The sequence below is a fragment of the Periplaneta americana genome, chromosome 14, assembly GCF_040183065.1.
Source record: "Periplaneta americana isolate PAMFEO1 chromosome 14, P.americana_PAMFEO1_priV1, whole genome shotgun sequence".
NCBI lineage: Eukaryota > Metazoa > Arthropoda > Insecta > Blattodea > Blattidae > Periplaneta > Periplaneta americana.
Window position 1 is genome coordinate 149,165,579 of NC_091130.1, and position 61,968 is coordinate 149,227,546.

At 36.3% G+C, this 61,968-nt stretch overlaps 34 non-coding genes across 34 annotated transcripts; 2 read left to right on the forward strand and 32 right to left on the reverse strand.

Moving 5' to 3' along the window:
• Positions 1-10,780: 10,780 nt before the first annotated feature.
• Positions 10,781-10,852, forward strand: TRNAE-CUC (transfer RNA glutamic acid (anticodon CUC)). Its single transcript has one exon. It is a non-coding gene; the product is annotated as a tRNA-Glu (tRNA).
• A 1,318-nt stretch (positions 10,853-12,170) lies between these two features.
• TRNAA-UGC (transfer RNA alanine (anticodon UGC)) lies at positions 12,171-12,242 on the reverse strand. Its single transcript has one exon. It is a non-coding gene; the product is annotated as a tRNA-Ala (tRNA).
• A 5,824-nt stretch (positions 12,243-18,066) lies between these two features.
• Positions 18,067-18,139, forward strand: TRNAM-CAU (transfer RNA methionine (anticodon CAU)). Its single transcript has one exon. It is a non-coding gene; the product is annotated as a tRNA-Met (tRNA).
• A 4,071-nt stretch (positions 18,140-22,210) lies between these two features.
• Positions 22,211-22,282, reverse strand: TRNAA-UGC (transfer RNA alanine (anticodon UGC)). The gene has a single exon. It is a non-coding gene; the product is annotated as a tRNA-Ala (tRNA).
• Positions 22,283-22,386: 104 nt separating this feature from the next.
• Positions 22,387-22,458, reverse strand: TRNAA-UGC (transfer RNA alanine (anticodon UGC)). Its single transcript has one exon. It is a non-coding gene; the product is annotated as a tRNA-Ala (tRNA).
• A 104-nt stretch (positions 22,459-22,562) lies between these two features.
• TRNAA-UGC (transfer RNA alanine (anticodon UGC)) lies at positions 22,563-22,634 on the reverse strand. Its single transcript has one exon. It is a non-coding gene; the product is annotated as a tRNA-Ala (tRNA).
• A 104-nt stretch (positions 22,635-22,738) lies between these two features.
• On the reverse strand, positions 22,739-22,810 carry TRNAA-UGC (transfer RNA alanine (anticodon UGC)). Its single transcript has one exon. It is a non-coding gene; the product is annotated as a tRNA-Ala (tRNA).
• Positions 22,811-22,914: 104 nt separating this feature from the next.
• TRNAA-UGC (transfer RNA alanine (anticodon UGC)) lies at positions 22,915-22,986 on the reverse strand. The gene has a single exon. It is a non-coding gene; the product is annotated as a tRNA-Ala (tRNA).
• A 104-nt stretch (positions 22,987-23,090) lies between these two features.
• On the reverse strand, positions 23,091-23,162 carry TRNAA-UGC (transfer RNA alanine (anticodon UGC)). The gene has a single exon. It is a non-coding gene; the product is annotated as a tRNA-Ala (tRNA).
• A 104-nt stretch (positions 23,163-23,266) lies between these two features.
• TRNAA-UGC (transfer RNA alanine (anticodon UGC)) lies at positions 23,267-23,338 on the reverse strand. Its single transcript has one exon. It is a non-coding gene; the product is annotated as a tRNA-Ala (tRNA).
• Positions 23,339-23,442: 104 nt separating this feature from the next.
• On the reverse strand, positions 23,443-23,514 carry TRNAA-UGC (transfer RNA alanine (anticodon UGC)). The gene has a single exon. It is a non-coding gene; the product is annotated as a tRNA-Ala (tRNA).
• Positions 23,515-23,618: 104 nt separating this feature from the next.
• TRNAA-UGC (transfer RNA alanine (anticodon UGC)) lies at positions 23,619-23,690 on the reverse strand. Its single transcript has one exon. It is a non-coding gene; the product is annotated as a tRNA-Ala (tRNA).
• Positions 23,691-23,794: 104 nt separating this feature from the next.
• TRNAA-UGC (transfer RNA alanine (anticodon UGC)) lies at positions 23,795-23,866 on the reverse strand. Its single transcript has one exon. It is a non-coding gene; the product is annotated as a tRNA-Ala (tRNA).
• Positions 23,867-23,970: 104 nt separating this feature from the next.
• Positions 23,971-24,042, reverse strand: TRNAA-UGC (transfer RNA alanine (anticodon UGC)). Its single transcript has one exon. It is a non-coding gene; the product is annotated as a tRNA-Ala (tRNA).
• A 104-nt stretch (positions 24,043-24,146) lies between these two features.
• On the reverse strand, positions 24,147-24,218 carry TRNAA-UGC (transfer RNA alanine (anticodon UGC)). The gene has a single exon. It is a non-coding gene; the product is annotated as a tRNA-Ala (tRNA).
• A 280-nt stretch (positions 24,219-24,498) lies between these two features.
• TRNAA-UGC (transfer RNA alanine (anticodon UGC)) lies at positions 24,499-24,570 on the reverse strand. The gene has a single exon. It is a non-coding gene; the product is annotated as a tRNA-Ala (tRNA).
• Positions 24,571-33,787: 9,217 nt separating this feature from the next.
• TRNAE-CUC (transfer RNA glutamic acid (anticodon CUC)) lies at positions 33,788-33,859 on the reverse strand. Its single transcript has one exon. It is a non-coding gene; the product is annotated as a tRNA-Glu (tRNA).
• A 66-nt stretch (positions 33,860-33,925) lies between these two features.
• TRNAE-UUC (transfer RNA glutamic acid (anticodon UUC)) lies at positions 33,926-33,997 on the reverse strand. The gene has a single exon. It is a non-coding gene; the product is annotated as a tRNA-Glu (tRNA).
• A 66-nt stretch (positions 33,998-34,063) lies between these two features.
• TRNAE-CUC (transfer RNA glutamic acid (anticodon CUC)) lies at positions 34,064-34,135 on the reverse strand. Its single transcript has one exon. It is a non-coding gene; the product is annotated as a tRNA-Glu (tRNA).
• A 66-nt stretch (positions 34,136-34,201) lies between these two features.
• On the reverse strand, positions 34,202-34,273 carry TRNAE-CUC (transfer RNA glutamic acid (anticodon CUC)). The gene has a single exon. It is a non-coding gene; the product is annotated as a tRNA-Glu (tRNA).
• Positions 34,274-34,339: 66 nt separating this feature from the next.
• On the reverse strand, positions 34,340-34,411 carry TRNAE-UUC (transfer RNA glutamic acid (anticodon UUC)). The gene has a single exon. It is a non-coding gene; the product is annotated as a tRNA-Glu (tRNA).
• A 66-nt stretch (positions 34,412-34,477) lies between these two features.
• TRNAE-UUC (transfer RNA glutamic acid (anticodon UUC)) lies at positions 34,478-34,549 on the reverse strand. The gene has a single exon. It is a non-coding gene; the product is annotated as a tRNA-Glu (tRNA).
• Positions 34,550-34,615: 66 nt separating this feature from the next.
• TRNAE-UUC (transfer RNA glutamic acid (anticodon UUC)) lies at positions 34,616-34,687 on the reverse strand. Its single transcript has one exon. It is a non-coding gene; the product is annotated as a tRNA-Glu (tRNA).
• Positions 34,688-34,753: 66 nt separating this feature from the next.
• Positions 34,754-34,825, reverse strand: TRNAE-UUC (transfer RNA glutamic acid (anticodon UUC)). The gene has a single exon. It is a non-coding gene; the product is annotated as a tRNA-Glu (tRNA).
• A 66-nt stretch (positions 34,826-34,891) lies between these two features.
• TRNAE-UUC (transfer RNA glutamic acid (anticodon UUC)) lies at positions 34,892-34,963 on the reverse strand. Its single transcript has one exon. It is a non-coding gene; the product is annotated as a tRNA-Glu (tRNA).
• A 66-nt stretch (positions 34,964-35,029) lies between these two features.
• TRNAE-UUC (transfer RNA glutamic acid (anticodon UUC)) lies at positions 35,030-35,101 on the reverse strand. The gene has a single exon. It is a non-coding gene; the product is annotated as a tRNA-Glu (tRNA).
• Positions 35,102-35,167: 66 nt separating this feature from the next.
• TRNAE-UUC (transfer RNA glutamic acid (anticodon UUC)) lies at positions 35,168-35,239 on the reverse strand. The gene has a single exon. It is a non-coding gene; the product is annotated as a tRNA-Glu (tRNA).
• Positions 35,240-35,305: 66 nt separating this feature from the next.
• On the reverse strand, positions 35,306-35,377 carry TRNAE-UUC (transfer RNA glutamic acid (anticodon UUC)). The gene has a single exon. It is a non-coding gene; the product is annotated as a tRNA-Glu (tRNA).
• A 196-nt stretch (positions 35,378-35,573) lies between these two features.
• On the reverse strand, positions 35,574-35,645 carry TRNAE-CUC (transfer RNA glutamic acid (anticodon CUC)). The gene has a single exon. It is a non-coding gene; the product is annotated as a tRNA-Glu (tRNA).
• Positions 35,646-35,711: 66 nt separating this feature from the next.
• On the reverse strand, positions 35,712-35,783 carry TRNAE-UUC (transfer RNA glutamic acid (anticodon UUC)). Its single transcript has one exon. It is a non-coding gene; the product is annotated as a tRNA-Glu (tRNA).
• Positions 35,784-35,849: 66 nt separating this feature from the next.
• On the reverse strand, positions 35,850-35,921 carry TRNAE-UUC (transfer RNA glutamic acid (anticodon UUC)). The gene has a single exon. It is a non-coding gene; the product is annotated as a tRNA-Glu (tRNA).
• A 66-nt stretch (positions 35,922-35,987) lies between these two features.
• TRNAE-UUC (transfer RNA glutamic acid (anticodon UUC)) lies at positions 35,988-36,059 on the reverse strand. Its single transcript has one exon. It is a non-coding gene; the product is annotated as a tRNA-Glu (tRNA).
• A 66-nt stretch (positions 36,060-36,125) lies between these two features.
• Positions 36,126-36,197, reverse strand: TRNAE-CUC (transfer RNA glutamic acid (anticodon CUC)). The gene has a single exon. It is a non-coding gene; the product is annotated as a tRNA-Glu (tRNA).
• Positions 36,198-38,934: 2,737 nt separating this feature from the next.
• TRNAE-UUC (transfer RNA glutamic acid (anticodon UUC)) lies at positions 38,935-39,006 on the reverse strand. Its single transcript has one exon. It is a non-coding gene; the product is annotated as a tRNA-Glu (tRNA).
• Positions 39,007-61,968: the final 22,962 nt, after the last annotated feature.

A 61,968-nucleotide genomic window follows, 5' to 3' on the forward strand; every position in this document is an offset into this window, starting at 1 on the left:
ATCCGCATATGCGAAACTGAAATCATGTAAATGTACTTGGTAGGTATTGCATACATACGCACACATACTATAGTACTGTTTTCGCTGTAAGAAAAATCCTAATGTAAACACAAGCACATGGTTGTCATACCCGTGATTGGCTCACAGTCGAAACACTCACACGACGCAGGAAAATATAGTCCGTATTTGGAAACTATCATCTTGTATTATTAGAAAATAAAAAATTGAATCCTAGTTGTTAAATACAATGAAACATATAACTTCACTCATATGTAAAACGATATGTAAAAGAAAAGCTACTTTTATATTTTGTTATAGATTGACAAATCGAACTGAAACCCTGACCGAGTTACTACGTGAGCGCTGGCTGTCTTGGGGAGGAGCAAGTGAGAAAGCACGCGGGGAAGGGAGAGAGCACTATGCACTATGTACTTGCAAGTCCACTCACAGTTTGTCAAACCTGCTAACAAAAGCATTAAAAGGTTGACTAGTTTCCTGCAATGCTAGCATAATGGAACCTTCCTAGCCGACAGTCGAGGCAAAAATGAAGAATCCGTTATTGTGGTAATACTGGAGAGTGGTTCTTCTATTGGTCGCGATGCCCACACACACACCCTCTCAGATATTTACGTGGTGATTGGTGACTGAATGACGAGGAGCGAGGGAGAGAGAAGAAAGAAAGAGAGAGATTCCAGAAGTTGGCGTGTTTTACGGGGTTTCACTTGAAGTTGTCGAACTATATGTACTATGAACGCGGATGAATACCAACAGTAATACCGAGGTAGTCTGTTCTTGTAACAAGCTGGCGTCACTTGAGCTCGTAGTTGTTCACGTAAGCACGTGGTACTGAAGTATGGCTTCTGCATCCTGGGTGTGTGTGATTATTAAACATAAGAGTAGAAACCCTCTCAAAAGCGGAGAAAAATAGTCATAAATGTATATAATAAGTTATGTGAGATTTAATTACAGTAATTATAAAGTAAATGTTTCCTAAGCAAACGAATGCATAGCAGTGAGGTTAGGCCTACTTGACGAGTAACGGGAAATGTTTAACATGAAACAGAATGTACAACAGTAGGCGGGAACACGTACTGAGAATCTATGGCGCCAAATAGCGGCCAATGAAGCCTCACTTCAGTCACGTGCTATTGTTTATATTAGGATTTTTCTTACAGCGAAAAGATTATACACATGCACAGCGTGGCCTGCCGAAATGCTGTGCAACGAAAAATGGGTCATAGTCCTGCCATCTATCCGCACATGCGAAACTGAAATCATGTAAATGTACTTGGTAGGTATTGCATACATACGCACATATTTTGAGTTAATAGAAACGAATGTTTCTCATAAACGAGCCGTTCAGAGCAAAAGTGGTGTAAGTCAAGATTGGGTAATGAGGTTTAAAGTAAAAATTCTGTAAAATTCAGCGCAAAGTAGCAATTAATATGTCCTTCCTATCCACTGACTACTAATAGTTTAAATAAAGTGAATATTAATTGCTACTTTGCGCTGTACTTTACAGAATGTTTACTTTATTCCTCATTACCCATTCTTGACTTACACCACTTCTGCTCTGAACGGCTCAAATAATGAAGACAGTGGGCTTCCGCGGATCACTGGTTGTGATCCGCTACTTACTTACTTACTGGCTTTTAAGGAACCCGGAGGTTCACTGCCGCCCTCAAATAACCCCGCCATTGGTCCCTATACTGAGCAAGATTAATCCATTCTCTATTATCATATCCCACCTCCCTCAAATCCATTTTAATATTATCTTCCCACCTACGTCTCGGTCTCCCTAAAGGTCTTTTTCCCTCCGGTCTCCCAACTAACACCTATATGCATTTCTGGATTCGCCCATACGTGCTACATGCCCTGCCCATCTCAAACGTCTGGATTTAATGTTCCTAATTATGTCAGGTGAAGAATACAATGCGTGCAGTTCTGTCACAGTCTACTATATACATTCGCGAAGCTCAATATGTAGTAAAAATGCAAACATGGGTAGTTGCCCACCACTAGGATCGCTCCTATCGCCTCATCATCGCAGATCTCTCTCCTAGCAGACGACAAAGTATGTTACACTTTCGTTGTATTCTTTTGGAAAAATTAACACCTTCCTTCCATTATTGAAATATTAAATGCATAAAGTTAATTTATTATTTTAATGAAGTATATTAAATTCCACCATAAACTCGAAGATACCTGCAAGAAATAGGTTAATATTATTTTTGTTTGTGCAAAACGAACTGAAATTTACTATAATCGCTTCACTCATTCAAGATTATAGCGATAATTAACTATGAAACCAAAAAATATTAATTTGCATTTTCCTTTACAACAATAATAATGGAAATATGAATTAATGGAGTAACTTACGTGTACCGGTATTTGTAGTGTAGGCTTACGTAGTTAACAAAGTGGGATGAGGTTAAGCAATAATAATCACACCAGAATTGGAAATAAAACGTGATCAATAAATTTTATTGTAACAGACTTTTTCTACGTCTCTAGTAAAGCAACAAATAAAAATAACAACAAAATTAACAGCTATAATTAAAAACATATCCTTTGAAAAAAAAAAGTAGGCCTAAGCAATAATAATCCCACCAGAATTGAAAATAAAATGTGATCAATAAATTTCATTAAAACAAACTTAATTTTGCTACGTCTTTAGTAAAATAACATAAAAATAGTAACAAAATTAATAGCTACAATTAAAAATATATCCTCTGAAAAAAAAGTAGACCTAACCTTTATTTCTCTGGAAATTTAGCAGAACTTTAACCGGTATCTAATGTCCTTTCGGTTAGACTGAAACATTTCATTGTGAAATTTAAGGATATAATGTATTCTAACAGTCACAAAGAACTTTAAAATTAAGAGTTTTGTTTCTGCACGGCATTCTTGTGGAAACCCAGGAACCTTTCTGAATCTTTCGGAAATCGGACAAAGGATAACTCTGGCCTCTTTCTCTTACTGTTGCTACTATTTATAGCACTACAAACATCTCCTTCTTGTCCCATATTATTATTCCAATTATTATATTTTAGCCATTAACATTTTCATTACAACCAATAACGAACATTTCACAAGCATCAATGTGAAATACGCAACGAGCTAGCACTCGATCGAAATACGACACAGTCCAAAGTCAACCATGGACAGTCTATTGTTTCTAGTTGCTAACCGCTTGGAGCGCTTTATCACGAGATTTGCAAAAAAACACCTCAAGCTTCGCGACTGTATATAATAGACTGTGGTTCTGTGTTGTGTAACTTTCTCCATTCTCCTGTAACTTCATCCCTCTTAGCCCCAAATATTTTCCTAAGCACCTTATTCTCAAACACCCTTAATCTCTGTTCCTCTCTCAGAGTGAGAGTCCAAGTTTCACAACCATACAGAACAACCGGTAATATAACTGTTTTATAAATTCGCTACTGTAGGGAATAATGCTTTATATACTTTTTTACTACACGCATCTGGTATCGCTTTTAAACACCTCTTCTTGCGTTCCTTCAGAGATGTGCGGTTCATATCTTGCGGTTATCTGTTCTAAAGAACTGAAGATGGTAAGATTATTACAGAGTCAGGTATCGGATAGGAACCGAGGGTATTTTTGATATCAACAGTACCTGATAATGCTTATTATTGATAGCATTGCATATCGAGACCCAAGCATGTGTCCTGTACTGCCGTTCCTTCTTCCTCAAGAGTTCCTGACGCATGTGGCACCGTGACAATAGGCCCGTGGGGTCAATGTAGAAATACTTGAACAAATGCCAGAAATGCAAGCTGAGATCATGGTTACACGTACAGATTAATGTTTAAAATTCCTGCGGCTTATGTAACTGCCGACCTGAACTCCGTTTCCGGCAAAGGACATCTGGATAGTAGAGGAATACCGCGCCTGTAAGCAGTGTAGGGACAACATGAGCGTTGTGATAGGTAGACTACTAATAGGACTACTTACATCACTTTGTCTACTATGGTAACAACTTAATTGTTGATACTGTGATACATTGTGTTAGTTCTTGGGCTAAGAAAGCAATTTCAATGATGAAATTAACATAAACAAGATGTTCTCACCGGGTGAGTTGGCTCAGACGGTAGCGTTTGAGACTCGCATTCGGGAGATCCCAGGTTCAAACCTCGTAGTCAAGTGGGATTTTTTCATGGTTTCTCTCAGTCACATAGACAAATGCCGGATTGGAAATTTACATACCATGATTCATCACCGCTTCAATCACCAACATCATAAACACTTACTGACTTTTAAGAAACCCCGAGGTTCATTGCCGCCCTCACATAAGTCCGCCATTGGTCCCTATCCTGAGCAAGATTAATCCATTCTCTATCATCATATCCCACCTCCCTCAAATCCATTTTAATATTACCTTCCCATCTACGTCTTGGCCTCCCTAAAGGTCTTTTTCCCTCCGGCCTCCCAACTAACACTCTATATGCATAACATCATAAACACTAATCAAAATCAGTTACATCCACACAAGCCATAACAATACAATTAATAGAAACAGGAACTCAACAATAATAACAACTGCCTATTTCCGGTTTAAGTTTTGCACGCTTTTACTGAATCACCCTGTAGAATAATTTTCAAGCAGCAAGAGTCCATGGCTCCACCGCTGTAGAGTAACGGTTAGCCTCCCTGACCTTCAAACGAGCGGGCCCAGGTTCAAATCCTGATTGGGATAAGTTACCCGGTTGAGATTTTTTCCGGGGTTTTCCCTCAACCCATTTAAGAGCAAAATGCTGGGTAACTTTCGGTGCTGGACTCCGAACTCATTTCGCTGGCATTATCGCCACCATCTCATTCAGACGCCACATAACAAAAGCAGTTGATAAAACGTAAAAGAACCACTTAAAAAAAAGAGTCCATGGTGTCTGCGTACAATATGCCAAATGAAGTGTTGAACTATACACCAAAAAGCATGAGATATGTGTAATATCTGCGTGAGTGATCGAATGATCATTATGTTTAGAGATTGAAAATGCCAATTTCCTGATTCATACAGCGTCTGATACTTTGTAAGATATGAATAAGTAGCGGATTCGTATATAATTAAATATTCTTTTTGCTTGTGATAAAACACAATTAACAAAGTTAAAAATTCCGAACATGAAGTTTCAAGTTTAAAACCCGAATTTTATTTCACATAAAAACACATATTTTCACAAAAAATTATGTAAATGCATATTTTCAGGAAATCTATAATAAACACATAAATCTTGGAGTTTTTTTTACTTAAATAACTTTTTTACAAGAACTTCTAAATATTTTAAAACTAAATCAATTATATCACACGAAGTACGTTATCTTTTTTAAGAATTCTAGGTTGCTTCGTGTTTCTAAGCACTATGTGGTGTATCCGTGATCCATTTTTGTAATAGCCTCAAGTTCTGAGGACAGCTAGGCAGTATATCAGTGTTATTATTAGAGAAAAAATTAATGTGGATAAGGACAGATCTTGCAACACGTAATTAGGAATGTTTATTGTTGCTGAAGATGATTTCATTCCACGCTTTGTTTGTGAAACGCAACAGATAAGAGCTCGGGTATGAACATTATTTAATTTAAACAAATCTCTCGCCTCTCGCTCATGTATATCAAGTAAGGCAATATATCTTGTTGTGATTCCCTGTTATCAGGCTTCGTCAATCGATATCCTTCAAGATATACTGAAAGATGGTTATTTAAAAAACGATTTGGCTTTCCTATTAGCAAATTTAAGCTTTTTGTGTGACACCATAAAAAAACTCGAAACATCCAAAAACCTGTTGTCTGAAACAGGAAGGTGCGTGCCGTGGAAATTAAACTAGACTCCCTACCAGGTTCAGAAGCACAATTACTAAGGGACAAATTCCAGAATGTGTTCGGGAAAAACAGTGGATATAAAAAAAATGTGTAAAGTTCCTCAAGTATTGGAGGGTGTGCCTGTAGGTGAAATTGAAGGTGTATGTGTTTGTGACCTTCCTCTCTTTAAATATGCACGTCTGACGTCCTGTCATGTGGAAAGATCGTTTTCACAGTATAAGTCTTTGTTCAGAGATAATCGGCGTGTATTTGTGATGGAGAATTTGGAGATGACCTTTGTTGTTCACTGCAATTCTCGGCTAACTACTAGCACTCAAGTGTGGTTGGTGAGTACCTAGTAACATTTTTTATCAAGCTAAGTACGGTATTTTTGTCATATTTAAAAAAAATTATTTTTAGCAAATATTTTCGTACTTTTCAGCACATAAAAAATAAATATATTTAAATTTTTAGCACATAAAAATCCGCTCCCTAGATATGATATTCACAAAAATAGAAATAAGATTCCATGCACTATTTCAGGTATTTTCGTAACAAAGCTCTAAAAATGGATTGGACGCAAGGAGGTGGTGCTGGTGCTGGTGCACGGCTTCATCCATCACTGCCCAGCCTGCAGACGATAAATCTACACTCGATAATGATAAGGTTCCCGGCCCAGCACGATCATCAGCTCCACAACTTAATGATTCGGATAATGGTGATTGATGACTTCGGAGATGCTTGCGAAGATTGCCGCTAGCGCCCTGAACGGGGTGGCTTTCACCCTGACGCGCTGGCTCCGTCCGTATTGCTCGTATTCACGCCTCCTGTTCGTAATTACAGAACACTCGCTTCTCTTCATCCGCATTCAGTTTCAAAGTGACACAAACTCTTCACTTATTCTGAATTTTAATCTATAGGCCTACTAATAATAAATCTGTAGCCGAAATTTTTCTGGTAATTTTCAATTTTCCAAAAATAATTGGTCCTAACATATATAATTAACCACCCTGAAACCGAAAATCGCTTCTTTTTTTTATTTTTGTTTGTATGTCTGTCTGTCTGTATGGATGTTTGTTACCTTTTCACGCGATATGGCCGAACGGATTTCGAGGAAAATTTAAGTATAAATTAAGTTCGTTGTAACTTAGATTTTAGACTATATGGCATTCAAAATATTTTATTTAAAAGGGGGATTATAAGGGGGCCTGAATTAAATAAATCGAAATATCTCGCTTATTATTGATTTTTGTGAAAAATGTTACATAACAAAAGTTTCTATAAAAATCATTTCCGATAAGTTTTATTCTTTGAAAAATTTTGATAGGACTGATATTTAATGAGATAAATGAGTTTTAAAATTAAAATAACTGCCATCTAAGGCGGTGTAATGAAATAAAAAACAAATGACTTCGTCTATAAGGGGCCTTGGATAACAACAATCGAAAGCTATGAAACATAGCCTACAGAGAGTGTTTCTGTGTTTGTATGAAGTAATATCGGAAGCTAAATAAACCGATTTGTATAATTAATTATTAATTCACCATTTGAAAGCGTAGTTTCTCTAGATGGACATAATTCTATAATATTATTACAGTAACTTCTGAGTGAATTGAGGACAGGTAAGATTAAAATAGCTTCTTATGCACAGAAAACTTGATAGGCTATTCTGTATATTCGTTTCCTGTATTTCTTAAAATAATGTTTATGTAAGTTACACATTCATTTTAATCTCAGAGAATTAAATGATGTCAGTGTTCATTAAACTATGGTTGCATGTAATAAAAATTAAGAAACATGTTAAAGGAATTATCATTGCACCAAATGAGTGGTCTCTGAACCAAAATGATAGCACTTTAATTATTTAAATACAATTTAAATTAAGTAACATATTAAAATATTTATCCTTCTATCAAACACGAATGTTCCCTGGATCAAATGTCCTATTTTAATTATGTAATTACTTTATATTTATTTCTAACGAGTGCAGCGGAGCGCACGGGTACGGCTAGTTACGAACATGTAATTGGTAGTGTTGAGAATTATATTCACAAAACATCCTAAAATATGCACTTTAAAATGCAGAAATATGCACTAAAAGATGAAGAGCCGGAAAATTTTTAGTCATTGTCTTACTGCTAATTTCTAAACCAATTTGATACAGACAATTCGTTTTATTTCAAGACTATGAAACTTTGTGATACAATAATAATTAGGGACCGGATTTTTATGTAATATCAAGGTGTGAAATATGTACATAGTATGTAAGAAAAATAAGCTGATTATGTACCAAAATATGTAAAATCATGAAAATATTTAATATCAATATCTGGCAGGTATAGGATAGGTAAGACGCTCCAGTTGTGATTTTATAGAGCACCCTACTTTTTTACCGCACACTTGACACATTAGCTACTATTTTTCCATCTGTAGTGAAAGCTTCATCCATCGCAATCCATGATTTTATTTTTGTCGTTAGGGTTGAAGATACAGGGTCCATTTTAGTTAGTTAAAAGCAGTAGATAAACTCACTTGCACTTTATACTGTAAGTACTAAAACTAGAGAACTGAGTGAAATGAATGACACAACAGTACTGCAAGCACTGTTTCGCTTTACTGGATTAGGAGAAAATAAGAGGAGGTGTGGGACACATGCATTTTAGCTGCTCCCTGTAAGAAACAAAGTACCTACTAAAACCTCAAACTATGGGCATTTACAAACTGCTGTTTGCCTGGAACTAAGGAAGTTATGTTCCGTGCCGAAATATATCTTTTCTTGGGTAGATAAAAAGGCTTTTTAAATCTGTGTATTTCAAATTGTTAACTTCCCTAACAGAAGTTTTTTTTCCCCCCCTTTTAGAGAAGTAAAAATGAATAAACCCCCTAAATATGTAGATTTATGTAATACCAAGCTATAATATGTAATGTGGGGTAAATATGTAAAAAAATGTAGTATCAAATTTGATTATATTAATGGTAATTACAAGATTCGCAAAGATTTGTTATTTATATACGGTTAGGTTGAATTGAAAGGAATATAATATGTAATTACATAAAAATCCGGTCCCTAATTATAAGACACATCTAAAATAAAATAATATTCAAATACGAAGTATAGCAAACTTACAACTAATAAATAAATGATAGCATCAAACCCTTGAAGTACATGCCTTTCCTGCCCTCCAATATTAGTTACGGTATTATAACGGAAACAGTTTGTTATTTAGAGAGTTTATTCGTTGTCATGTCTTGTATATTCCAGAGAAACTCTACGTTCGAAGAAGCTGTAAGGAGAATTGCGAGGTCTGGTAAAAGAAATAGGAGCGAGATTTCCCGTGAAATCATTGTAGGTTATGCGTAGCAGTAATAACTCAGGAATGATTGGTTGTGATTACAGAGTGTGGACGTCTTTACATGCTGCACAAATTAGTGGGACGCGGGCAGTCGGGGGAAAGGGGCTCCACACAATTGATTACTTTCAATAACAGTGGTTTCAGACCTGGTGTTGGTATCCATTACCACCACAACAATCAATTATCAACCCTGGAATTAAAACTAGACTGGACGTTACAATACACGCCAATGTAAAAGACAATCTCTAATCCCTCCTCCTTAAACCATAAGCCATGCAAGACCCATAGCTAACATTTTCAACAAATGTCACATCATCACGATTGACGAACAAAGGATAAAAGACGAGAAGTGTAAATGGGTTGTCCATTTCTCTAACATATTTATTAAGTAAAAAATATTGGTAAGCATAATTAATTAAGAAGGCATTTATATAGAAATATGTAAATTTTCAAATTTCGGTAATTTGATACATAAGATGTCGTTTTCCCGCTAACTTAAGGGGTTATGTACAACCTACAGCAGTAAAATTTTTGGAAATATTCAACATGTTTTTCCTCCATTACTGTATTTTGTACAATAATGAAAATTGATATGTGTAAAACACTGTCCTTCTGCTATATGAAAAAAACATGTTTACGATTAAAAAAATTATTTATTTATTTTTTTAATTCAAAACGGTGGTAGTTCACTGTGCAGTGATGAAGGGTTTCTCTCATAACTCATAAACTTGTTAACTTTTGCATGTTCTCTCTCTTTTATTTTATTGCTGAAACTCGTGTTTACAATATCATGCTCTTTCAACTACATTCCTTAATAAATATTTTTTGTGTGTTAGAAGAAAATACTGATTTTCGACCATTTTTAAATGAATTTATTTTTTATCAGACAATCTAACAAAGTCAGACAAGTATGCATAAATACACACAAAAAATTTCATCACAGAATGTTGGATAGTTTTTTAGTTATGTGGGAAACGCTTCATCACTGCACAGTGAACTGAATTTTGAAAAAAAAAAAAATGTAATTTTTTTAATCGCATATATATATATATATATGTTTTTTTTCATATAGTAGGATAGTGTTTTTCACATATTAATTTTCATTATTGTACAAGATACAGTAAAGGAAGGAAAAAATGTTGAATATTTCTAAAATTTTACTGCTGTAAGCTGTACCTAACCCCTTAATCTCACTGGAAGTACTACTTGTATTTGTAGGCCTATATTTAATTTATTTTAATGCTGTTATTTTATTTTTATTAAGCGCCAGTGGGGGTATATTTCCCTTCGTACTCCGCTTATACACCTTGCATATACGAATCTGTGACAGGTTAGATTTCGTTAGTTTAGGCTTTTATTATGCCTTTCATATACGATCGACTGCATCTCCAAAAAAAAAAAAAATCCCCTATAAATTCAACGATTTTCATTTCCAACATCACCGGAACTACCTCAGCGCTAGTTTTACCAAGATTTGTATGTTCAAATGTGAATTACGATACTATAGAGTTCAAATCTTAATGACATACATAGTAAAAAAAAGCACACATTCTGGTTATGTACTTCAGGTTCAGGAACATACAATCAAGAATTCAAGGCATTTGTGTTGTACTCCGGTATGGTCTAGTGGTTAGGATACCTGGCTCTCACCCAGGAGGCTCGGGTTCGATTCCCGGTACCGGAATAGTTTTTATAGCTATTACTTCCATGAAGTAACAGTCAGTGTCGCCAATAATAAAGAGCCGGAGTACTTTTTCGGAAGTAAGAACTTCGTTACATATTGTCTTAAATACACCTTCCTGTTTTTTTGGTAAGATAATGTGAAATATCTACTACAGGTCAACAAGTCAGAAAAAAACTTTCATATAACTCACATGACTGTTCCCTACTCATGACATTACCAACATGAACCAACCGTATAACGGGCATTTACATAGGTCTCATTTTAATATTCAAGCTTAACTGTAAATAATATCATTAATTTTAGGGACATTTTTTTATATTCCAAACACAAAAGTTTAAAACAGTTTTGCTCCTTTTTGCTTCCTTTTGAAGATAAACATAGTTTTGTATGAAACATTTCATGGCGTGTTTTGGGAAAGCCATTGATTTCATTCCCAATAGTTCAGTCATTTTAAGAGAGCAGTGTATTAAGATAATAGATGATTAAAGAATTTTAGGTTTGTCCTTTAAATGTGCGTAAATTTTATCCAAACAAATACAACTTTGCGTTCTACAAAGGAATTTTACAATGTCATAAATCTCCAACATCTCTCTGCACTAAACATACAAGACATCAGCTACAATACAAAATATTTGGTATAACATTCCAGCCAGTATGCTATTCTTCTGATATTAATGTTCCGATAATTATTTTAGACAGCACAGCTGAAATAAAAGTAGTCAGGTTAAAATAATGTTTAGTCTTCTCGCTATTGTTGAACATATCTTACGAATGGGAGACAATAAGTTAGCGTAAGTAATAAAGTGGAAGTAGAAAGAAGGTTAGCGAAGATGCGGAAGGATATCTCCCACTCTAATGTTGTTCACCTTGAAACAATACAAAAGTAATTCTTTCAAAAAGTAGTGTATGCACTGCTACCCAGTTTGTAAATGTCACGTGCCATATGTACCTAGATATATCCTAGGCATGACTATTTTGGCATAAACGTGAACCAAAGTTACATTTTATGTAGTACACAAACTACAGAAGATTATAGCGAAAGTAAGAAATGTTAGTTCTCTAAAATGTGGTTGGAAATCATTGCAATGTAGATTGAACTATGAACATCCTCCAGCCGCAGTATTTCTCCTGAAGTATTCTCATGATTACAATGTGCAATGAAGTGTATCTTCAAGGTCCCGGTGAGAAAACATAAGTTTCGTTAGTACACAGCGGTGGCTCTATTAAATGCATGATTGATGTATAAAAACTAAAACTTTGACAAAATTACATTATTACAATCATAAGACACAAATCCTTCAATTAAAAAAAAAAAGTATGGAGATGCCGGGGATCGAACCCGGGGCCTTTCACATGCAAAGCGAACGCTCTACCACTGAGCTACATCCCCAGCGACGGCGACTATCTTTTAGAAAGAGTAATCTTTCTCCTAACGTGTAGCGTGCCGTTTCAACAGAGCTCATATTAAGATTGCAAACAATTATGAGTGTGTTGAAATGTTTCATTTACATAATGGCAATAGCCGTGTTCATTTTATTATTACTGCATTAACTTTTACATTAATGGATAAAACCTTTAGAGTAGGTATTTACACCATAGATTTAAGTATTAAGTTATTAATATTAATTGATTTATTTATATTTACGAGAGAGTTGGTGCATGAATGTTATCGATTTCGGCCTTACCCCTCTAACGAAGATTTCAGTCAATACTTTTATCATTTTCTTCATGGTTTCTGCTTCCTTTGTGTAGAATAGAACTAAAGTTTATTTAAACTACACTTTCTGTAGTTTGTAAATAAATTTTCGAATTTAAGATTATTTTGTTTACCATAGAATTAAAACCACACCAGCTCACATCACAAGTATACCTAATTATTGCTGCCTTTCAACTTTCATCCAGACGGGTATTCAACCTTATGTACGCACAGCCTTGCAAACTGGATGATGACGCAATCGTCAGGCATTACCAGCAAAATAGAATACGCACAATATAATATGGAAGGTTAAGATAACTGCACGGAAATATTTTAACTTCATGTAGTACTCATTTGAATATTTATTCTACTGACATTTCAGATCTTTCCACGAAAAGTCTGATAGAGGGGCGTGAATCGCATCCGTGTGGAGGCAAAGTAGTTTTGCTGTTACATTCCTAGCACTGCTTGTGGACTTTTCTTACGAAAACCCGAGTTTGTAGTGGTCACATAGTCCATAGGGCGTAGGTTATTCGGACATTTTTTCCTAATATTTGTGCGTAGTAACAATGGAAGACTACTACCACTACACCTTCTTCCTCCCCAAGATAACATGTTCATGGGACATACGCAGTGGCGGCTCGTGGGTATTGAAGTAAGGGGGGCTGCATACAAAAATAAACCAAGCAACTTACTTTACTTAAAGATTAGTTCCATGCACCTTATCTTGTAAGTTGTGTTTAAATGAGACAGGCTCATGTTAGTAGATTTACTGGCATTTAAAAGAATCCTGCAGGACAAAATTCCGGCACACCAGCGACCAGTGGCGTGTGGTGATAAATAATCCTGGTGGTGCACAAATATTTATTATGATTATGATTATCATATTATTATTATTATTATTATTATTATTATTATTATTATTATTATTATAGGTACTAACTACTACATAACTATTAACATATGTTACGTAGGTATAGATTTACATAATTTTGTTAGTCAAGAAATTGCAGTTAATCAGTTTCCTATGTAGATCCAGTAATAGCAAAGTAAAGTGTTCAATTTTATAATGCAGCACAACGTAAATAATATTGTTTTCGCTATATTGCGTTTTATAACACAGTTCAGACGTTCACAGGCATTCGATACGTGTGTCGTCTCATCAGCCTTAACTGCTAAAAAGTCAGCAGCTTTCTTTATTTCTTTGAAATCCCATCATGGCATACATCAAAATGGCTTGAAGGACTTCGTTCTGTATAGTGTTTGATGTGCTCTTAAACACTATTCCTCTTTCCAAATGTTCCTTAAGAGTGCGTCTAATTCAGAACTGAAATTGATGAGGCCAAGAAAAATACTAGCGTTTAAAGATGAGTTTCCGTCTTCGTGACCTCTCAAAGCCAACTCAAAAGCTCCACAAAACCGCACGCACATATCTGTTCTTGGTAACTTTATCATTGTGAATTGCAACAATCCAATTGAATCCAATTGTGTCTGTATGTTTGTTTGACCCAACACTGCTAATTTAACATTATTGTTGAGTGTGCAGCTGAAGAATCGTGTTTTTTAATTCTTTCATTCATGTGCTTCAAATCAATCATATCTGCAGAACGATAATCAAAATTATTTAGTTACTACGCACAGTCCTAAATTCAAACAGAAAAATAAATAAAATTCATTTTTGTCAATAAATGTTCGCCGTCGAACAATAGGCAAGGAAAACAAAATATAGATTCTTTTATATTGCAGTCGCATATTGCATTTCTCTTAAGTCCGAATGTTGAATTTTCTTGTCACTTCTGTATTACTGTTCTTCGTCACTTATAATTTTAATTCATGTGTAGGTCTACGCATCTTCTTTATTTTGGTCTTTTCGTGTAAAGGTCTTATAGAAAATTACACATTTAAAAGATTTTGCACACTATTCATTGTAACATTTATGATGGAACGAGCTTGAGAACACATCTGAAAGTGCTCCTAACCCCTCCTACGCTCACAGTACTGCCTCCCTACCATGCTCCAAAGCCTGCCAGTGAAACAGTGCTACTGCGCATGCTCGAATGGAACAGTGTGCCGCAAGTGTCGAGCGGTACACGTAAGTCCCAGGCGTTAACAAGAACAGTACACATACAGTGTTATTTTTACATAAGTATTATAATAAAGAATTATGTCGCTCACATAGTCTACTGCAGCTCATTGATATAAATTTAAGAACATGTGTTATTTGAAGAGGTGGTGCACTGCTCCTGTGCTCCTTAAGAGAAATCGCCACTGCCAGCGACGCTGATATAACCCCTGCATTTGCGAGTGTCGTTAAATAAACCATAATTTAATTTTTATATGCAGATTTGAACCTTAGTTGGTTGTATAATATATATACATGATACATCAATAAATGAAAAAAATAACTGAGCCAGAAATTGAATTCAGGATATTCAAGAGTACGCACCAGGGCGCTTGCCTCATTTATTGTGATGTTGTTAGAAGTTTCAGATTCCATTATGGTTTGAAAACATTCTAGCAATGGCTCCTTCTTCTCATGAACAACATTTACTGTTCTTATTTTAAACCCATCTTGTTGCCCCAGCTGATGGAATTGTCTTTGAAACACATTAATCTAATACAGACTGTGTGGAGATCGAGAGAAGAAAGTAGGCATACTGGATAAATCAGCAAAAAATATGCGAGCCTTTGTATTTTGTTTAGCGGCTCTTTCCATTATGAGATTCAACTGATGGGCACTTAATTTCACATTTCTCCTGAATTGTTAAGGTACTGAACTGAATTGACTGTAAATATTGTACAGAATTAAACATTGTTGCACTTGTTATACTCACAACATTAAAGAAAATGTATTTAAAACTGCGCGCTACTGACAAACTGCTGCAAAATTTGCAGCTCCTGGAAACTCTGGATTCACGGCCAGAGGCAGCAGGGGGAGGGGTAAAACTAACGCGCAAAGCATCCGAGACGAGACTGGCAGCTCCAGGGGAGGAAGTGGCTTCACCCTATAGTCCTTGTTTCTGATTTCGCTCTGGCAGCACCAGCGGAGAAAGTGACTTCACTAACGATTGCGTGCAAGTCATTGAGAGCGAAATTAAAAAAAAAAAAAAAAAATTCGAGCCGCTAAATAGAGACTGTATAATAAATGTATTTCACAACATAAAACGAGACAAGAGTCACAAATTTCTGGGGGTGCTGCAGCTCCGCAGCCCCTCTTCGAAAGCCGCCCCTGGACATAAGGTAAACGGCCATATCACAATGAAAATCAAACATAACCATAACATAAACACAGAAGTTTGCGGCCAGGCTACCAAATGGGATCATTCAGAATAATTCACATAAACATTGACATTGTAAAAAAATAGACTATATATATATATATATATATATATATATATATATATATTTATTTATTTATTTATTTTTTTTTTCATATATCAGAAGGACAGTGTTTTACACATACTAATTTTCATTATTGTACAAGATACAATAATGGAGAAAAAAAAAGTTGAATATTTCCAAAAATTTTACTGCTGTAAGCTGTACCTAACCCCTACAGAGGTTATGTTCACAGCAGCATTTCATGAAAAAAAAAACCACACAGCCGTCCGAGATGTTGTCTATTTATATACACAATTCCACAATAACGACGACGTTTAAATCATTAAATGTAAAACATAATATATTGATGCTTCTTTATTTAAGTGATTTACATATTTATGCAAGGAGGCCGTGTTAAAAACAGTTGTAGGTCTGTAATTTTGGTATCAGATGGACTTGAACAAGATTCACGTGAAAAGCTTTTTAACGCATCGAAGCTTGACGAAACTTAATTTTAATTTAATAGAAAAATATTATTCGCACATTAATGAAAATGATTAATAAATGCGGGGAGTATAAAGAAATAAATAGTTAATTTAACGTATTTTAACCCAATTCTAAAGTACTTAAATGTGATATGAATTTCCAAATGAATCCGATTCTCTGTAATGACATATTAATTCCAGTTCCAAACAACTCATTGGCGTCATATTGATGTGTGATTCGCTTCAACTATCAATAATCCACAGTCAATTCCCGATTTACCACGAAAATCATCTGTAGCTGCATTTAGATTGGCAACAAGCCATGACTGTTTGGCCATACACCTGCATAGAATTGGAATATATCAGTCCCCTAACTGTCCATTGTGCACCTCAAACCAAGAAATGGATTCGGAACACCTCAAAATCTGTGCTTCAGTGGCTGACCATGATAATATCTTTGAAAAATATTGGAGTGCAAGAGGTCAAATGACTTTATTCCCAAACGCCTGGCATTAGAAAACAACAACAACTCTCAATAATTGTATTGTTGCCTCGAGATTAAACCTTATGATATGAAGAAGCGAATATGAAGTAATGATTGAAAAGACTCTTCCTGTTAAATTTAAATGCTGGAAGTATTTAGACAGAAATGAAAAGAAATATCAATCTTTTGTTTCAAATCCTAAACATGGTTATAATCTCTATGGTTACAATCCCAACCGTGCTCATAAAAACAGTAACGAACAGCATAATAGTAATATACGTTACAAGAGCGGTATGTTGACGTTTTCATGTTCGAGGAAAAGATTGAAAAAGCGAAACGTAGTTGAGCTTTTTTAATTTCCGAGAACATGAAAACAAACATACCGCTCGTGTATCGTACATTATTTTGTGCGAAGATCGTTTATTACATACCTGAAAGACGAATTTCTAATTACTTGCAATGAAATCTCCATCTTGGTTTCTGTTTAATGACGGCAACTTTAGAAAACAAAAATATCTATACTCCAGCAGGCCGTGATATACGTCTGTCTTTTTTTTCCCCCAGTCTATAAATGCGAACTTAAAACAAGCGGTAAGGTTATGTAATGATTTATTTTTTCATTTTAATATTTTAACAATATTATTTATATAACATATTGCAGTAATAACATCGGCATCTGGAGTCTTGTTGATTTTTTCACGGCTTCCTTATTGTTACTTGTATCAGGAATACAATAGCTTTCGTGGAGTAGTAGACTTTACTTAATTTTTGCAAATATTTAAAAACAATAATTAACAGTGCAATTTAGGTGAAATTGCAGTGGTAAGTTTCCAATTTATAATTATTACTATGTTAAACGTCTCTAAAAATAATATGTTAAAAGCCTAAAGCAGTAAAATGAATGTCGCGCTTAAGCGGTAAGAAGAGGAAAATTGTTATGTGTGTTACGTTGGGAATACTGAATGTGGTATTTCACACTTACCGCGTATTGGTTCTGTGCGGAAAACAAGCAAATACGCACGATCTCGCACAAAATAATATGTTTCACGCAATTATAGGGGTTCGATGAATCTCCTATTGCTTTCTTTACTGAATACTAACAAATAAGACACAAATATTTAAGTTTTTACCATCTTACTACATAATAATAAAACATTATTTTACATAGGCGAGCCTGTAGGTGACAGAGGATCTATCACTAAAACTTGTTGAGTGCAAAAGAAACATCGCCTCGGTAGCGCAGTAGGCAGCGCGTAAGTCTCATAATCTTAAGGTCGTGAGTTCGATCCTCACCCGGGGCATAATTTTTATGAAAGAATGACATTGTTAAAAATTCGTTTAACAATTAGTCTGTTATAAGTAGAGCAAAGCAAGAGGCAGAAGGATGTAGTGAGAACTGCGGACACCGTTAAAATATATATTAATTGTCTCAATAGATAAGGCTCTATTAGACTACTTTGGGAAATGAAAGAAAATTTACCCAAGCCATACCAAATTTAATCCCAGACAACAAAGATTAACTAATTATTATTAACACAATTTGAGGAATCATATGAAAATTGTCAACAGATTTTAATGTTCGTATTTTAATCCCGAAGAATATGAAACCGTACAATGTAAAATAGAGGTATTACAGTGAATATTACATTTAATCTATCTATATATATAATTTGAAATGGTAATGGAAATTACGGGAAAACGGCTGAACGGATTTTAATAAATGACCTCTCATTTTGAAGCTTGGAACTCAAAGTTTTTCAGAAAAATAGTAGTTTTCAGTGAAATGTCAATTTTTCAACATAATTTTCCTATTTTCCAAAATCCATCTGTCGCCAGTTTTGAGAACTAGCTAAACTAGCTAATTGCATTTCAGAATATTCCGTTGGACGCATTCGTGTCGACGGAATTTAGATACCATGCTGATACCATAGATTATAATATGCTACATAATTGAAGAGGAAGGGTTGATATCAACTGAAACTCTAACCAATCAACAAGATAGACGACTTGTGTTTTCAGAATAAAACAAAACACACACTACAGTAAACAATATTACACGAAGGCCATGATCTGCAAGAATGCTGACATATTTAGAGCTCAAATTAAATTCGTTATTAAAAAACTTAACTTACAAAAAATAATTTACAGGTTCGATTCTGTGGTGTGTAATTTTCTGGGTACAGCTGTGTATTGGATATTAAAATCTACAAAACTTGAGATGGTTTGATGACATTATTACCATTAGAAATGAAATATTATTGTAGCTAATGCCGTGATGTGATTATTTTTCATTAATTATACATATTAATGCTATATTGATATGAAAGTGAAACGTTTTGGGATTATATAAGTAGATGTAGAGAATATCTTAAATTAGATCTTCATTTCTATAATTTACTGAGTGGCGGCTATATAGTATATGTTACTGAAAGCTGTAAAACTTACGTAAGATAATAATATTATTAAAAATCAAATATTTGTATAGTTATTAATCAAGTGGGGTTGGGTCTTTTTCATATATTTAATGGCGGTGTGGTGTAGATATTTATATGCGTGGTTCTCTTCAGTATTGGCTCGAGAGAGAGTATGTTTCAATATAATGGAAGCAAATAACTTTCAGAATGTCTGGTATTCTTCATTGAAAATAAATCTGAAAAATGTTTATTTGAACGTCTAATGAACTTAGTTTGCAGCATTTGCTGCACAAGCCACTAGTATTAATTTATTTCAAATCTCTGTAAGCCATCTCTTCTCTATTGAACGATTTGTGATCAAACTCTAACGAACAATTCCATAAAACCATTCCTGCTGCACTCACATTTGGTAATCGATAATGATGAATATAATGACAAGCAACCTAACGCAAAGCAGGAAGTTCCAGAATAACATTTAATACTTGATTTTACACAACTACCAAAGGCATTGTATGAATTAGCATCTCTAGCTTAAAAAAATAAATGATATCATGCCGCAATAGGGTCTCTCATTGTGGCTGGTGTTTTGATTATCGCAGATAAAATGTATCACTAAAAATCTGCAAAAGTGACACAAGTGTAGGTCCCAGAATTCATGATGTTGTTCAGAAAATTAATTGTAGAGAATATTATAATGAACAAAAGAGTTGCAATAGTTCAAATTTGCGAATCGGTGAATGTTTCTGATCAAGTCGAGCTCACGTACTGTCGGTGACCCAGGACTGGAGAAGACGAGAGCGGACTGAGGAGGAAGGGATGTGAACAGATAACGCACAACAAACGTGCAATATTTGTACTGCAGTAAGCGGAAACATTACTGTGCTCCAACCACGAGAAAGCAGGGTTGCCAGATAAAGGAATCGAAACCGCCGTACTAACTTATAAAAATTATCGTACTTTAGCATAAAATTGTCGTACATTTCTCAACTTCCTAATATACTTCTAGTCCACCGCTGTGTAGTAATGGTTAGCACGTCTGACTGTGAAATGAGCGGGTCAAAGCTGAAATCCCGGATGAGACGAGTTATCTGGTTGACGTCGTTTCCAGGTTTTCCCTCTACCCATTAACTTTCGGCGCTGGAGTCATTTCACTGCCATTATCACCTTCATGTCATTACGCAGTTGATAAAGAATCGCAAAATAAATATATCTACCAGTAAATTTTAGTTCCAAATAAAAGTACTACTAAATATAGTTCACATCCACAATGACATTCAGCATTGAAACAAATCACCACCCATTTCTTCATCATCAACACTGTCGTCGCAGTAAGGCGTACACGATGACGCTTGGTTAGAAACAACTTTCTTATATTTAAAGTCAGCAGAATTTGATCTTTGGCTGGCGCGGCGGCAGATAGGCCTATTTTAGTATCAATAAATGCGGCAGCTGAAAATTATACCAAATTAATTCATCTACAGTCGACTGATACCCGACACCTCTATAATGTCGGCGCGTTTAGACTTCTTAATGCTACTGCGGTACTATTTAATTGATAAAAGATTTCCTTTATCGAACAAACAAGGAAGTTAATAAAATCAAACTCGTATTATTTTGATATAACTGCGCCGTCTACGTGAAACCTAGAGCTCAAGATGACAAATTATGACTTGATTGGCAAGTATAGTTACAGATCGATTTTCAAAGCTTCCCCCCCCCCCCTTAAAAGCATGTTTCTTTCATATTAGTCCAGGACATATTAAATGAAGAAAACTTATCTAAAAGGGACGAATTAATCATAAACGTAATTTTAATTACAGACCAACATTATAAATTCCCAATTATTTTTTCCCTTCAGTAAAATAGTCGTACAAAATTGCGTACGACATAGAGTGCGGTCGTACCTCGTACAATGAGTCAAAATAGTCGTACGTATGGCAACCCTGCGAGAAAGTCTCTGCCGGATGAGACGAAGCGGGGCAATGCTGTGAATGAATGTTGATATCATAAGATGTCATAAGGTCACACACGTGGGTACTCATATCTATATTGGGTCGCTCCCACAGCACAGAAAATAACATTGATACGCACACGTTTATACTACCTAGTTACAAAATTAGATCACTGTTAATCTCCTGATCTTTTAATCTCCCTATACAGGAAATAACAAATGCAGGAGAGCGCGTGGTTTTTAAATATATGTTATAACGATGATATTATCTATCTACTTCGCTCCAATAGATGACGCAATAGTAAGCACATTCCTTTCACGGTTAATCTCCTGGTTGGAGAACAGTAGGTCTCCTACTGTTCAACTTAGCTTTAATTTCCATACGCATTGTTACTCATGTTTCCTGCACGAGTAATAACCTGGCTACTGGGATGCTTATCTGAGCGATGTTTATAATAATAATCAACAGCGATAGTCAAGAAGGTCACATTCTTTCCGCTCGTCTTCTCCTGAGTAACGGACAGTAGGCTACATTTATTATTCTGACGATAAGAAAGAGGAGCAGTTGATCAAATCCTCGAAAGTAAACAGTCAGCAAAACATAAGATAAGGGGACAGGATATTTTTTTCATTCTTCTCTAGTTGTTTATTTAACATCGTTGTATCAACTACCCGGTTAGCATCGATGGAATTGAAGAGTTTGATCCCAAAACTTACTCAGACCATTTGACCGTTTTTATGATTAATGCATAATATATTATTATTTTAGACCTCTGTCATTATATTTTAAGTTTGTTTTCTTCATACGACAACGCCAATCCTTGCCTAGAAGTTTGTGTTATTGTGCATGTCACTTAAAAACGCCCTCAGTCCGATAAAAAAACTACCACTGAGTTCCATCCCCTTCCTTCTAGTCACTGAGCATTAATATTGAAGTACGAAATTCCCTTATATCAACGTATTGTATTCATTTTGTGGGAAAATATTATAGAGTAAAATGAAAAACATGGAGATGCCGGGGATCGAACCCGGGACCTTTCACATGCAAAGCGAACGCTCTACCACTGAGCTACATCCCCTGCCTGCCAGTCGTTGAACAATAACGTTGAAGTACAAAGTTCCCTTGTATCAACGTATTGTATTCATTTTGTGAGAAAAATATTCTACAGTACAAATGAAAACATGGAGATGCCGGGGATCGAACCCGGGACCTTTCACATGCAAAGCGAACGCTCTACCACTGAACTACATCCCCTACGTTCCAGTCGTTGAACAATAACGTTGAAGTACAAAGTTCCCTTGTATCAACGTATTGTATTCATTTTGTGAGAAAAATATTATACAGTACAAATGAAAACATGGATATGCCGGGGATCGAACCCGGGACCTTTCACATGCAAAGCGAACGCTCTACCACTGAGCTACATCCCCTGCCTTCCAGTCGTTGAACAATAACGTTGAAGTACAAAGTTCCCTTGTATCAACGTATTGTATTTATTTTGTGAGAAAAATATTATAGAGTAAAATGAAAAAGATGGAGATGCCGGGGATCGAACCCGGGACCTTTCACATGCAAAGCGAACGCTCTACCACCGAGCTACATCCCCTGCGTTCCAGTCGTTGAACAATAACGTTGAAGTACAAAGTTCCCTTGTATCAACGTATTGTATTCATTTTGTGAGAAAAATATTATACAGTACAAATGAAAACATGGAGATGCCGGGGATCGAACCCGGGACCTTTCACATGCAAAGCGAACGCTCTACCACTGAGCTACATCTCCTAACTTCCAGTCGTTGAACAATAACGTTGAAGTACAAAGTTCCCTTGTATCAACGTATTGTATTCATTTTGTGAGAAAAATATTATACAGTACAAATGAAAACATGGATATGCCGGGGATCGAACCCGGTACCTTTCACATGCAAAGCGAACGCTCTACCACTGAGCTACATCCCCTGCCTTCCAGTCGTTGAACAATAACGTTGAAGTACAAAGTTCCCTTGTATCAACGTATTGTATTTATTTTGTGAGAAAAATATTATAGAGTAAAATGAAAAAGATGGAGATGCCGGGGATCGAACCCGGGACCTTTCACATGCAAAGCGAACGCTCTACCAATGAGCTACATCCCCTGCCTTCCAGTCGTTGAACAATAACGTTGAAGTACAAAGTTCCCTTATATCAACGTATTGTATTCATTTTGTGAGAAAAATATTATACAGTACAAATGAAAACATGGAGATGCCGGGGATCGAACCCGGGACCTTCCACATGCAAAGCAAACGCTCTACCACTGAGCTACATCCCCTGCGTTCCAGTCGTTGAACAATAACGTTGAAGTACAAAGTTTCCTTATATCAACGTATTGTATTCATTTTGTGAGAAAAATATTATACAGTACAAATGAAAACATGGAGATGCCGGGGATCGAACCCGGGACCTTCCACATGCAAAGCAAACGCTCTACCACTGAGCTACATCCCCTGCCTTCCAGTCGTTGAACAATAACGTTGAAGTACAAAGTTCCCTTATATCAACGTATTGTATTTATTTTGTGAGAAAAATATTATAGAGTAAAATGAAAAACATGGAGATGCCGGGGATAGAACCCGGGACATTTCACATGCAAAGCGAACGCTCTACCACTGAGCTACATCCCCTGCCTTCCAGTCGTTGAACAATAACGTTGAAGTACAAAGTTCCCTTATATCAACGTATTGTATTCATTTTGTGAGAAAAATATTATACAGTACAAATGAAAACATGGAGATGCCGGGGACCGAACCCGGGACCTTTCACATGCAAAGCGAACGCTCTACCACTGAGCTACATCCCCTGCGTTCCAGTCGTTGAACAATAACGTTGAAGTACAAAGTTCCCTTATATCAACGTATTGTATTCATTTTGTGAGAAAAATATTATACAGTACAAATGAAAACATGGAGATGCCGGGGATCGAACCCGGGACCTTCAACATGCAAAGCGAACGCTCTACCGCTGAGCTACATCCCCTGCCTTCCAGTCGTTGAACAATAACGTTGAAGTACAAAGTTCCCTTATATCAACGTATTGTATTCATTTTGTGAGAAAAATATTATACAGTACAAATGAAAACATGGAGATGCCGGGGATCGAACCCGGGACCTTTCACATGCAAAGCGAACGCTCTACCACTGAGCTACATCCCATGCCTTCCAGTTTTTGAGCAATAACGTTGAAGTACAACGTTCCCTTATATCAACGTATTGTATTCATTTTGTGAGAAAAATATTATACAGTACAAATGAAAACATGGAGATGCCGGGGATCGAACCCGGGACCTTTCACATGCAAAGCGAACGCTCTACCACTGAGCTACATCCCCTGCCTTCCAGTCGTTGAACAATAACGTTGAAGTACAACGTTCCCTTATATCAACGTATTGTATTCATTTTGTGAGAAAAATATCATAGAGTACAAATGAAAACAATTACATTGGAGACGCCAGGGATCGAACCCGGGACTTTTCACATGCAAAGCAAGCGCTCTGCCACTGAGCTACATCCCCTGTGCATAGTTACGAATCAGAGATTGTTTAATATATATTGATAACTGAAGTGGAACGCAACTCTTTAAATAAAAATGAAACTGAATCAACAAAGCCTTCTTGACTAGTAATCGTCCAAAGAGTTCAATTAAGATTGTGTAGCTGGTACAACTGGTAACAAGAGAATAGCTCATCATAACACATTACTGCCACCTAGCGGAATATTTATAATAATGCTATTGTACAATAATACATTTGAAGACAGTTTAGTATTTTCGTAAATCAATTAATATTTAGAGTACTTTATTTCTTCTAATCTTTATATACTTTCTTCTAATCGTGTAATAGTCAATTAAATCTCACTTTAGTTTTGATTTTCTCTAGATAAATCAAAACCTCTAGGCTGATGAGATTACTGTTCAAAAAACGCAAGAGCAGAGAATGTGATTTGTGCTTAGTACTACAGTAACTAGCAGAATTTATCGTAATTATTTAGTACTTTACCGGCACCATGAGTTTACTGCGTTTGGTATATATTAGTGGAAGTGTATGATCGTAGGGATCACGTTACACTTCGTTTTATCCTTCGACGGTGTATATTTCCATTAATGCTGCGAGAAGGTTAGGTTAGATTAGATGAGGGGATAGCTAAGTGAGGTTAGGCTGAGAACTGTGACAAGGTTAGGTTAGGTTAAAAAAGAGGATAGATAAATGACGTGAGGCCGAGGATTGTGAAAAGGTTAGAGTAGGTTAGGTGAGAGGATAATTGACAGGAGGCAAGTACCGAATTTATATTTTAAAGGGGCTTATCTGATCATATTTCCATTAATGCTGCGAGTTAAAGGTTAGGTTAGATTAGATGAGGGGATAGCTAAGTGAGGTTAGGCTGAGAACTGTGACAAGGTTAGGTTAGGTTAAATAAGAGGATAGATAAGTGACGTGAGGCCGAGGAATGTGAAAAGGTTAGAGTAGGTTGGGTGAGAGGATAATTGACAGGAGGCAAGTACCGAATTTATATTTTAAAGGGGCTTATCTGATCATAGACATCGAATGATTATTTCCTCTCTGCTTTTAGAAATTTGTACTCTGGATACTTCGTAAATCATAATACAGTGCTTTCAGCTAAGTTTAAGTATTTGTACATATTCCCGAAGTGAAAACCAATTCTGAATAAAATATATAGAAAGAAAAAAAAACGCGCCATCAGCTAAAAAAAATATTTACCCAAGTAAGGCCCGAGGAGTACTTTTCTGAGTTTTTGTAACATGAGAGTGGGAAAAATGATGTGCAAGTTTGTTTGTGCGAGATCGTGCGTATTTGCTTGGTTTCCGCACAAAACCAATCCGCGGTAAGTCTAAAATACCACATTCAGTATTCCCAACCTAACACACATAACAATTTCCCTTTTCTTACCGCTTAAGTGACATATTGATTTTACTGCTTTAGGCTTTTAACATATTATTTTTAGAGACGTTCAATATAGTAATAATTATAAATTGGAAACTTACCACTGCAATTTCACCTAAATTGCACTGTTAATTATTGTTTTTAAATATTTGCAAAAATTAAGTAAAGTCTACTACTCCACCTACATTCATGATGCAAGTAACATTAAGGAAGCCGTGAAAAAATCAACAAATCAACTTGCCAATGTTGTTACTGCAATATGTTATATAAATAATATTGTTAAAATATTAAAATGAAAAATAAATCATTACATAACATTACCGTTTGTTTTAAGTTCGCATTTATAGACTGGGGAAAGAAAAAGACAGACGTATATCACGGCCTGCTGGAGTATAGTAAACACAGAAAACATTTTAAAGCAACATTGTTGAAGATAGATATTTTTGTTTTGCAAGTTTGCAATCATTGAACAGAAACCAAGATGGAGATTTCATTGCAACTAATTAGAAATTCCTCTTTCAGGTATGTAATAAACGATCTTCGCGCAAAATAATGTACGATGCACGAGCGGTATGTTTTCTTTCAATTATCGGAAATTAAAAAAGCTCAACTACGTTTCGCTTTTTCAAACTTTTCCTCGAACATGAAAACTTCAACATACCGCTCTTGTAACGCATATTACTATTACGACACAAGAGCAGCCTACACGTAGGTATTTCAACAAGCATTCTAGTGAATTTCCTACACTACCGATAACAACGGAGACACAAATCTTAGCGGCAACAGCACGAGTGCAATAATTACTGCAAAACTGAGAGCGAATCTGTAGTAATGAAAAATAGTCTTATCTTTACCGTTCTATGAAAAGATGAAGCTCCGTAATCCTCGGTAGTATAGTGGTCAGTATCCCCGCCTGTCACGCGGGAGACCGGGGTTCGATTCCCCGCCGCCGAGATAGTGTTTTTATTATTATTATTATTATTATTATTATTATTATTATTATTATTATTGGTGAATTTTTATTACTGTACTGCCAGTATAGGAAATTAAAAACACACACTGAAAATACCTTAGTTTTGTAGTGTGGAGTAGTAGAAACTCGATGTGATCACTGTGAGAGCTGTGGTCCCGCCCAACCCGCCCTAAATAGGTTCCTTACTTATATAGGAAAATCATCGTACTTGAGGGAAGAAGGCGGCCATATTCCGTCGTTGTGACGTTATTTGAGGTGGAGTGGGAGAATGATTGCAGTGTCGCCAACTGTGGTAATCATTCATATATCTTACACACCTAACAAAACCTAATCTAGCCTAACCTAACCTAATGTGCTACACACCTATTGTAACTTCCTAACGTTTAGCGCACCTGTTGTAACATTCCTCACAGTTTTATTTCGTTTGCCGATATTGGTATCCCTGCTACGCCTCTGCTGGAACTCAAGAGTCATCTAGTGGAAGTGAAGTGAAACTGCTATTCTGTTAATAACGTTTCCGAAGTTGTTTCTGTGTTATCTGCAAGAATTATTGTGTCATTGTAGTGATAATTGCATTTATATTGTACAATAAAAATTGAAATGTGTCTTGGCTGAGATAAAAGTGATCTAAATTGATTTCCAGCGCCACAATCCCAGTGATAAACGTGTGAATATTCGTTAGGAGTCCGTTGGAAGTGGCGGTAGAGTAATAAAAATTGACCTTATTATTATTATTATTATTATTATTATTATTATTATTATTATTATTAATGTCACACTTAATACGGAATTTTTCTTTCCACATTTTGATGGTTGCATCTACATCTCCATCTTTCGCTCGGGTCTCCATAGTGTCGCACATCTTCCTCCGTGATTTCTACGTGGCAAGGTGTTCTAAGTATTTGATCTTGATTGACGGAATTGCCTTTCTGATTGAAGCATGATCTCTGGTATCGATTGTTATAATAGAATATGAACTTCGAGATTCTATTCTGCATAATTTTCGATAACGAAACATCAGTGTTTTATGCTATCGCTTCGATGAGAAGAAAGAAAAGTTTTTACATATGAAAATACCATAAGCCTACTATGATATCTGCGACAATATAACAATGTGCATGTTCGTCGGAGGCGTTATCATCGAGTAAGATCATTTTGAAACTGCAGGCTTTCAAGAATATAAAGGTCAGTACGCTATACAGAAATGAACTCAGGGCTTTCGCGTGAATACTGACGGCTGGGATGCATTACAAGCCAAAAAGAAGTAATATGGGATGCAGTATCTAAACAGGAAACTGAAGCGTAGCTTCGGCGAGGAAGGCGGACTTTTGCACACGTGGCGGTTTGTATAGTACCAAGAAGTAGGCCTAGAGTTTGAATATGAAGAAACACTATTCCTTTCTTCCTGTGTATCATATTCTAAATAAGAACAAAGGTATATCCTCCTCGGCGACTAATCGATCAGACAGTGCGTCTGGCCGCGAGACCAGGTGGCCCGGGTTCGAATCCCGGTCGAGACAAGTTACCTGGTTGAGGTTTTTTCCGGGTGTTTCTCTCAACCCATTACGAGCAAATGCTGGGTAACTTTCGGTGCTGGACCCCGGACTCATTTCATCGGCATTATCACTTTCATTTCATTCAGACGCTAAATAACCTAGATGTTGATACAGCGTCGTAAAATAACCAAATAAAATAAATTTAAAAAATCGAGCGGACCACTGTATTATCGACATTATTGTTGACACAATACGGTAACAGTTCTCATAAGTAGCACATATGGAAAAGTAATTTAGGAATGTCACGTTTGGTACAGTGTAAATACTTGAAACAGGTTCACAATTTAATTTTTAATACTATAACAATATTTAAAAGTTTTACTGTATAATGTAGGAGACGCCTAATCATTCACTAAAATTGGTAAGCAAGAGAAAACATGTCGGTAAGAATTCGTACTACAGTCCTCTTAAAATTAGCCGGCAGGCTGTAGGTCAAAAAATCTTTCACCTGTTCTCCTGCACATAGCAAACAAGAACACTGATGGAATTGTATACAGTAAAGCTAAAGGTATTCTTTTTACATGAGTCAGGAAGAAACATGGAAGGCATGGAGACATGAAGGCACAGCTCCATTCTTCCATGACCTCGACACTGGAATGAGATGATGTGGTTGGCTTTTACCCAAGAAAAAGAGACGAATTAAGTTTCATAGGGACCTGATTGAAACCTGGAGTCGTGGAAGTTTCAGTTACAAGAAAAGTAGGCTACCACCAATAGCTGTAACTGATTCCTGGACTTTTCAGCTCGAAGACAGTTAAGGGTATATGTACGTAAACGACCACAATCATTATCAGAAAATGGAGGCTCTAAATTTCTGAAATTTTATAAGGAAATTAACTCACAATTGAACAAAAATTACAAGGTAACATAACAAGACTTATTAGAAATTAAATATCTGATAAAAGTATAAAAAAGGTTACTAATAATATTTTTAAGACTTCACTTTTTAGCTTAAATTAAATTTTCCACAATTTGAAAGTTTTAACACATATTATTTCATAACTCCACAACCATTAGAGATAGAATTCTGAAATTTTTGTACACTGATTTAACATGAATTTATGCAAAAGGTAGACTACAATAATGTCCATTTCTTTGAAAATAGAAAAATTAGGTCACAAAACATTATGAAATTTTAATTTATTTTATATAGGACAAATAAAAATTAATTTTATTAAAATAAATAATTATACATGTCTGAGAATAGTCAACTTTTCAGAAATAAGTGTTTATTACATGCAGGAAAAATATTAAAGATGTCAGAGAGATCATAACAATGTTATGGTTACCAAATGATGTAACTGCAGAATTCTTTTGTTTTCTTTTTTTTTTCATACTCTGATAAAACTGGTTTAAAAATATTATTAGTAAACTTTTTTTATACTTTTATCAGATATTTAAGTTCTAACAAGTCTTGTTCTGGTATCTTGTAATTTTTGTCCAATTGTGAGTTCATTTTCTTATAAAATTTTAGAAAATTAGAGCCTGCATTTTCTGATAATATTTGTGGACGTTCACATACATACACCCTTATGCCCACGTGCATCAACATCGGTTAGTGTAACCATCGGTTAAAATTGTGACCTAATCCCCGATTAAGCATTTTTACGGTGGATCGACCTTGGTTACGACTTAAATAGGAAGTTAACCACAGTAATCTCTAACCGGCCAAATATGAGCGGTTAAAGGAGATAACCAGCGATTAGTAGAGCAAGTAAAGCAAAATGGCGGCCATAACCACAGGTGATTATTTCGAAGACGATTATTATTGTGCAGTACTTGAATTACTTGGATAGAGCGTGAGCGTGAAGGTTCTTTAGTGGAAAGAGAGAATTCTTGCGAGCAATTAGGTGACAGAAAATTTCAGGAGGGATTTCGTTTATCAAAATCTACAAATGGACCAATTGAAATAACACAAGAACAATCATATTTCTCCTACGGATCGGCTGCTTATATTACGATTCTATGTAACTATTATTTTCTGTATTTTAAGAGGGAATACTCGAATACCAGTATCTCTTTCTCTATGTCACTGGCTGAACAAAGAGAGGTTATGGATGGATCTTAGGATAATGCACAATTCCCTGGTGTAGTCCAAGATCGTACACACATTCCTACCAATTTTCTGCATCCTTTTCCTTTATGGATATTCCATCTTTTTTATATAACAGGCCTACATTTAAATCTAGTAATTAAGTCTATCGATACTTCAACCTAACATTGGGATATAATCATTTTTGGATTCAATTTTCCATTTTGTACGATTTTAACCTAAAAGTACTGAAAAACAAAGAGATGGAACTCACAAATATAACAGCGCCCAAAGGCAAACAAATGCAACGCGAAAATGTAGGATACGTTCATTTCGATGTAGAACATAGTGAGCGCAGTCGTTTTTAGACGTTGACTATTATCTTTGCAGCGGTATGGATGCTTTCCTTTAGTCATTTTGTAGAAACAATGTACCATCATAGACTTTACTCTGGTTAAATGAGGTGTCAGCTAGCCAAGTTTTAGTAATCGGTGATTATGAATGGTGCACATAAATTACATTTTAACCACGGCTACTGTTTAACCATCGTTTCGTAATCTATGATTACTGCGTTTGTAATCAATGTTGATGCACTTCGCCATTAATCTACAAACTAAGTTAACCGAACTACAGTCGTTTAATACTTCTATAAAGCACCAAATCGATCCAGCGCGAGTCTTCTCAGAGAAAATCAGGTACCCTAGCCAAAAAGTACATACAAACAGTGATAGTTCAGATTAAGGCATATTTCACAAAAGGGCTCACGAAGATGTATTCCACTGTATAAAAGTTTCCGGTAGCGGGAATCGAACCCGAGCCTCCTGGGTTAAAGCCAGTCGTCCTAGCCACTAGACCATACCGGACTATATCTCGCTGCTTTAAAGAACAGCAGTTAAAGAAGTTGATAAAGAATTATATCCGTATATAAAATGTTCCGCTACCGGAAATCAAACCCGAGTCTCTTGGATGAATGACAGGTATAACAGCCATTAGAATAACTAGGCCATAATGGAACGTGAGTGTTGGCTTTCAAGAAGAGTGCAGAAAGGAGATAATGAAGAAATATTGATATGTATAAAATATTCCGATACCAGGAATCGATCCCGAGACTACTGTGTGAAATCCAGATATAATAATGAAAGGAATGCGCACAAGTGTGTGCAGTATGAGAGTTATAGTTTGTTCCTATTTCAATTATTGATTTCTCTGCCTTTTACACGTTAGAGTGTACATTGCTGACATAACAGCCTATTTCACCACATAGTTTGCACACGCTACTGTCTTCCTCCGACGAGTTTAGCGCTGGGACCTGAGGTATTCTTGCCATCGGTGCGGGGGGGTTGCAGGTAGATTCTTTTGTTGCTACAGCCAAGCCGAGCCGAGCGGAGTGGGAAGTATTAATCGTCCAAAAATATGCAGTCTTCAGTTTGTAGTAGTGTGTGAATATTTCATATACATATTGTTTACCTAGGCCTATGTGATTTTGTTATAAATATATTAAATATATTGTTGCAATTTTTGCTCAAACATCTCCCTGATGTTAGCTATGTTAATATTATATGAATTACTCATATTAAATATTTCACCGTTACAAGTCATTTTTAAGGAAACATGCTGTGGAAAATGGGTCAACGAGACGAGTAGATATTTTAGCGTACAATGCTGACACTAGACAGGGCATCATTGTGGACCGCACGATACGTTTTGAAGTAGAAAGTCATCAGTCAGCCGAGGTCCACCTTGAGAAGAAGTCGATCTATGAGCCTACAGTCAACTATTTCAAGCTGAAATATGCCTTAATTCACGTTGAGGTATTCGGCTTGCTCATAGGTGCTCGAGGGACTATACCAGCTTTTTTCGAAGAATTTCGACGGCAGTTTGCTCTGCCAACATCTCTGACGGATGACATTGTGATAATTGTGTTAAAAAATCCTGCCAAATCCTAATTAATCACATGGTGCCACATTAATAGCAATTGTAATTTTTTACGCCCTTTTCTTTGATTCCATTTTTTAAAACTTAATATCTATGTTTACATATGTATAATACTTTTTTTTTTAGGATATACTGTGTCCGTAAGGGCTATCCTCAATGGGAGACAGTTTAATATTATTATTATTATTATTATTATTATTATTATTATTATTATTATTATTATTATTATTATTAAATTGATTACTTTACAAATTTAATTCAATTCTACTAATCACTCAATTTTATAGTATGATTCTTCTTTTCATTTATATTACTGTAGTTTTATTATGATTTTTATGTTTATTTATTTTACTGTATTTGTATTTCTGATGGTGTGATGGCCTTAACTTCACCAGAATAAATAGATAATAGACTAAATAAATAAATAAATAAATAAATAAAATGTTCTACAATACTTTCCTTCTCTGAACACGTAAGTACGAATTGTTGTATCTCTATCTCGCCAAAAATACGTTAGAAAACTAATAGGCATACTGCTCTTGTAAATTGGGCGAATGTTTTCAGTATGATTGTACTTCCTTCCAGACTGCCACTGTCACTGTCCCCTCCCACTCCAGTACCGCGCTAGACTAGTCGAAACCGCATTCCTCTCAGCCCTAAACTCCTCAGAGGATGACAGTACTCGTAGTCTCTGGTAGATGCCAGCAAGTAGTCCATTCTGAGGTCCTCTACCAAGAAGGTTTCCCTCGCAAGGACATAATATGAGTCTTGACGTCGCATATATTATTTTGATGTTCCCAGAGCTCTTTTGAGAAAGGCAACTTTAACACTTTCCAGCAGCTCTAGATCATTCTTCCATAGGCGTTGCCATATTATTTGAAAACTATGTTAATACTGGGACTATATTTGCCCTGAATAATTCTAGCGTTGTTTCCAGACACAGTACTTTCAGGAGCTTTCTGTCGCTTGTTGCGCTGTGGGCTGCTACTGTCCTTTCCTTTATTCTCGGTAAAACAGGTAAAAATTAAATATTTCTAGGTCAGAAAGCCAGAGATCCTAGCCACTATAGGATTAGACCATACCGTGTCGTGAGCATTCCCTATAAATAACAGTACACAAGGAAGATGTAGAAGTATTGCTATGTGCAAAACATTCCGGTACCGGGAATCGAACCCGAGCCTCCTGGGTGAGAGCCAGGTATCCTAGCCACTAGACCATACCGGAGCGGGACTGTTGTCTTTAAAGAAGAGTACACAAGGAAAATGCTTAAGTATTGCTGTGTATAAAACATTCCGGTAGCGGGAATAGAACCCGAGCCTCCTGGGTGAAAGCCAGGTATCCTAGCCACTAGACCATACCGGAGCGTGGCTGTGGTCTTTAAAGAAGAGTACACAAAGAAGAAGTTGAAGTATTGCTGTGTGTAAAACATTCCGGTACCGGGAATAGAACCCGAGCCTCCTGGGTGAGAGCCAGATATCCTAGCCACTAGACCATACCGGAGCGTGGCTGTTGTCTTTAAAGAAGAGTACACAAGGAAAATGTTGAAGTATTGCTGTGTATAAAACATTCCGGTACCAGGAATCGAACCCGAGCCTCCTGGGCGAGAGCCAGGTATCCTAGCCACTGGATCATACCGGAGCGTGACTGTTGTCTTTAAAGAAGAGTACACAAGGTAAATGTTGAAGTATTGCTGCGTATAAAACATTCCGGTACCGGGAATCGAACCCGAGCCTCCTGGGTGAAAGCCAGGTATCCTAGCCACTAGACCATACCGGAGCGTGACTGTTATCTTTAAAGAAGCGTACACAAGGAAAATGTTGAAGTATTGCTGTGTATAAAACATTCCGGTACCGGGAATCGAACCCGAGCCTCCTGGGTGAAAGCCAGGTATCCTAGCCACTAGACCATACCGGAGCGTGGCTGTTATCTTTAAAGAAGCGTACACAAGGAAAATGTTGAAGTATTGCTGTGTATAAAACATTCCGGTACCGGGAATCGAACCCGAGCCTCCTGGGTGAAAGCCAGGTATCCTAGCCACTAGACCATACCGGAGCGTGGCTGTTATCTTTAAAGAAGCGTACACAAGGAAAATGTTGAAGTATTGCTGTGTATAAAACATTCCGGTACCGGGAATCGAACCCGAGCCTCCTGGGTGAAAGCCAGGTATCCTAGCCACTAGACCATACCGGAGCGTGACTGTTATCTTTAAAGAAGCGTACACAAGGAAAATGTTGAAGTATTGCTGTGTATAAAACATTCCGGTACCGGGAATCGAACCCGAGCCTCCTGGGTGAAAGCCAGGTATCCTAGCCACTAGACCATACCGGAGCGTGGCTGTTATCTTTAAAGAAGCGTACACAAGGAAAATGTTGAAGTATTGCTGTGTATAAAACATTCCGGTACCGGGAATCGAACCCGAGCCTCCTGGGTGAAAGCCAGGTATCCTAGCCACTAGACCATACCGGAGCGTGGCTGTTATCTTTAAAGAAGCGTACACAAGGAAAATGTTGAAGTATTGCTGTGTATAAAACATTCCGGTACCGGGAATCGAACCCGAGCCTCCTGGGTGAAAGCCAGGTATCCTAGCCACTAGACCATACCGGAGCGTGACTGTTATCTTTAAAGAAGCGTACACAAGGAAAATGTTGAAGTATTGCTGTGTATAAAACATTCCGGTACCGGGAATCGAACCCGAGCCTCCTGGGTGAAAGCCAGGTATCCTAGCCACTAGACCATACCGGAGCGTGGCTGTTATCTTTAAAGAAGCGTACACAAGGAAAATGTTGAAGTATTGCTGCGTATTTAAACATTCCTGTACCGGGAATCGAACCCGAGCGAAAGCCAGGTATCCTAGCCACTAGACCATACCGGAGCCTGTCTGGTGTCTTTAAAGAAGAGTACACAAGGATAAAGTTGAAGTATTGCTGTGTATAAAACATTCCGGTACCGGGAATCGAACCCGAGCCTCCTGGGTGAGAGCCAGGTATCCTAGCCACTAGACCATACCGGAGCCTGTCTGTTGTCTTTAAAGAAGAGTACACAAGGATGAAGTTGAAGTATTGCTGTGTATAAAACATTCCGGTACCGGGAATCGAACCCGAGCCTCCTGGGTGAAAGCCAGGTATCCTAGCCACTAGACCATACCGCAGCGCGGCTGTTATCTTTAAAGAAGCGTACACAAGAAAAATGTTGAAGTATTGCTGCGTATAAAACATTCCGGTACCGGGAATCGAACCCGAGCCTCCTGGTTGAAAGCTAGGTATCCTAGCCACTAGACCATACCGGAACGTGGCTGTTGTCTTTAAAGAAGAGTACACAAGGATGAAGTTGAAGTATTGCTGTGTATAAAACATTCCGGTACCGGGAATCGAACCCGAGCCTCCTGGGTGAAAGCCAGGTATCCTAGCCACTAGACCATACCGGAGCCTGTCTGTTGTCTTTAAAGAAGAGTACACAAGGATGAAGTTGAAGTATTGCTGTGTATAAAACATTCCGGTACCGGGAATCGAACCCGAGCCTCCTGGGTGAGAGCCAGGTATCCTAGCCACTAGACCATACCGGAGCCTGTTTGTTGTCTTTAAAGAAGAGTACACAAGGATGAAGTTGACGTATTGCTGTGTCTAAAAATCCGAAACTTAGTCGGAACTTGTAAAGTTCTATCGCGTACGCTGCAAGTACGTGTATCGTATCAATAATACAGTGCAATATTTTATACGTCACTACCTTACCGGGAGGGGGTGGGAGAAATAATCTGTGCTCAGAAAGCTTTAGCAAACAATGTTTTCCTATGCGAAAAAGCGATTTAGCTAGGTCTCGATTTTGGGAAAACTCATTTTAAGGAATTAAATTCGGGATGAGTAAAAAAACACTGTTATTTTGATGATTGTTTTTTTCTTAAGGTTAACCGGTTAATTACCGATAATTTTTGCTTACTGGTTTAACCTGATAATCGATTATTTTCAACAATAACCGAACGACCAGTTATTTTTTTAATATGTACGTCTACTAAATCAAATAGGAAGTATTTTAAGTGTATTCTTGTAACCAGTACTATAAGCCTTACACGTGGATTATGTATATATATATATATATATATATATATATATATATTGTACAGTACATAAACATGAGCTGCTGCCAGAAAGTCAAAAGGAGGTTAGCAACGGCGAAAAAAGCTTTTAACAGAAAAAGGAGCATCTTCTGCGTATCTCTGGAAAAAGAACTAAGGAAGGGACTAGTGAAGTGCTTCGTATGGAGTCTGGCATTGTGTGGGGCAGAAAAACATGAACATTACGACAAAGTGAAGAGAAGCGACTAGAAGCATTTGAAATGTGGATATGGAGAAGAATGGAATGTGTGAATTGGACAGACAGAATAAGAAATGAAGCTGTGTTGGAAAGAGTGGGTGAAGAAAGAATGATGCTGAAACTGATCAGAAAGAGGAAAAGGAATTGGTTGGGTTACTGGCTGAGAAGAAACTGCCTACTTAAGGATGCACTAAACGGGAGAAGAGTTCGGAGCAGAAGAAGATATCAGATGATAGACGACATTAAAATATATGGATCATATGAACAAAGACGAAGGCAGAAAATAAGAAAGATTGGAGAAAGCTGGGTTTGCATATATATATATATATATATATATATATATATATATATAAGATTTAAAGCTAGTAAAACAAAATGAGATGTTATTGCGTATAGGCATAAATGAAATCAGTTAGGCCTAACAATTTACAATTAATTGTGAACCAACCAGAAAATATTTAAAATACATCATTAGATGTTAATAATTATCAAAGAGGTTTTTTTTTTTGGATTAACTTCTTTCAGGTTTTTTATTTTGGTTATTTAACGACGCTGTATCAATTACGAGGTTGTTTAGCATCGATGGGATTGGTGACAGCGAATGATGCCGAGAATTCGCCATAGATTACCTGTCATTCGCCTTACGGTTGGAATCGAACCCGCTCCCGAGCGCAACTCCGGATCGGCAGGGAAGCGTCTTTAGCCGACTGAGCTACGTCGGTGGTCTTTTGGAGGTTAAATTAATTCTAAAATAACTGGGTATTTTTCGAATAACCTCCCAATCCCAGATTAAATAACCAGATTTACAGGGTTACATGGTTAGACTTTATTCCTCTATTTTGCAATTCATGTACGGTGGTTTCCACTGAGTCTGGTGATTTTTAGGTGTTGTTCAGAAGGAAAATATGTACTGCCGTCCGTAGTCGGAGGAATTTTCAGAAGTTTTTAAAGGTTAATGTAGAGTTATTTTTATTTTGTATCTCCATTTCGTACATCAACACTGGACAGAATGGCAGTAAATAAATACAGCATTATAGTCGCGACGCTGTTATTCCCGGCGTGACTCCTCCTCTTTGCTTACGTCTTAGGAAGTGAAGGCTCTATAATGTCTAGGTAGGTAGTATCGTTCGCCATTTTTGTTCTTTCGTTGCCGAGCTACCAGACGAGGAATCTATTTGCCACACCGTTAAACATTATCATGTCATAGCTCCTATGATAATAAATCAAACGCACTGTAATTCAGCAAATAATTGAGCGGCAAATAACGTCCTCGTGTGCTTTCTGCGAATGCCAACGAAAGAGCCAAAATGGCGGGAGATTATATTAAGTATTTATCGAGCCTTAGGAAATGCATAACGTCATCATCAGCGAATCACAAGACGCACACGTTTAAATGTAGCCGACGTGCAACGTGATTAGCTGCCGGAAATAAGAGCGACGGGACTATAACTACAATTTCACAACAATACCTCCGTTTTGCGTTTTGTGCTTCTCTTCGATTAATAGTAAGAAAGAAAAATTAAATTGAAGTTTGTTTTTTATTGATAGTGGGTGACCCATGAACAGTTGCAGTTTGCAGTAACATTGTAGTTACCTGTCTTTAAAGATTATTAGTCCCTGTGAAAGTGTCTGTATTGTGATTACGGTATTATTAATTAAAAAAAAAAGAAAGGATCGTTCTTTCAGAAATTTATGAAAAGGTGTTTGCAAAATATTACCTTAAAACACTCCGACAACATGGTGACTTCTAGAGTCATTAACAGTCGAACTAAATTAACATTTGTTAGTGAGAGTGACAATCAAACAACAGCACAGTGCGATTATGTGGTTTATTCATTACTTGTGTATTTATATTTGATTTAATTTATCTTTTTGAGGGCGATATTCTAAAAATCGCAGCACTAAACAAAACTTTTGTACAAGAGGTGAGTGTTGAATTTAAAACACTGTGCATGAAGATGATGTTGAAGAAATATTATGGTGCATAAAATTTTCCGGTACCGGGAATCGAACCCGAGCCTCCTGGGTGAAAGCCAGGTATCCTAGCCACTAGACCATACCGGAGCACGAACGTTTGTATTGAAGTACTGTAAAGGTATTGTGAAGTGCTGAGACATTCAAGTATAAGTTAGCAAGTGCAACAGGTTTCCGGTAAACCTTGTGTTCTAGTTCTGTCAGGTGGAAGATGAGGCATGAGGTTTTCTGTTTCGTCTTAGTCTTGATAATATTGACTCAGTATTACAATCTTTGGAAATAACCAGTCCAACAGATGGTCGGCCTTCCAGGTATTCAATCTTAATGCTGGAATGCTGGATGTCGGGCGGTCCATGCCACGACCCAGCCCCGTCAATCTCTCCAGAGGAAGAGGAAAGGAAGAAGTTTTGCTGTGACTGCGTGACTAGATTCATTCTGACAGTTGAGAATCCTAATAAGATCATTCTAATCTAAATGTTGGATGCCAGGAGAGCCATGTACTGTGTAAATTTCCCCGGTGACGAAGGGAGGATAAATATTTGAGTGCCTGCCGATCCGGAGTTGCGTTCGGGCGCGGGTTCGATTCCCACTTGGGCTGATTACCTGGTTGGGTTTTTTCCGAGGTTTTCCCCAACCATAAGGCAAATGTCAGATAATCTATGCCGAATCCTCGGCCTCATCTCGCCAAAATACCATCTCGCTATCACCAATACCATCGACGCTAAATAACCTCGTAGTTGATACAGCGTCGTTAAATAACCAAGTAAAATATATATATATATATATATATATATATATATATATATATATATATATATATTTGAGTCCTAGTTATGTGAGATTAGGGATGCTGCTTTTTGTAATTGGCCTTCTGCATTAATAATAATCACTTGATTTAGAGAAAATAATAGAAATTATAGTTAAAGAATTTATCTTTCATGATATTTTATAGCAGTGGTTCCCAAAGTATGGATCGCGACCTCCAGGTGGGGGGGGGGTCGTGTAAGGAGCTGAGGGGAATCGCGAGATAATTTACAAAATAATACAAAAAGTTTTATTAACACACATATATTTGTATTTAGAAATATAAACATATACAACGTTTAACATAAGAATAAAAAATATTTCAGTAGTTGCAAATTTAAAAAAATTATGTAATAAATATGTCTGTTTTTCAAAAAGTAGCTCTCATATATGGACTCCATATTCCATATGTACAATGATAACTTACCATTTTCAAATTCAAGCAAATTTCTCACTTTTGTTTTGATGATGATCGTACTTACTTACTTACTGGCTTTTAAGTAACCCGGATTTCATTGCCGCCCTCACATAAGCCCGCCATTGGTCCCTATCCTGAGCAAGATTAATCCAGTCTCTATCATTATATCCCACCTCCCTCAAATCCATTTTAATATTATCTTCCCATCTACGTCTCGGCCTTCCTAAAGGTCTTTTTCCCTCCGGCCTCCCAACTAACACTCTATATGCATTTCTGGATTCGCCCATACGTGCTACATGCCCTGCCCATGATGATGATCGTAGAAAAGAAATTTATTTTATATAAATACGAGGTTGCAGATATCAGAAAAAATTTAAGAACTACGTAATTTTACAAGTTCGAGGTATTCTTGCATTCTTTTGCTCCACAACACTGGTCCACGCTCTTCGAAAAAAGTCAAGTTTAAACTTTCCAACAGTAGGCACATATTTCCTTCATATTTACTGGCATTTTTGTGCCGGTTGAATGAAAATGTCTAAAAACGGATTCACTATCCATCGGTCACTGTCGTAATTGTTTTGAGCTTTTTCGGAAAATACTTAAAAAATCTGTTATTTAAAATTGTGGAAACTTAATTTTGCTTGTCGGTAAAAACAAATTCAGTATTTGTCTACCATACATAGATAAGTTGCCACAAGTTCTTTAATACACTAGAATGAATCAAATTTATTTTTGTCAAGTCATATTGACCAGAAATCAAGTTTCTTTATCAATCAGCTGATTTTATCCTTGGATGTTATTATATTAACATCTTGGCCTACTTCTATTTTTGTCGCTCTTTGGGTGATATCCAGTGGTTGTTGTTATTTTCGATTTTACGAGGGTTTGTATTTTTCGAATGGGGTTAAGTACCGATACGATAGTGGGGGAGGGGTCATAAAAGGAAGTTTCACCCAAAAGTGGGTCGCGCCTTCAAGGGCGCGCACAGAGGGTAGCAATGATAGCAATTGCTACCAATGAGATTTTTATTTTTACGCGTTTTTTTATATTTTTTCTACATATTCGATGCATGTTTTTTCAACCCTTGGTAAACAATTCAACAAAAGCGAGTGCTTTAAATTATGAATGCGTGCGCAGGGTTATTCAGATTTCAGAACTGGCTATTTTCCATGTTCAATTTTCTCTCTCCTCGTCCATCCATTTCGTCTAATTTTCTAACCATTTTGCTACCACTGAGATTGGATCCTGCGGACGCCCTTGCGCGCTTTCAAAAAGTTTGTGAACCGCTGTTTTATAGCATCAAACTTCCAATAGAAACAATCTGAATGAAAGTTCATGTCCGTCTTCAACATTATAATGTTAATGTCATGACAACTGTAATGAGAAATGAATATTAACGGAGCAGTACTTGATGCAAGGAACACTCGCAAAAAATGTTACTATTTATGAAGTTTCATACTGGCAATTCAATAAACAACCCCTTACAAGAGAAACGTGTTCTACAAATGTACATAGGCTACAGTATGTAGTCGAAGACTTTTGAGTGAGGCAGGTTTTGTCCTAGTTCTCTTTTATAATTGAGGGGTTGGGTGCAGGAAGGGCATTTTAGAGGATGTGCCATTTTTGAGTAACACGCTTTATTGTGTTCCCTGATCTGTTATGCATATGATCACCAAGTTGTAGTTCAATACTGTGCTTATAGAGGTCAGGAGTAACCAAAATGTAAAGGCGTCCATAGGTAACATCATTATGGTTTGAATTTTCAACATCAATTTTCTCAAAACTTGCATTTGAGAGAAGTGCCTTTCTTGCACCCAACCCCTCATTTTCACCATAGTGCAAGTGGGGTTCGTGGTGGAGCTGGTTTTCTCTTCTGCTGTTTCCCATGTCGTTTCTCCGTCCTCACTCCTCATCCAATGCAGTGCCTAGATTTATCATACCATATACTGTATTGTATGACATACTCTATAAGAGTGAAAGATTTGGAAGAAATGTACGGAGAAGAAATAGACAAACATGCAAGTCCCAAACAAGAATTTCTCAGTAGACCTATAATTGAAACAAACTATGTACGAAAACTGATAGCAAGTGACCTCGTTACTATCAGTATACAGAGGGAACCGCAAGTAAAGGTAACGGTATCCCATGACGACACTTGGGGGGCATGGAGGTAGAGCCCCATGCTTTCCATGACCTCGGCACTAGAATGAGGTGGTGTAGTCGGCACCACGCTCTGACCGCCTTTTACCCCGGGAAAGACCCGGTACTCAATTTTATAGGAGGCTAGTGAACCTCGGGGCCGTTCTGAAAGTTTGGCAACGAGAAAAAAATCCTGTCACCACCTGGGATCGAGCTCGTTTTTGCTTTGTTTTCGAGATAAAATTTGTTTTATACGAAACATTTCGTAGCGTGTTTTAGGAAAGCCATTGATTGAATTCCCAATATGCTCAGTCAATTTAAGGGGTTAGGTACAGCTTACAGCAGTAAGATATTTGGAAATATTCAACATTTTTTTTCCTCCATTACTGCAACTTGTACAATAATGAAAATTGGTATGTATAAAACACTGTCCTTCCGCTGTATGATAAAACTATTTTTATGATTAAAAAAATTAATTTTATATAGGCCTATATACATTTTTTTTTTTTTTCAAAATTCAAAATGGTGATAGTTCACTGTGCAGTAATGAAGCGTTTCCCACTAAGAAAAGAATAAAATTTTTCATTCACAGAATAGATAAAAAAATAGGAGAGGACTTGTATGAGCGGAACTTTCTCCGAAAAAAAGGTGGGATATAACTTTATATGGTTAACGCTTAGAAAAATGAGAAAACTTAACATTTCGACCGGATTCATCCCGTGTTGGGGTATTTCAGCTTGTATGTGTCGAATGTTCTGGAAGTGCTACGATTATGATACATGAGTTTATGAAATGTGATTCTAACTGCAGTTACAGTATATGAAAATAATGAATCAAAATCCAAACCTCACAGGAGAGACAGTCAGTATTTTAATTTTTTTATGCCCAATTGTACGAAAGTCACTATATGTATGTTATTTCTAACTGAATACAAGTAAATAACTCGAGATTAGTTTCTACATATCCATGTTGAATCTTTCGTATACTACTTTTAACACTTGAATAATAAATGACACAACTCTTCATCACACGAACGCACCCACACAACAGGCAGCGAAGTTGAGATAGCGCCGATATCTAGTAGGCTTTGAGGATGGTGTCGAATAGCACCGAAACAGCTGTAAGCCGCACATGCTTACATAATTAACACGAGGAAGATCGCCATTTAATCTTATACATATGTTATATAAAATTAACTTAAAAACATGTAAACTGGGTTTAGTACCAACTGATATTTGCAATAAAATATGTAGCAACATCTCGAAACACGAACGAAATTCTTGTGTAAAGTCAATAGGTTTTCAACTGTTTCGCCAATGAGAGAGAAAACATAATCATCTCTGCCTCCTATGCTATATACACATCTTAATATGTGTGAGGACAAAAAAAAAGTGTGATTAAACAATAGTCTAATTAATTAATGGAGTAAATTAAACAGGAATAAACAATTGAATCCTCTAGATTCAAAACCCCCTAAAGACCATTTTGTTCATAATTTATTTATACCCGCATATTGCTCGTTAAGAATGAATTCTAATGATTTATGTAGTTTGAATTAGAAAAGCCACTAAATTTAAAGAAAAAGGTTTGTTAAAAGTCACTGTTAGGTTGAAAATTCTCTCTATTTGGAACCAATTACTGTCAAAATTCTTCAATTTGTGAAAATGGATGTAGGGGATTTTGAATCTATAGGATTCAATTTAGTTTTTACTTATAGGGGAGAGTCGGGTAGTATCGGACATCGGGTAATATCGGACAGTGAGTTTCTTTCATCTACCACACCTCCTCATACTCATCCTCTTTCACAATAGCCCTGCCAAGACTCTGGAATTCGTTACCTGCTAGCATCAGGGACTGTCGAAATAAAATTCAATTCAAACGCAAACTTACTAGGCACTTGGTCAGTAATTGAGACTCGTTCAGACATGGTTTCTTGTAAATAGTTCTCTTAATCTATCACAAAATATTTCAATATCCGGTAATTTCATCACTATAGAATTTTGTTATTGTAGGTTTAATTTGTAATTTAGTAAATACAAAAATATTCTTTGTTCTTAACTTCTATGATAAAATGTCTAGTTTTCATTAATCAGGTATTCTTGTCGTACTTTAATTTTTAATGTAATGGTAATTGTAAATTTAATATTAATTGTAATCTTATTGTTCATGTTATAGTTGTAATCCCCTGGTAGAGGGGCAGAGAAGGCCTGGCGGCCTTATCTCTACCAGGTTAAATAAATAAATACTAAATAAATACTAATACTAAATGATAGTACCTGATTGACATGGTTACGTTTCTGTGATGTCGCATAGAGAAACGTAACCATGTCATTCAGATACTACCATATGGTGGTAGATGAAAGAAACGCTCTGTCCGATCCTACCCGATGTCCGATACTACCCGACTCTCCCCTAATTGTAAAAGGCACACGGTGAAATAATGCAAACACACACTCACACATAAAATTACGCTGTGAAATAAAATCAATATAAAATAGAAGTAGACAAATTAAAAAAAATTACAAAAAATAATAAAATAAAAATTCCAAATTAAAATCTACCCGAGTTGCGCTAAAAAAAACGGGGTTTTCACAATCCTATCCTGCCAGGATTTGAACTTGGAATATGCTCATATTGAAGTCAGACCTGTTACTCGTTGCGCCAATTCACGTTTCTTTTGTTTTGCTTGACTGTGTGAACACTTAACCGAGTAAAAATATAAACCTGAAATGTTTTTGCTTGATCTAAAAAACACATTATGTATTATGTCACAGAGCCCTCAGTTTAGTCTTTACACAGTAACTTTGTATATTTTCTCTTCGAGTAGGAAAAGCATCGACCCTGCCAGGACTCGAACTGGAACTCTCTGACCCGAAGTCAGACGCGTTTTCCATTACGCCACAGGGCCACAGAAGAGAAACTTTCTTAATTTTTGAATTTCTATAACCTACTTTATTTTCTTTCTGTTCGAAAAGAGTCGATCCCGCCGGGATTCAATCCTGCAACCTTAATTCAGGATGATGAAATAAACATGAATCATTTTATAAGATAGCTACAATTATTGAAAGTACAACGTTGGCAAACAAAGAAACAAATGTTAGGGAGGTGATAAAAACAAACATGCTAGGGAGATGATAAAAATTGTAGGATAAGCAGCCATGATTGCTTGAAACACGTCGTTCTGTACTGTTCTGTTGATCAAAAGTAGTAAAAGTGTAATAGTCAATGTAAAATATGGCCTAACTGCTAAATCCTTATATGAGGAATACAAATTTCATAAATTTTATCCGGTAAACACTTAAAAACACCAGATTTAGCGGAAAATAGTACATTATGCAACGAGCCTATAATGGTAGTAATTAAGAAGCGAGTATGTTTGTTTATGAAACGAGCGCAAGCGAGTTTCATAATTTTCATACGAGCGTCTTAATTACCATTATAGGCAAATTTCAAACGACGTTTTATGCTCGACCATATTTCTAACTTGAAATTATTCTTAAGTATTCATGTTATGGTTATGTAAGTGAGGAGCGGAACTGACCTAAATTGTGAGATGTGTGCAGACGCGAAAGTATTGATTTTTTCCGAGGAACGAATGTCATTGACCTTGATATAATCTAGAGAATAACATGAACATTAGTTTTGATATAACCTGGAAATTGATTTAGAATTGAAAAACGAGATGACAAATTGAATTTATTTGAATATTATTTACAATTAACGCTAATTATTATAGTAACAGAACATGACCTTCTGCGACAGTATTGGATTTCCAGCCTCCGTGACTTTTCGCTAGTTGTCTTTCGATTGCATATCCGAGAATAATCGATACTTGCGCTTTTATAATGGTACAATGGTGATTTCTCATTGGCTGAACAACTGAACCATAATGAATAGGTGTACTTTAATGAGGTGCATTAAAGGGCTACTACCAGGTGTATAATTACTACATTTCGCCATGGTCAAGCATAAACACTATTATGTTATGTTGTTACAATAAGCATTTGCAATATTCATGGTTTGATTCACCACGATCACACAATGGAACTCTATACTCACTGTATTCTTACCCAGTTTCCCGTTGTCATCTTATTTACACCGCTATTCCGTGAATTTATTTACGGTCTCTAACAATATTGGATGAAGATATGATGGAATGATGGCAACAAGGAATAGTTTCTCGAGAAAATATACACCAATAATTTAATTCTACAATTAATTGCTCTAATAATTAATAATTACCTTCTCCGACCAGCGTCGTCGCTGTGATTAATTCATAGCTTATCGATTTATGGTGTAATTCTTTCGCTAGTTATTGTAATCTTGCTACTATAGTTATTTTAATTGAATGTGTTCATTATGTAAATTTGTACAGCAAGATTCCTCAATTGCTGGTGTAATTGAGAAAGAACCGGATGAAGAAAAAGTGGTAACTACCCGGTTCTGCTCGAGTGCATCCTCATTTACTTGTTAAAAAGATCCGAAAAACTGATTGGACAATATAATGTGAGATGATGCCTCTTGTAAAATTATACTTACACATGGATGGAGTGTGGCTAATACCTAGCCTGCTTAATAACAGGCAGTTGTTGGCTCGGAAAGCAATTGTATTGCTTGTAGTGCAATAATAATTATTGCTTAAAACACGATTTAAATTAGCTATTAAAGAGCAATATTTATTTTCGATTACATAGTCAATTTCTTATTTTTCCCCTTACTCTTTACCAGGATATTTAATGCCTTTCTTATTACGATAATACGATTATCTACACCGGAAATAAGTACGAATATGATTAAAAGCCTATCAGAATACATTATAATATACTGTATCTAATAGGTTTGTTTCTGCAGCAGTTTCCAACTGTTTAAAACCGTCATGAGCATGCGCACTTCAATTTTACACAGTAAATTCGATGTACGCATGGCCATGAAGATTGCAAACTGCTGCAGAAACAAACCTGTTAGACTTACGGCACGTCAAAATTGAATTTGGCAATAAAGATGGTGAAAAAGCGTATTTTGTGGAAATTTGGAAGTCTATTTTTGCAGAATCACAATATTTTCTCTTGACGATTCGTACGAGAAAGTGAAATTATAGGAAGTAGTAATCATAATCAACTGTAATACAGTATATACACAGTAGTCTAACAGTGGTTCCCAACCTGTGGTTCGCGAGTGATAGGGTCTGCAGAACCAAAAAGTGTTTCCAAACGGTATTTTAATTAAGCTTAACTTCATCATGTTCTCTGATTTTTCTTATCTTATGAAATATTTTATCTCATACAATTATTAAAATACACAGTTTAACAGTAACAGAATTCCTTGGCTTGCATTTTTTTGCCTACGTATCTGATGTTTTTAGCTTTTTAAATCCCATTATTTCCAACGAATTTAAACTCTTCTTTCTATTATATACAGTATAGGCTAAGTAAGATATATGATCTCGCCTCGCATCTCACAAGTCGCATACGTCGGTTCAGGTAAAGCTGCCTGTGAATCAGACTTAAATAATTCCAAGAGAAAAATTGTTCCGGGGCCGGGTATCACTAATATTTTTTGTTGGGCATACAAAAGGATAACATATAACCAAAATAAATAACAATTAAACAATGTCTGCCAATATTACTACTAATACAACTACTGCTGTTGCTATTCCTATTACTACAGTACCACTGCTACTACTATCGGTAATAATAATAATAATAATAATAATAATAATAATAATAATAATCAGCTTACATTTTATCTCTTAATGATGACATAATCTAGGGTCCTTGGCCTATTTCCTCAATTTCAATTCTTTACGTTTTGTCACTTTCAGACTTAACTTTTCGTCAGCTTTTTTCACTTTTTCCTAAAACTCGTTTGAAATGAATTTTTTTCGTTGAACACTTTTGTATGGTTATTAATGAAAACTTATTATTTTAAATCCCAACGATAATAATAGAATTTCTTCTACGCTGTCATCTTTCATATTCAGGAAAATAACATAGTCTCCTTTCACAATAGTCATAAATGAAGCCATACTTCTTTCCTGAACTTCACTTTGAAGCTGATCAAAAGTATGAATAATATCCCTCTCACACCATTCCCTGAAAAATTCTTCCTCTTTTTCCATCTGTTTCTCTCTCCGTTGACCCGGTTTCTTTCTGGGAGTTAGAAGAAGACTGGCAGTATGGTAGAAAGATTGGTTAGGAAATATGGTTAGTTAGGGATCATTGGTAAGATTCATTTCCCGGAGAACACAAAAAGCATCACCATTTATGATAGGAAAAATATCTTCTCTAATAACTAATTTAGGTTCAGAATGTTTTATGTGTAACATTGTAGTTTCCTTAATCTGGAAATTGTCACGATGTATGCACTTTAACCAATTGTCTCGTAAAATTTTATTTTTCGAGAACTTAAATACTGAAATATCTGACACAGATCCATAATAATTAGCAGGGAAAGGATTTATATGTAAATACATATTTACTTATAAAGCTAATATAATTTATATTTTGCATTATCTTTATGTTTCACAATGTGTAGGGTTGAAAAATCCTACTTTTATTTTCCATATTTTTCCATATTTTAGAGTTTAGTACATATTTTCGTTAATTTCCATATATTTTCCATATTTCATATAAAACAGTCCATATTATATTAGGTTTAACAATAAAACAAAACAAAATTCCATTAACTTTTAAAAATACATTTCAACAATAGAGATTTAAACACATGTTCAGTAATCCCTTTAACATCAGAGTTATTTGAAAATTAGCAGTCCTATCAACAATGGGAAAGTAAGTTACAAAACTGTATTAATTTAATTTAAAATTTTTAACAGACTTCAGTTGTGCAGCTCAACAGTTAAATGCCAGTCAGAGTACACATAGGTTCAGTTTTGTAAATCATACTATAAAGACGGTAAATATGCCAAAAGTACGTCATTCAGTCAATTTAAAATCAAAACTAACAAGTTACATTTCAGAATTTAAAGAAGATGGTTTATCAACTGACAATAAAATATTATTTTGTAATTTGTGTCAGTGTGCAGTATCATCTACACAAAAGTTCCTGGTGCAACAACACATTACAACTAGTAAACATCAGGCCAACAAACAACTAAATTCCAAGCAGAGACAATTGTTTTTAACACAACCAACAACATCGAATGTAAGATCTGAGTTTAACATCGACCTGTGCCGTTCTCTCATCTCTGCTGATATTCCTCTCTACAAACTAAAGAATAAGGTCTTCAGGGAATTCCTTGAAAAATATACTCAACATACAATCCCGGATGAGTCAACACTTAGGAAGACGTATGCTCCATCCATCTACGATGAGACAATACAGAAGATAAGAGATGAAATTAAAGATAGTTCAATTTGGGTTTCCATTGATGAGACTCCCGACAAAGAAGGTAGACTTGTTGGTAATGTAGTTATCGGTTTGTTAAGTGAACAATATTCTGAACGAATTCTTTTACATTGTGATGTTCTAGAAAAGTGCAATAACAAAACTATAGTTAAACTGTTCAACGAAGCTATGGGTATCCTGTGGCCAAAGGGTATTATGTACGATAATGTGTTATTCTTTATTAGCGATGCTGCCCCTTATATGGTCAAAGCTGGACAAGCATTATCTGTTGTATATCCTAAATTGACTCATTTTACTTGTGTGGCGCATGCATTTCATCGTGTGGCAGAAGTGGTCAGAGACAATTTCCCTAAAGTAGATTTGTTGATTTCATCAGTGAAAAAAGTATTTCTCAAAGCTCCCAGTAGAGTTAACGTGTTGAAAGAAATGTACCCTGAAATTCCATTGCCACCAAAGCCAATTTTAACTAGATGGGGTACATGGCTAGAAGCAGTTGAATATTATGCCGAACATATAGACTCTATTAACAATGTTCTCCTTGCATTGGACTCTGAAGATGCAGTCTCAATTGATACTGCGAAAACAGTTACCTGTGACATAAGTGTGAAGAATGACTTAGCTCACATTCAGCATACATTTTCATGCATCATAAAAACGCTCAAAAGTCTCCAAAATAGGCACCTTTCACTATCTGAAAGTTTTGAAATTATAAATAGTACTGTGGAACAACTGAATCGTGGTAGAGGTAAAGTTGCAGATGCAGTAAGAGCTAAGGTGGACACTGTACTTTCAAAAAACCCTGGATATGAAGAACTACAAAAGGTTGTTGCTGTGATGAGTGGTGAATCAACAGTGAAGATTAACTTGGACTTATCCCCAGCAGACATTGTGAAATTGAATTATGTACCAGTTACTTCTTGTGACGTCGAACGCTCTTTTAGTCAGTATAAATCTATCCTCAGAGACAATAGAAGAAGATTCACTTTTCAGCACTTGAAAGAAATGTTTGTAACCTATTGTTATGGTAACAGACAATAAAAATTGTGTTTTGTTGAAACTACATTGGAAGATAAGGTACGTCCATTATATTTTTTGTTTAGTTTGATTAAAATGTACCAATATTTAACGTACATAGTCATTTTTTTATAATTTTAAGTCCATATTTAATTCCATATTTTGGTAAAAATCCATATTTAATTCCATATTTTGGTAAAAATAACTACATATATATTTACATATTTCATATATTTTTAGTCCATATAAATCCGTTCCCTGATAATTAGAATTACAATCCGGTAAACAACACGAACATTTCAGGACGTAATCGATACAAAAAACATTGTAACAAAACCATATGGTAATCATGCTTGGATCGCTACCGACGCCATTTTGGCCACTATCGATACCTGCATTAAGGTCTGAATATTGAAGACGGCCTTGCTTCAACACTTACCAAACTCGACACATACAGTAGGTAACATAATACCGTCGTACATAGTTATTTACGTTGTTAAATGATTTCCAAGAACAAAATTGTTCATATACCTTTTCATATCTCGTGATTTGGTAGAAACCAATTCTCCAATTACTTCCTTGGATTTATTTAAAATTGTTTGTGAGACGTAAATTTCTACATCTGAATCTCCTTCCACGATTATTTCATCTATCGACTGATTGATTGTTGAATGGTATCGATTCTTCATGAATGGTATCAACTGTTTGAATGGTGGGCCCTGAGCCGAGTGTAATGCCTTCATCTTAATATTATTTAAATACAAATCAGGAAATTAAATATATGTACTGTAGTACGAAATAAAACATTGTACGTTACAATGGCGAAAGTGTCTCACGAATTCGATTCGAAATTCTGGCCTCACCTGATCTCAACTCATATGTAAATTCTCACTTTTGCCTCATGTAACGTAATTAACTATAACGTAACTTAATATTTGTCTTATAAATAAGAGTTTAAAAAAAGTAATCCATAATAGTACATTATGCCTATTATGGTAGTAGGCCTAATTAAGACGCGAGTATGTTTATGAAACGAGCGCAAGCGAGTTTCATAATTTTCATACGAGCAATTGGTGAAATGAATTTGCGGGAATGTGCTTTGTGAAAGGCTGGAAGATGACGGTGAATTGATGTTAATTTGTGTGTTGTTTTTTTCGATTGAGTTTAATATTGTCTAATCTCGCGCTAGTTGTCTTTCGATTGCATATCCAAGAATAATCGATACTTGCGCTTTCATATTGCTACAATGGTATTTTCTGATTGTTGGAACACCTGAACTTTAATGAATAGGTGTACTTTAATGAGGTCCATTAAAGGGCTGCTACCAGGTGTATAATTACTACATTTCGGCATGGTCGAGCATAAACATATTTATCATAGACAGTACAAAAAATAATTAAGTTCTTGTGGAATGTATAATGAGTAAGTCTGTGTAATCTTTATTGCACCTAATGGAAATAAATAAATATCGTCCACATCTACGATCTAGGTGTTACGCAATATGCCTTTCTGCCTTCCACCGCGGGTTCGATCCCCGTCTGGGCCACGAAGGAATTTGTGGTGGACAAAGCGGGCGAGAGAGGTTTGTTTCGGGATTCTCCCGTTTTCATTCACCATTATCATTATTTCAGAAATACTCTACAATCACCCTCACTCTACGAAGTCCCGAGGCTGGTCTCCAGAATAAATAAAAACTTGTACACATTCGTGTTTAATAAAGACTTAGACGAGTTTCACGTTTGCAAAATGCGTCATCTCCATGTGACTAATCGGGCACAACACTACGGAATCAGCATATTTTAGACTTGAGTAATCTTTCTGTGAAAGGAAATCCACTCCTCGTAGGGAAATAAGTGAAAATACAATTTTCCAGTTTATACCCCTTCCCGCGATCTTAATCTTTTACACAGACTTAGGCCTACATAGTTCTTTTGTTCCCTGAAGGAAAAATGTTTGTTTCCTTTGGCTGAGAATAGGGATCTGATGTAATACATTTTCATGGAAGCGGCTGCCTTTGTAAGATACTATTTTCATACCGGACTCCCCAGTCTTCCACAGAAAAAAAGAACCGACAGACATCCCGAGACTTCTAGGGGATATTTCGATCTTGACTAAGCACGTAGACTGCTCATGGGAAATGAAGTCAGTCGTTCATGATTTGCGAACCGTGTTTTCCTTAAACTAATGAACAGAAACAGTGGATCAGTCAACAGTCTTTTTATAATCTATATACCCTGACAGTAAGATAAATTTTGCGCCCAGTACCATACCACGCTTCGGCTTCCTTTTAGTATAGGGCCATATTCATAAACGAGACTTTTGATGAAGACTTCCCAAAGTCAAATTTCGTAATAAAGTTTAACTTTGTTAAACTTACTTACTTACAAATGGTTTTAAGGAACCCGAAGGTTCATTTCCGCCCTCACATAAGCTCGCCATTGGTTCCTATCCTGTGCAAGATTAATCCAGTCTCTATCATCATATCCCACCTCCCTCAAATCCATTTTAATATTATCCTCCCATCTACGTCTCGGCCTCCCCAAAGGTCTTTTTCCCTCCGGTCTCCCAACTAACACTCTATATGCATTTCTGGATTCGCCCATACGTGCTACATGCCCTGCCCATCTCAAACGTCTGGATTTTAAGTTCCTAATTATGTCAGGTGAAGAATACAATGCGTGCAGATCTGTGTTGTGTAACTTTCTCCATTCTCCTGTAACTTCATCCCGCTTAGCCCCAAATATTTTCCTAAGCACCTTATTCTCAAACACCCTTAACCTATGTTCCTCTCTCAGAGTGAGAGTCCAAGTTTCACAACTATATAGAAGAACCGGTAATATAACTGTTTTATAAATTCTAACTTTCAGATTTTTGCAAGCAGACTGGATAATAAGAGCTTCTCAACCGAATAATAACACGCATTTCCCATATTTATTCTGCGTTTAATTTCCTCCCGAGTGTCATTTATATTTGTTACTGTTGCTCCAAGATATTTGAATTTTTCCACTTCTTCGAAGGATAAATCTCCAATTTTTATATTTCCATTTCGTACAATATTCTGGTCACGAGACATAATCATATACTTTGACTTTTCGGGATTTACTTCCAAACCTATCTCTTTACTTGCTTCAAGTAAAATTTCCGTGTTTTCCCTAATCGTTTGTGGATTTTCTCCTAAAATATTCACGTCATCCGCATAGACAAGAAGCTGATGTAACCCTTTCAATTCCAAACCCTCTCTGTTATCCTGAACTTTCCTAATGGCATACTCTAGAGCAAAGTTAAAAAGTAAAGGTGATAGTGCAATTCTTTCTTTAACCCACAGGGAATTGGAAAAGCATCAGATAGAATCTGTCCTATACGGACTCTGCTGTACGTTTCACTGAGATACATTTTAATTAATCGAACTAGTTTCTTGGGAATACCAAATTCAATAAGAATATCATATAATACTTCCCTCTTAACCGAATCATATGCCTTTTTGAAATCTATGAATAACTGATGCACTGTGCCCTTATACTCCCATTTTTTCTCCAATATCTGTCGAATACAAAAAATCTGATCAATAGTCGATCTATTACGCCGAAAACCGCACTGATGATCCCCAATAATTTCATCTACATACGGAGTTAATCTTCTCAAAAGAATAGTGGACAAAATTTTGTACGACGTCAACAAAAGTGATATTCCTCGAAAGTTACCACAGTTGGTTTTGTCCCCCTTTTTAAAAATAGGTAAATTATGGACTCCTTCCATTGTTCTGGTACAATTTCCTTTTCCCAGATAGCAAGTACAAGTTTATAAATTTCAAAAGTCCTATTTTTAAACAATACTTCTGAGACTTTGACTTTGGTAAGTCGAGATTTGACGATCTTGTTCTAATGTTGGCAATCACAATCACTGCCTCCTAAACGAATTAAATTAATAGATAGTAGAAACACAGTAGGCATTGCCACAATCAAAGCCATCTTTTGAGTCACAAATAAAATGAAACAATTGAACATCGGTACATGTTAAGCGATTGTTAACCGTTCTTGCAGCTTTACATAAGAATAATGTCGAGGGCTTAGTGTGAAACTAACATAAGTACAAAAATTGGCATTTTTAGACCTTTATACCAATTGATAATAATTTGTTCTTCTACACTGGAGAAAGCGACCCAATCTGCGATCTTTACACCTTCAGTCTTGTGGATAAAATGGTTAACAGGAACTGCGTCTTTCTTTTATAGCGGGCCGTCTTGCAGAGGCTTCACCCTCTAAAGGGCGCTGTATAGATTTTGAAATTTGCACTGATCGTGGATATGGCATGCCAGTGGATATGAAGTGACTGAACTTTCTGTTGAGGCGAATGAACTGAGAAAAAGTCGTATTATTGAAATTCGTGAAGTTTTCGGGCATGTACCCAGATAGAAGACGGTAATCTTGCGTGTGCGAGTACAAGATATGAACTTTTCTGAAGTCTCTGTGCAGTCTGTCTTCTGGAGTTAACATTAAATTTATATATTTTGTCCTTTGTTAAGCTATGCCAAAACAAGTGAAATCATATTTATTACAACAATAGATTGGAAATGAATCCAACTTTACCACCGAGGGAAAGTTAAATATGTTATTTAAAATTGACTGTAAGCATACATTTTTAACAATCAGGCAAATTTTTCGTCGCCTTTCATAGTTTGGGCAAAAAAACCTAAAAAAAAAAAAAAACCTATTTCAGCTATTCCAACAAGCTAAAATGGACTTCTTAAAAACCAAAAAATCCGGTCCCTAATTATTATTATTATTATTATTATTATTATTATTATTATTATTATTATTATTATTATTATTATTATTATTATTATTCGTTTATTTGCGCTGCCGGGTAGCTCAGTTGGTAGAGCAGCTAGCTAAAAACTGAAAGGTCCGGGGTTCGATCCCAGGTGGTGACAGGATTTTTTCTCGTTGCCAAACTTTCAGAACGGTCCCGAGGTTCACTCAGCCTCCTATAAAATTGAGTACCGGGTCTTTCCCGGGGGTAAAAGGAGGTCAGAGCGTGGTGCCGACCACACCACCTCATTCTAGTGCCGAGGTCATGGAAAGCATGGGGCTCTAACTCCATGCCCCCCCAAGTGCCTTAATGGCATGTTACGGGGATACCTTTACCTTTATTAGTTTATTTGACGGAAGAAGGAATATAGCAGAACTACCAGAATTTTTTTTTTTTTTTTTGCAGAATTCTCTTACACTTCCCGATTTTCCAGTAATTTACCGAATACCCTGATAAATCCCGGTATTCCCGGTTTTATTTGTTATTATATTAGTAGGTTATTTTACGACGCTTTATCAACATCTAAGGTTATTTAGCGTCTGAATGAGATGAAGGTGATAATGCCGGTGAAATGAGTCCGGGGTCCAACACCGAAGGTTACCCAACATTTGCTCATATTGGGTTGAGGGAAAACCCCGGAAAAACCTCAAACAGTTAACTTGTCCCAACCAGGAATCGAACCCGGGCCACCTGATTTTGCGCCCAGACGCGCTAACCGTTACTCAACAGGTGTAGACTTCCCGGTTTTCCAGCCGGGTGGATACCCTAAGTTAATTCCACAGCAGGCTGAGTAAATTTCGCAGTCATTCTGGAAGAACCGAAGAGATAAAAAGATCTGGCTGTTATGAGGACTGCAGCATGGTTCTTCTAGTCCGTATTCTGTCCCTCTACGGACAGTCCTAATTCGGATCCTAATTTGGGAACGAATGAATTATATGATGACTAAATAGACCCAAATTCTAACTTTAATACAATACGTCCCAATTGTATAAAACTCCCTGACTAAAGATCAATTTTGATCGAAGATCGAAAAGTAAACCGAGTTCAGACACTTCTTCTATTGTATAAAACTTTTCTGCGATCAAATTACCTTGGTTCAAATGCAATCTAAGTTCACGTGAAAAGGATTTGGCAACATCGCATAAACAGGTGAAATACGTGATGCGCGGACAGGTTTGTTCAGTGTTGCCAATCTAGCGATTTTAACTCTTTTTCAACAACAATTTCTTTTAACTTTTATATTGCTTAAATAGTGATTTAGTGTCCTTTTTAGCACCCCAGACTGACAAAATTTAATCTTTCTTTGTTGATAATGAGAAATCTAGCGACTTTACAACTACTTTTTGGCGACTTTCCGTATTGCACTCTGTTGGAGACACTAGTTTTTTTTTTTCCATGTAAATAATGGCGGACAATAAGAAGAAGGTTGACTGTTCTCCAAGTTGTTATCATGTTATGGTGTTTGATACTGCTAAACATAATAAAGCTTTATAAAACGACAATTTTCGTTTAGTAATACAGTTAATTGAACATTTATGAATGTACCTATCATATCCATTAATAATTAATGGTTGTTATAAACATAATATAATTATAGTTTATGTTATTTGATACTGCTGAACACGATAGAGCCTTATAAAATATAAGAATGTTTGTGTATTAAGGCAAGAAATTGAAAGAAATATATATAAATGTACCTAACATATCTATTAATATTAATAATAATGGATATTTTATTTGCACAATCTGTCACTCGTATATTTCAAACAGAAAAGAAATAACTGAACTTGGATCATCTAACTTAATCGGAGAAATTTCTTCAGTCAAAGTTGACTTTAGTTTGAGACAAATTAATCTCAGATCAGACTTTATACAAAACAAAATTCCAAGTTCAGCTGAAACATGGATCAATTTAACCTCTGATCTAAGATTAAATGGTTTATACAATCGGGCCTACATGTTTTCTACGATGTTGTTGATGATATTAATTTTACAACGACTTTCTACAGAAAAAGGGTTGTTCCAAGAAGAGCTGTATGACCTTTTGGCAGTAGGATGGCATGAATCATAGCGACAGGATTGAGGGCGTGTAGTTATTTGATCTGGTAGCAGCTTAAGTGGTGATGATTGCGCTGCTTGTTGGATGGCCCTCTCCCTCGTTTAATACGACAGGATTTACTGACTGGCCTGAACAAGCTCCTCTGCATCAAGAACTGCTTGTATTGCGTGCAGGAGGCCAAGACCAAACAAAAGTAAATCGATGAGCCAGACAATGTTTTATTTAACAACTGCGAAAACAAAGAAACTCCACAAGTTGAAGACCGGGTGTTTCCAAAGCTCCAAGAATTTGTTTGACGTCGTCGCCTACAAGATACGCAATGCTCGATTGCTGATGTTTCTATTCAATATTTATCAATCCAACATTAATTTCTACCTTTTATTTTTCTTTCTCTTTTCCTCCCTTTCTTGTATTTCTTAATTACGTTCTTTAATTTTTCCCGAATTACGAATAACCGCTAGTCTATGCCTGGACTTAATTTCTCGCAAGAGCGATAAAATGCGAATTGACTGTAAACGCTTGTCCTTTGTATTTTCATTTTCTGCGATCTGTGTATCTATTTTAATTAATTTTGAATACTTACTTACAAATGGCTTTTACAGAACTCGGAGGTTCATTGCCGCCCTCACATAAGCCCATCATCGGTCTCTATCCTGAGCAAGATTAATCATATCCCACCTCTCTCAAATCCATTTAATATTATCCTCCCATCTACTTCTCAACTTTCCAAAAGGCCTTTTCCCTCAGATGTCCCAACTAACACTCCATTTGCATTTCTGGATTCACCCATACGTGCTACAAGCCCTGCTTATCTCGAACGACTGAATTTAATGTTCCTAATTATGTCAGGTGAAGAATACAATGCGGTAGTTCTGTGTTGTGTAACTTTCTCCATTCTCCTGTAACTTCATCCCTCTTAGCTCCAAATATTTTCCTAAGCACCTGATTCTCAAACACCCTGAACCTCTGTTTTTCTCTCAAAGTGACCATACAGAAGAACCGGTAATATAATTATTTTATAAATTCTAACTTTCAGCTTTCATGAGAGAAGAATGGATGACAAAAGCTTCTCAACCGAATAATAACAGGCATTTCCCATGTTTATTCTGCGTTTAATTTCCTCCCGAGTGTCATTTATATTTGTTACTGTTGCTCTAAAATATTTGAATTTTTCCACTTCTTCAAAGGACAAATTTCCAATTTTCATATTCTCATTTCGTACTATGTTCTGGTCGCAATATATAATCTATACTTTGTCTTTTTGGCATTTACTTCCAAACCTATCTCATTATTTGCTTCAAGTAAAGTTCCCGTGTTTTCAGTAATAGTTTTTATTAATTTTTTTCCTAACATTCACGTAATCTGCATAAACAAGCAGCTGATGTAAACCTTCAAATTCCAAACCCTCTCTGTTATCCTGAACTTTTCTAATGACATATTCTAGAGTAAAGTTAAAAAATAAAGGTGACAGTATATCTCGTTGCTTTAGCCCGCAGTGAACTGGAAAAGCGTCAGACTGAAACTGGTCTATATGGGCTCTGCTGTACGTTTCACTGAGACACATTTTAATTTAATCGAACTAGTTTCCTTTCAATACCAAATTCAATAAGAATATTATATAGAACTTATCTCTTAATCGAGTCATATTTTCTTATGCCTTTTTGGAATCTATGAATAACTATATTCCCATTTTTCTCCAATATCTCTCATATGAAAAATTTGATCAATAGTCGATCTATTACGACTAAAACCATAATCTTCTCAAAATTTTGTATGACGTTTAACAAAAATGATATTCCTCGAAAGTTGCTACAATTAGACTTTTCCCCCTTTTATGGATTCCTTCCATTGTTCTGGCACAATTTCCTTTTCTCCCAAAGAGCAAGACTAAGCTTATAAATTTCGCTAGATAATGCGCTTCCGCGCTTTTGTATTTTTATTTTATTTTATTGGGTTATTTTACGACGCTGTATCAACATCTAGGTTATTTAGCGTCTGAATGAAATGAAGGTGATAATGCCGGTGAAATGAGTCCGGGGTCCAGCACCGAAAGTTACCCAGCATTTGCTCGTATTGGGTTGAGGGAAAACCCCGGAAAAAACCTCAACCAGGTAACTTGCCCCGACCGGGATTCGAACCCGGGCCACCTGGTTTCGCAGCCAGACGCGCTGACCGTTACTCCACAGGTGTGGACCGCTTTTGTATTAATTCTGCTAGAATTTGATCGATACCTGGAGACTTGTACTTTTTCAGCTTTTCTATCACAATTTCTACTTCAGAATGTGTGCGTTCGAGTATAAATGGCTCAACAGTTTGTATTTGAATGTCGTCCCGATCATTTAGACTATATTTGACCTATGTACATTTAGTAGTTGCTCAAAATAGTTTTTCCATCTGTTCAGGATGGAGTGAGGATTTTAATGCCACGCTGTTATTTTTAAAATACTTGACGTAGGTGTCTTCTTATATTAACCTAAAGTCCACGTTTTCCTTCGAAATGCTGCAAAACGCTAAATGGCAAATGTATAAATGCTACAATATGCTAAATGTTAAAATCAAAATGGTAAATTTCTAATTTCAAATTGCTAAAAATCACCACCTCTACTCATGAGGTTCCATCGCTTGTCGGAGTATGTCCTATCTCCTGACTTTCGTTTCTTCTCGGCCTGACAATAGGCGGGCTTGCAGAGACTTTGTGACGTATGGTGGTCAGGTTGAGTTGAAGATGAGTTGTAGATCTATACCAGGCATGTCAATTGATGCCCACAGGAGCAAGTGCGCGCTTTAGAGCCCAGGAGAGCCTGAGCGCTTTACAGCGGAAAGGAAAGAGACAGACGAAAGAGGTGGTATATGCCGCTTGGTCGAGCTATATTCAGGGATGGCCAGCACTGATTCAATAGATAAAGGGAAGAGAACTTATTAAAACCTTATCCATGTTAATTTTTAGATTTGCCTGAGAAGTATAAGTGCAATATGAGAATGTAAGTTTTAATTTTAATGCTCATTTTTCACAAGTTTGATTTTTTTATTCAAAAGAAATATTTTCTCAACTTTTCGTATAGAAAAGTGAAATTTTCAGGTATAGGCCTATTTATTTAGTAGCCTTACAGAATGTTTTCGTAAATCTAATATACCGTATATACGTATTACTGAAGATAGTGTATTGAAAATTTTTAAATATTCGCATGGAAATTGTTTGTAAAGAAATGAATTAACAAAGCAACTACTGTTACATCAAAAGCAAAAGATACGTGCCCATGTGTTGTAAAAATGTCAGCTCTATAGCTTCAGCAGATTTCGAGAAAATAATTTAATATTCTGATGATAGGAAGTTGCTCACAAATATCACCTTAAAAGCATAATGCGATAAGAGTTTTGTTATGTAATATCAGTTACACTTAAAACAGATACAGTACCTAGGTAACTTTGCTTTGTACTGTAATATTGTTTTGATTAGTTTATTGATTACTTTTGTAAGGCTAAAGATACCATTAATATAAATTGCAACTTATCATGTCATACTCAGTCTCTTTCTTTGGAATATCACTTTCTTTATGAATGATGTGTTTCATCCACTTAATACAGTATAATATTATACTACTATGGAATTTAAGTGAATATTCCTTCTTAACTCTCTATTATGTTATTAAGATTTAAAACACAAGTGCAATATTAAGAAATCAGTGTTAGTACTTTTGTTTTACAGACAATATAGGTAATATTAAACAGAAAGAAGCCATATAAAAATAACGACTTAAAATTTCACGTTCCGTTTGAAGTTTGTGCACCACTGTTTTCTCAATCTAGCAGGCTGCTTATTCATATACACAACCCTTCCTCTTTCCATACTTAGCGCTTGCTGCGCGCGCACGACGTCAAGGGCAGAAAAATGCGCTTCCTTTAACATCACTGCTCTATACAAATAAATTGTGGTTGCTGAGATGGTCAATAAGCAATATAATGGGTGACATGACGCATGATTTGATATAACAATGAAAACATGCCTATGGTCTAGGCAGGATTTGAATCCTACGCAAAGCATCCGTCTATTAAATGATATAATATCCCGTGCGGATGTCAGTGTCGGCTGCGATATTTGCAACCGCATCGGATGCGATGATGATACATCAGTAGCCACAGGTCCCTATCTCGGCACGCGAGGCTTGTGGTTTGCATTAATCGTCTGGAGCGGCTCAAACTTGGCTGGCTGACGGAATCAGGCTTATATTAGCCCATTCTGCACTCTGTGCAGGATGTAAGGGGTATACGTACGTCTATTCTATTCTATTAGTCCCTATTGGGAGGAGGGGCACGGGCTGGGGACTGTCCTCTCACGTAGGCCGCTAGGGTGTACATTTATTTTATTTTTATTTTAGTAGGTTATTTTACTACGCTTTAGCAACAGCTTAGGTTATTTAGAGTCTGAATGAGATGAAGGTGATAA